At 36.7% G+C, this 72089-nt stretch overlaps 4 protein-coding genes and 2 long non-coding RNA genes across 6 annotated transcripts in view; 2 read left to right on the top strand and 4 right to left on the bottom strand.

Annotated features, from left to right (window-relative positions):
- stard13b (StAR related lipid transfer domain containing 13b) overlaps positions 1-4832 on the bottom strand; it is a 97601-nt gene extending 92769 nt beyond the window's left edge. The window contains exon 1 of the mRNA XM_065280780.1: positions 4592-4832. The gene's annotated coding sequence lies outside the window, so the exon portion shown is untranslated. The remainder of the gene's footprint in view (positions 1-4591) is intronic.
- Positions 4833-29696: 24864 nt separating this feature from the next.
- On the bottom strand, positions 29697-30491 carry LOC135770886 (uncharacterized). The gene is made up of 3 exons (XR_012337203.1): positions 30128-30491; positions 29879-29994; positions 29697-29829 (listed from the first exon to the last, which is right to left on the bottom strand). It is a non-coding gene; the product is annotated as an uncharacterized lncRNA (long non-coding RNA).
- A 253-nt stretch (positions 30492-30744) lies between these two features.
- hdac12 (histone deacetylase 12) lies at positions 30745-36619 on the top strand. Its single transcript, XM_073815567.1, is given in 9 exon segments — positions 30745-30882; positions 32367-32416; positions 32418-32530; positions 34065-34187; positions 34391-34591; positions 35322-35363; positions 35366-35423; positions 35504-35645; positions 36068-36619. Coding segments are annotated over 9 exon segments (891 nt in total). The 3' UTR covers positions 36092-36619.
- Positions 36620-37291: 672 nt separating this feature from the next.
- On the bottom strand, positions 37292-64747 carry trmt9b (tRNA methyltransferase 9B). Its single transcript, XM_065280779.2, is given in 5 exon segments — positions 37292-39177; positions 39179-39230; positions 44249-44422; positions 44665-44855; positions 64472-64747. Coding segments are annotated over 5 exon segments (1317 nt in total). The 5' UTR covers positions 64477-64747; the 3' UTR covers positions 37292-38282.
- Positions 59020-63931, top strand: LOC135770380 (uncharacterized). Its single transcript, XR_010542614.2, has 4 exons — positions 59020-59296; positions 60221-60298; positions 62657-62734; positions 63180-63931. It is a non-coding gene; the product is annotated as an uncharacterized lncRNA (long non-coding RNA).
- Positions 64748-69821: 5074 nt separating the features above from the next.
- pds5b (PDS5 cohesin associated factor B) overlaps positions 69822-72089 on the bottom strand; it is a 35234-nt gene continuing 32966 nt past the window's right edge. Inside the window, exons 31-34 of the mRNA XM_065280777.2 lie at positions 71416-71877; positions 70893-70991; positions 70709-70817; positions 69822-70630 (exon numbers count right to left, since the gene is read on the bottom strand). Of these exons, the coding sequence (XP_065136849.1) occupies positions 70595-70630; positions 70709-70817; positions 70893-70991; positions 71416-71877 (706 nt within the window). The 3' untranslated portion in view covers positions 69822-70594. The remainder of the gene's footprint in view (positions 70631-70708; positions 70818-70892; positions 70992-71415; positions 71878-72089) is intronic.

The following is a 72089-nucleotide window of genomic DNA, read 5'->3' as shown; positions in this document are numbered from 1 at the left end:
AAATAGATATCTACATTAATTCATACAGGTTGGTTAAAATAACTTCAGTTAGCAGAAATTTGGAATGTGGAAAGCCAGGACACAGGGACATTGGGAATAACAAAGAATTTTACAGAAGGAGAACTGGGATAAAGACTGAATCTCAAATAGGCCTACTGGGGATAAAGCTAATCTCACAGAGGCAGAGTAGGGATAATGAAATCTTATAGATGCAAACATGGAATAACACGGAATCTTGCACAGGCAAAGTAGGGAATAACAGGGGATCTGAGGGGTTGAACATCTGGCTCAGACTGAGAGCATTCAAGTCTGGATCTGTTGAAGGCAAGACAGCGGTGACATCAGTGCAACGAGGAATCCGGCTCCTCTCTCTCCAGTGGCTGATTTACAATGTACCCGTCCATTCATCAGGGGACCTAATTGTCCCAGACCAGGCTGTGGTTAGTGAACCTGCTAACCCCCTTATTACTACCCGCACTCAAAAAAAAAAACATACACACATTTAAGCACAGAAACATTCTGATTGGTGGGGAAAAACAGCATTCCTTTCTGACACACTACTAGGTGATGAACGTCAACGGCACAGCAAGACGTTTGCAAGATGATTTAAGAGACGTGAAATTGTGCCACACAAGTTTGACTACCGAGTTGTGGTTTGTTTTGTAATATTTTATATCTTAGTGTACAGTGCACTGTAAAACGTGATTCGTTGTCTCAACAACTATGAGACATTAAGATATGTAGCTTTTACTTGAAATTTACATACTTTTTTAAGTAAAGCAAGTTGAGTAAACTTAAATATGTGTGTAAATTTAACAAAGTGTTTCTTATTATTTTAACCTAAAATCTCCTCAAAAAGGATGCAAAAATTGTGCATATTCCCAAAATTTTACTTTTTTGAAATTAGTCATAACAACAAGTTATTAAAGGGATATTTTAACCAAAAATTAAAACGTAATTTTTTACTCACGCTGATGTCGTATGTATACAAGTTATTAAAGGGATATTTTAACGAAAAATTTAAATGTTGTCAATTCGTACAAATTTTAAGAGTTGGCTAATTCATATGAATTCATCCGAAGTAAATTGTGCAAAAATGTACGATTCTCATGAAAAAAACAACAACGAAACCTAACCCCGCACCTAAACCCAATGTCACAGGGGTCAAGGCAACTGGTACAAAAACTTACAAATGTGGTCGAATAAATTAATACAACTTAGCCAATTCTCGTGAGATAACTTTGCATTTACTTACCCTCATGTCGTATGTATAAGTTATATATATATGTTGGTTCTAATATTATTAGATGCAATCTTTAATAGTGGTCATTAAAATCTGGAAAGCCTAAATTTCCATGTGATCCTAAGCATGCATAGAAAAACAGAGATCTATCTCCCTCTCTGTTTAATCTGTGCTGTTGAATATGAGAAGGGGACCAGCTGGCAGCCCTGACAGTGGCCTTCGTTCATTTAACACATCACCCTGTGCTTGTAGCTCATTCTATCAACATCACACGCACCACAAAAACATGGTCCAAGTTCATAAGTGAGCCAGGAAAACACACACCTGCCCTTAGTAAAATCCTCAGGGTTTTAACCTTTCAAAGCTGATAAGAACAGTGACCAAACAACAGACAAGGTCAGCAACCCACAGCCACCTACAGACTTTCCATTCATCTCTGGCCCCAAATTCCCAGCAGCACCTTCATCTTTAAAAACAGGGTAGCTGGTTTCAACAGAAGCTGATCTAAGATGGTCCAAGCCTGTGGGCCTACTTGAACCAGCAACAAATCAGTAAACTAGTTTCTTAAGTACAGCAGCTGGTCAACTCAGTTCAAAACAGCTGTGTCTATCAGCTAAACAGATGCGCAGCTATATTTGTCATTTAAAAAATTAATCACACCATAAAACCACTCATAATTAACCTCAAAATAAATTATGACCAGTCTTAAAATATAGGCTACACTTTATTATACTACTCAAATGGTTGCGACCTCAGGGATTACATATATTATTAAAATGCATGATTTACAGTGCGTTCATGCATATTAAAATGCAAGAACTTTGGATAAAAGCAGCTGTCAAATGCATAAACGTATAAATCTGAACATTTAAACCTTAACTCGTGGACATGTTATGGATTAATTATTTTAAAGGGGTAGTTCATCCAAAAATGATATTAAACCCATGATTTACTCACCCCCAAGCTGTCCGAGTTGCATATGTCCATCGTTTTTCAGACAAACACATTTTTCGGATATTTTAGAAAATGTTTTAGATCTTTCAGTTTATTTAATGTAATGTTACAAGGTCCACGACCTTCAAGTCCAAAAAAAGTGCGTCCATCCTTCACAAAATAAATCGAAACGGCTCCAGGATGATAAACAAAGGTCTTCTGAGGGTAATCCGCACGGTGTTGTTGTAGAAATATCCATATTTAAAACTTTATTAACGTAAATAACTACCTTCCGGTAGCGTCGCCATCTTAGACTCCTCTGTATTTAGGAGAGAGTATTAGCGTAGTGTACGCACTTTTCTTAGTGACGTATGACAAATTCGGAGGGCAAATTCAGCCTCCGTAGGCTTCGTAAGCTCTCATCCTGAATGCGGATGCGACTAAGATGGCGGCGCTATCAGAAGATAGTATTTACGTTAATAAAGTTTTAAATATGGATATTTCTACAACAACACCGCGCGGATTACCCTCAGAAGACCTTTGTTTATCATCCTGGAGCTGTTTGGATTTAATTTGTGAAGGATGGACGCACTTTTTTTGGACTTGAAGGTCGTTGACCCCGTAACATTACATTTAATCAACTGAAAGATCTAAAACATTTTCTAAAATATCCAAAAATGTGTTTGTCTGAAAAACGATGGACATATGCAACTCGGACAGCTTGGGGGTGAGTACATCATGGGTTTAATATCATTTTTGGCCGAACTATCCCTTTAAATTGAGAAGGCTTTATAAATGTGACCCTGAACCACAAACCAGTAATAAGAAGTTTTTTGTGCCAAAAATTATTAGGATATTAAGTAAAGATCAAGATTTTATGAAAATCTGTAAATATATAAAATATTGATTCATCGTTACTATTATATAACTTTAAAGGCAACTTTCTTAATATGTTGATTTTCCCCCAGATTTTCAAATTGTTGTATCTCGGCCATATATTGTCCTATCATAACAAACATACATCAATGAAAGGCTTATTTATTAAGCTTTCAGATGATATATAATTCTCATTTTTTTAAAATTACCCTCATGACTGATTTTGTGGTCCAGGGTCATAAATGTGAATATTTGTGACACATTACAATATCAACTGCACTAACTTACAAGCATGATTTGTACAACCACATAAATAAGGGCCAATAACAAGTTTACCAAAGCAGAAATGTTGCATCTCTCATAAGAAACAGTGTTGCGGAAATAACCCTAATGTGATCTGGTCGACTCACCGCCTTCCCTTCAGTTCTTTTCTCTATAAACTGCCAGTTAAAAAAGGCCTCCTTATTCCCTGCTGTATAAAAGATTTAATCCAAACAGACGGGCTGGTTCTGCAGTGTGAATGGCACTCAAGCGTTCTACAAGGTTCTTGTTGAACGCAAAGTGTTGCAATACATGAAAAGAGGCCTGCAGTGTTTTCTTTACGCACTGTAAGTGCCTGTTAACTTTGCCGTTTTCATTCACTTTATAGGGATTATTATTATTTTACTACACTGTGAAGGTTTCGTCGGATAGTGTTTGTGTGTAATGGTCCAATAAAAACTGTAACATGTGTGTAAGTTGAGAATACTGTACAACTCCTGTATGATTTATGCTTTTGTGACACGCCGTCACGTTCCATTATTCTACACACAATAATATCTAAATGTTTTGGTATTTTAAACAATATAAACATTTATGTACTCAATGCATGCCTATTTTTTAAGATTTAAGGTTAAATATCTATAACTGTATGTACACTCTAAAAACCCAGCGTTGGGTCAAAAAGGAACAAACACAACCGTTTGGTTAAACTAACCCAGAAAATGTTTAAATTAAATCAACCCAGGATTTTAGGTTGAAACAGCCCAGCATACAGTTGATAACATTATAGCCCAACGGGTTAAGTTTGTCCCTTTTTGTCCCAAAGCTGGGTTGTGATGCAGGGTGTATATTTTAAATGCTATACCAGTCACTGTTAATCACCTATTTGCTTCTTTTACAAATGTTGAAGGCGTTTTCACTTTTACATAACCTTTAAAAAAATATAATTTACATTTATTAACGTTGCACACCAAAATCAGACTTCGTCCAAAGTTATTTAAAGTGCTTCAGAATGAGCTACATTATGTGAATACACTGACAAAAATCGTATGCACTGTCCAAGTTACTTGGGATAAAAGTGTCTACCAAATGCATATATAAATGTTATTTGTGTCTCCTAAGAATTGAAGTTGCTATAAAAACGCACACAAGACCATCTCAACATCTCTGTCATGGACCATTTACAGTCATCCACCTGCAGTTAAGAGTCACCAACAGTTGACCAATGAAACACGTTCGCATTTGCCCAATAGCTTTCAGTACAGTAATTCACAATACCTCAGAAGATCAGAATCTGCTAGAAAGTCCACAGGGTGTCAAGGCAATGATAAGAAACGTGAAAACTATCCAAGGTCCCGATAAAACCAAGAACCGAGTGTGTGCGGACACGTTGTGACTACAAGAGCGTCTCTCCTTCTCTCGGCGGATATTCAAAGCAACTTCTGCGCAAAGGTGCTGTCATCGCAAATTCCCAAGAATCCCCACAGGCAACGGGAAGCTTCAGCATGCAGTGACTAAGTCATTCAGAGCAAGAGTGGAAGGGGCTGAAGAATGTATAGTTGTTAGAATGATGGTTTGGGGGCGGGGTTACAGCTGAAGAGAGAGAGAGAGAGAGAGAAAGAAAGAGAGGAGAGATACTGTTGTGTAAACAAGGCATTGCATACAGGATATTTGGATGTAAATGGCCTGCATTGGCTTTAAAGAAGAACAGAGTCATGTTTCATTGCGTGCTGGCCCTGTGGCTCTGACTTTAATCCAATGCGTTGGATGCATTCCAGGTTTAAATCCAGGAAAAACACTATGGATACTTGAGTACCCAATTGGTAGAGCTTTGCGTTAGCTGCGCAAAGGTCACGGGTTTACAAATAGTGATGAAATATACTGTATGCTTTGAATGCACTGTAAGTCACTATGGATTAAAGCGTCTGCCAAATATGGAAATGGAAATGGATACTTTATTGACAAATAGGAGAGTGTAACATTAGAGAGGGCATATTTGATTTTATCAATTGGTTAATTTTTTTGACAGAAGAGCTTTCTGGTCCACTGTAAACACTATCACATAAAAGCTAAAAAAGCGCAAAGATTTGTTTGTCCGTATCTGAAATCTGTGCAACTGAGTGCACAGGATTGTGAGATATTGTAAGCAATGGAAGATACTAAGTTTTATGGAAGACTTAGTATGGATATTAAATATCTAAAGGGATAGTTCAGCCAAAAATGAAAATAATGTAATTAATGACTCACCCTCACGTCGTTCCAAACTCGTAAGACCTCCGTTCACCTTCAGAACACAGTTTAAGATGTTTTAGATTTAGTCCGAGAGCTTGCTGACCCTTCATTGAAAATCTATGTACGGTTTACTGTCCATGTCCAGAAAGGTGATGAAAACATCATCAGAGTAGTCCATGTGACATCAGTGGTCAGTTAAAGTGTGTTGAAGCATCGAAAATGCATTTTGGTCCAAAAATAACAAAAATTACGACTTTATTCAGCATTGTCTACTCTTCCGGTTCTGTTCTGAAGTGCATGCACGGGACTAAAGTCACATGACTGCAGTGATGCGGCTGACGTACGACGCAGCTGACGTGTAATCTGGTGCGCCCCAGTTTTTTTTTTTTCATTTTTTGGTGCGCCCGAGCTTCGTTTACAGTCTGAAGGAGACGCACGCTGTATGTTTGAAAAAAAAACTTTGGAAACATGTCTGAGGATAACACGTCATCCGCAGTCTCATGCACGCGATGTAAATCTAATGTAAAAATTAGATGTGTCCACTTTTCTGCGAAGACCATTTCGGACACACAGTTTGCCGAAGGCCGAACTTGCCAATGTTTACGCTCGTCTGATAAGGTACCTCATTAAAATCCAGAGTTGATCTTTCCATGTGCTGCATTTCACTCTGTGGTGGGAAAACATCCATCCGCTTACTGTCGTTATCCTCTCACCCCGGAGGAAGCAACGGTTACAAATCAACATGGACTCCTCCTGACCCCATCCAAAGAGAGAGACAGAAAGATCTTCATTCACAAAATGCTCCTCCATTCTGCCTGCAGCTATTTCAGACTATCAACAATGCTTTCATGTCATCTACTCAAAGATGTACAACAAAACAGAGGCCTAAAAGGCAATTTATCTCAATGGGTTTCTCTTGCTACATATAAACACAAAACAACTTTCAAACCAGACTCCTTTTATACTGCAAGTAACAACCGTGAATCACGAAATTTTGTACCTATAGTCACGTAATTATGTACCTATAGTGTTTTCCGTGACACTGACACGTTTTTTCGCCTTTTTGCGTGAACATGTCAAGTATTTCTGTTTACGTGTCACTGTCACGTATTTGTTACTCAACTGTTTTGTCCGTTTTTCTTACCATTGTTGCTTCTGTTTAGGGTTAGATTTACATAAAATTACATTCTTACCCAAACCCAACTCTAACCCTAATGCCAGGCGACAATGGTTTAAAAATCATAAAATATAAAAAAATAAATCATGAAAAAAGGTATAAACCAATACTTAAAGTGACATCCTAACACAAACACCAAATCTAACCCTAAACCAAAGCGTCAATGGTTTTAAAAAAAAATAGGACAAAACAGTTGAGTAACCAATACGTGACAGTGACACGTAAACAGAAATACGTGACATGTTCACGCAAAAAGGCGGAAAAACGTGTCAGTGTCACGTAAAACACGTATCTACATGACTATAGGTATGAATTTTCGTGATACTTGGTTGCAAGTAAACACCAGTTTGTTCCTTTAGATAAAAGCTTCTGACTAGAATAAACAAACTTATTTAGATTTTTAATTGATGATTTTTTTTTTCGTAAACTCACAAACCCTCTGCAATTCCTCCATGAACGACCAGGGGTTTGTGGACCCTAGTTTAAAAAACCTGTTCACAAAAAAAAACATACCTGCTTTTCAGATTTTTCCTCTTCTCTAAAATTTGGAGATCATCTCAACAATTTCTCTTAATGTCTCACACTGTACTCCAAGATTGTCCAAGATCTTTCTGCAATCAAAAAAGATATAAAAATAAAACATAACTTAGAAAAATTCTTCTAAAAGCACATTATCAAATGCTATTCAATTTTATTAACTTACATAAAGACCTTTTATAGCACTTAGTGCATGAACACAATTCCCCAATTATTATTTCTCATTTCAAGAAATACAACTGAGACAAAGTCGATAAATAAATCATAGTTTAGAAAACCATTAAGACTTTTGAGCTACGAACAAGCAAAAACCTACACAGAGATTACATAATTGACAATATTATTAAAGGATTACTCATCTTTCATAAAAAGCCCAATAATTTACTCACCCCCATGTCATCCAAGATGTTTATGTAAGGTCACGCTGGCACATTACAAGGCTAGTGCAAGAAAAGTTGTGGTTAAAAGTACTTATTTTTTATGTTTTTGGCAAAAATTATGATCGTTTTGCTAGATAAGACCCTTATGTCTCGGTTGGGATCATTTAGAGCCATTTGAAGCTGCATTGAAACCGCTGAGGTCCACTAAATGGAAAAAAAATCCTGGAATGTTTTCCAAAAAAAAAAAAATTTTAAGGATATAAACATCTTGGATGACATGGGGGTGAGTAAAATATTGGGATTTTTTATAAAAGTGGAGTAATCCTTTAACATCACTGTATATACTTTGCATGCTAAAAAAATATTTGCTTGGAAAGTTACATCTAGCAGGTAACCTAAGACAAATATAGAGTCTATAAGTAAAAATCCTATTGTGATTCAAGCCAAAGTATACAGTGGTCATATTAATGACATTTCCAGCTTTTCATGTTTAAATCCAAAACATCCACTTTCAGCCTGGTTATGCCTACTAGAAATGTTTTCTCTTTCTTTAATCCCCATTTGATATTATTAGCCATGGTAATAACCCTCAATTCATAACCAGCAAAATGATAAAATAATAAAGAAATGCTGAATGGCAGCCAAAACCGGCTCAGCGTGGTTGTTGGTACGGCCAAAATTTACTCTGAGACTCTATAATCTTCAAAGCCACCCAAGCGAGAAAAAGTAAGACCTACACAAAAAGAGAGGGCTTACAGTATGTTACCGCCGGTGTGTACTACAGTACATGGGGATAGCCACTAGGGCAGCAGATGAAAAGAAACATGCTGAGCGATTGGCAATACTGTATGAATTGATGTCTTTATTTGCAGTGATGGAGACCTAGAGGTGATTTGACCCTTTCTTCAAGCTGCAGGGGGTTAAAGAGAGTCCGGCTGGATTTTCATGTGGCTCGAGCCCCTCTGATCTACCCAGTCAGCTCTGAAAGAAACCCTGTTGAAAATACAGTCGTTTTGACTGATCGTTGCGCATGATCTGCATTCAAACAACCCAAAAAAGCTGTTCTGTTAATCATTTAAGCCATGCACAGCAAAATCACCAGTGTTAAATCAACACTGCTGGTGTATATATGGGGACCACCAGGTCTGGTGTTACTCCAGCAGTGTTGATTTACAGGGACTGTACTGTAGGTAGGATTTTAAGTATTTTATTAGTCAAAATCAATGTCTTTATTCATAAATATGTCTTCATTGGTGTCAAATGACCTCTGCTAATGATCTGACTTTTCTATGTAGGCTTAGAATTTCTTCTCTTTACTTACATTGAATGGGTAAGTCCAAGGAGGCTTCCATGTCGTTCTACCGGATTGATAAATTATAATAGTGCTAGAGAGCACTATTCCTTTAAATGCAAAATATAATTTCCCTTTAACACTGCTGATTTTGTTGTGTGACTTGTGACAAACAATGCTGCAAAAACATTATTAATTTAAAAGATGCATCTGAAAATCAATCTCTAGCCTAAAGAAATGGACTCCATTTACTAAACTCTAAAAAACGTTTGGTTGTTTCATCCCATGGTTAGGTCAAATATGGACAAACCCAAATGCAAAAACTCTACATAATATGCAACTGACATTGCCAAGCCTTTTCTTCTCTCTATATTTTGTTACAGAATATGTACAACCCCAAATCAGAAAAAGTTGGGACACTGTAGAAATTGTGAGTTAAAAAGGATTGGAATAATTTACAAATCTCATAAACTTATATTTTATTCACAATATAATCTAGATAACATATCAAATGTAGAAAGTGATACATTTTGAAATGTCATGCCAAATATTGGCTCATTTTGGATTTCATGAGAGCTACACATTTCAAAAAAAGTTGGGACAGGTAGCAATAAGAGGCCGGAAAATTTAAATGTACATATAAAGGAACAGCTGGATGAGGACCAATGTTTAGGAATAGGAATGTTGTCCCATTCTTGTCTAAAACAGGCTTCTAGTTGCTCAACTGTCTTTGGTCTTCTTTGTCGCATCTTCCTCTTTATGATGCACCGAATATTTTCTGTGGGTGACAGATCTGGACTGCAGGCTGGCCATTTCAGTACTCAAATCCTTCTTCTATGCAGCCATGACGTTGTAATTGATGCAGTATGTGGTCTGGCATTGTCATGTTGGAAAATGCAAGGTCTTCCCTAAAAGAGACGACGTCTGAATGAGGGCATATGCTGCTCTAAAACTTGGATAAACCTTTCAGCATTGATGGTGCCTTTCCAGATGTGTAAGCTGCCCATGCCACACGCACTCATGCAACCCCAAACCATCAGAGATGCAGGCTTCTGAACTGAGCGCTAATAACAACTTAGGATGTCATTGTCCTCTTTAGTCCGGATGAAATGGCGTCCCATTTTTCCAAAAAGAACTTCAAATTTTGATTTGTCTGACCACAGAACAGTTTTCCACTTTGCCAAAGTCCATTTTAAATGAGCCTTGGCCCAGAGAAAACGCCTGCGCTTCTGGGTCATGTTTAGATATGGCTTCTTTTTTGACCTATAGAGTTTTAGCTGGCAACAGCGAATGACACGGTGGATTGTGTTCACTGACAATGTTTTCTGGAAGTATTCCAGAGCCCATGTTATGATTTCCATTACAGTAGCATTCCTGTATGTGATGCAGTGCCGTCTAAGGGCCCGAAGATCACGGGCATCAAGTATGGTTTTCCAGCCTTGACCCTTACGCACAGAGATTGTTCCAGATTCTCTGAATCTTTGGATGATATTATGCACTGTAGATGATGATAACTTCAATCTCTTTGCAATTTTTCCTCTGAGAAACCGCCGCAGCATTTGGGGAATTGGTGATTCTCTTGGTGATACACTTCCACTCTGAGAGGCTTTTTTATACCCAATCATGTTGCCAATTGACCTAATAAGTTGCAAATTGGTCCTTCAACTGTTCTTTATGTGTACATTTAAATTTTCTGGCCTCTTATTGTTACCTGTCCCAACTTTTTTTGGAATGTGTAGCTCTCATGAAATCCAAAATGAGCCAATATTTGGCATGACATTTCAAAATGTTTCACTTTCAACATTTGATATGTTATCTATATTCTATTGTGAACAAAATATACGTTTATGAGATTTGTAAATTATTCCATTACTTTTTTACTCACAATTTCTACAGTAGCCCAACTTTTTCTGATTTGGGGTTGTAAAATGATCAGAAGATCTTCCTCTTATCTTTTTGTTGAATGTCATATTACTTTTTTTTTTAAAAAAAAAGCTGCATGTGCACTTGTTCCAGCTTACGTCTTTTGAGTTTTGATGCTCAAAACAGACGCGTGTGCACGAAAGATGATTCGCCTTATAATGCTCATCTGTGATTGGCTTAATGTTAGTTAACTTAAATCTAAGTAATAAACCAATGAACTTGAGAATGGTAGCAGTGAGTTGAAAAAATCAGCTACAAATCATCCTCATTTTAAATGTGTGCTTATTTGTTGCAATATATATATATATATATATATTTTAAATATTTGTTATAATACAATGTGTTCGCGTGGTTTATGGTTAAAAAAACACATTATTTCCCACATACCTACATTTTTGTAGCACCAGATTTCACTCCTGAAACGCACAGATTTGAAAAGCTCGGTGTCCCTGATTGGCCAGCTAATCTGTTCTTTGTGATTGGCCTAAATACCTCTGACGTCAGTAGGAAATGTGACGCTCCCTACTATGTTTGAAAGATTCGGTTGCTAACAGGAGTTAATTTCCAAGCGGGAGGAATTATGATAATGTCGGTCTTGTCTACATCACCAATCCCAAGAAGTAAACTGTTGCCTACAATCTGTGTGTTTGTTGTAGTCCAAGAAAAGAGATTTACGTTGGAAACAATAACTCGCGTCATCATTGACTTTGGGATTTGTATCTTTTGCATATTGTTAACATGCACTAATACACACTTACACACCAAAGGAAATCTAAAAACGTGAATCGGCCCATAGGTGCTCTAATGTTCAACACATATTCCTACGCTGTAGTTTGATCTACTTAAATTTCTTCATTTGGTAACAAAAAAAATAAAATATTTAAAGAGCCCCTATTTCATTGCTCAAAACAACGGTTTTGTGTGTATTTGGTGTAAATCAATAAGTTTGTGTGGTTTATGGTTAAAAAAAACATTATTTTCCACATACCGTACATTATTGTTGCTCCTCTAAGCCCTGCCTCTCTGAAACGCGTCGATTTTGTACAAAGCTCGTCGTTCTGAAAAGCGCAATGCCTCCTGATTGGACAGATAACCAGAATACTGTGATTGGCCTGAATACCTCTGATGTCAGCCAAAAATGTGACGCTCCTTACCCTGTTTGGAAGATCAGCTCTCAAAGCAATACTGACAGGAGTTAATATAGTTTTTACTACCGTACCTTATCAATCCTGAAAATGCAGATGTCCAAGCTGATTGTATTAACTTTATCACTGCATCTTGAGCAAAACTTAACAGATTGGTAAGGAGAGTTTTACTAAAACATTAAAACCATGTCTGCATTTGTGATTGTCGGAGCGCTACTCTGCACCGCCCCAAACTTCATAGTTTAGTCTGTAGTAAACTCTTTAAATATAAAAACAGACAACTGACTGTTAGTCAGAAGCGGACGTAATTATAATAGTGACTGCCATGTACACGCCAACACAGGCCGAAAGAAATGTAAAACCGTGAATTGGAAATTGGTGCTCTTTAAACATTTTCAACATAAATTCAACTTAAATGAAGTTCTTTCAACTTAAAGGAATAGTCTACCCTTTTGCCATATTAAACTATGTTATTACCTCAACTTAGACGAATTAATACATATCTATCTTTTTTCAAGGCGTGCACTGTACAGCACATCGTGAATGTGTTAGCATTTAGCCTAGCCCCATTCATTCCTATGGTACCAAACAGGGAAGCCACCAAACACTTCCGTGTTTTCCTTATTTAAAGACTGTTACATGAGGAGTTATACCAGTAAGTATGGTGCCACAAAATAAAACTTTTTTTTGGTACCATAGGAATGAATGTGGCTAGGCTAAATGCTAACACATTCACAACGCGCTGTACAGTGCACGAATTGAAAATAGATGGGTATGTATTAATTCGCCTAGGTTGAGGTAATAACATAGTTTAATATGGCAAAAGGGTAGACTATTCCCTTAAATTGAAAGAACTTCAGTAGGCGTTACTGAGGTAATTTTTTAGTTGATCCAGCTTTTACTTTTTACAGTGTACGAATGGCTGGTGCAACCCTATACTCTGTTTCGGATTTCCAACCCCACAATATTTCCTCACTCACTGTCTTACTGTATCTACAGTTGTCAGTCACACACACACACACACACACACACACACACACACACACACACACACACACACACACACACACACAACCACACCACAAACCATATGCCAACTCCCTAAAATATGACACCATTGCCAACTCCATGCATCTTGTAAAATCTTAAACTATTTACATACTTCACACTGCACATATCAGTGGCACATCTTGCTTTTTTTAGTCCTTGTTGGCATCTCTGTCTTGATGTCACGAGGACACTGTCCACAGGGGGCTCTTATTGTCTACAAATGTACGCAAAAAGGTTAAACAGCAGTCAAACTCATAATTAAGATCATAATTATCATAAGAATGTCGAAGTATTAAAAATATAGCATTATTCTCATAACAAGCCAGTGCAGGAGGCTTTAAGCAAAGAAAAAGTTCAAGTATCTGTTTACGACATTCCACAGATTCATGTGGAAATGAAGCTATTGTATCACTGTTTGCTTTTTTCTAAGTACAGATTATGCAGCTTTATTCAGCTCTGAAAAGATTGAGCACATTGGTAGGTACATCAGCAAATACAGTGGGCGATATGGAGTGTTGTTGAAAAATGTGAGTATGCGGTTTGTCTACTGTAAAAGGGCGAAGAAAGGAACAACCTGGCAATACTTTAATAGCCGGCTGACATCAATCTAGGCACAAAAAAATATGAGGGACAGGAAAGTAACAGCAATCCTTTGTACGATACGTTTCATGCTTAAACCACTTGAAGTTTCAAGCCTCGACCTACGCTGTACCCACGGCCTCCAGACGCTTATGTAACATTTAACAGCCTCCATAAAAGAAAAACAACACAAAAGACACGGATGAATAAAACAAACACTCAAGTATCGCAACCTGTCAGAACATTCCAGCGATGCATTTATCTTCGACTCAATATTCCCATTCCGTTTCAATTCTCGGACAGATTCCCGACATTCCAGAAAGCCTGGGCAGGTGTTCCACATTATCTCTTCAGCTCTTGCTGCGGTTCCGTCTGCACCCTAAGACTCCCGACCCGTCACTATAAATCTGACTATTGGTGGTAACTAACTCATCGAGCGATGTGAGTCATGCTGTAGGTCGTGCTAGTTCTTAAGGAGAGGCAATGGATCAAAGTCCTCACTTTGTTCTCCAAATTGCATCCAAGCCCATCATATCTTATGGTTTTGGTGGTGTTGTACAGTAGTACATGAGCAAATCAGCTGCTGAGTTGGCACTGACCCATGTATATAGTCTTAGTGATGTATAGAAAGAAAGCGTAGGAAGGTTTCTAGTATGGAATCTACTTTAAATAGCAACGTTTCATGATTTTGCCTTATATGCACATTTAACTTTTCTGGCCTCTTATGCTACCTGTCCCAACTTTTTTTGTAATGTGTAGCTCTTATGAAATCCAAAATGAGCCAATATTTGGCGTGGCATTTCAAAATGTCTCACTTTCAACATTTGATACGTTATTTATATTCTATTTTTAAATAAAATATACGTTTATGAGATTAGTAAATTATTCCATTCCTTTTTTACTCACAATTTCTACAGTGTCCCAACTTTTTCTGATTTGGGGTTGTACTATTATAACTCTTTAGGTGCACATTTTTGAAAGGGTACCCTGCCCCAGTGACGGCTATAGGGACCATTTTGACCATTTTCAGTAAAAGGCAAGCATTGCATTAGCAGCGCGAAGGTCATGGGTTGATCCCAGAGAACATACATCCTGATGAAATGTACTTTGCCAATGTTCGCAGTTAAAGTTTCGTTTTAGGGTATAGTGACTGTATAAGACCACATTACGGATTACAAATAGGATAAGACATTAATAAAAAAGAGTACATGTGTGAAGGAAGATCAGATACTCCCATTATAAAGTACAGATGATCCATCAACAGTACTTCTTAACACAATATTGCATTGCTAATCTAAAAGCTTCATTGTGTGTCTATCAGCGGATTTTCCTATTATCAGTATTTCAGCATGACGCATTTATATAGAAACATTGTTGAAATATCTCAGGTTTAAAATATTGGTTCGGGTTTACATTTACATTCCATAAAATCTCCAGCGTCTCATATTTTAAGCATTTCGCCTGGATTTCATGCCATGTGGCAATAGATGACAACATTCCGCAGATTTATGAATAATGGGAATGTCATTCCTTTGGCTGTGAGGCTGACTCACTCCTATTTTCATGACAACATGATAGGTTGGTGACTTCCCCAGAGGATTTTAAGAAACCGCAGTGTTGATATTTTCCCTCATTTGTGCTCATGGGGTTTGTAGATGTCTAGATTCATTGCAAAACCAACAGCAGGGCTGCTGGGGCGTCTGACGCCAGCTGAAAATACTCCAGGTTGAAGCAAAAATCAGAAAAATGCCTCAGAATAAAAGGGATAGATATGCTAAACTAACAAAGGATTCAATGAAAGACATGTATAGACCAATTTTAACGTCAAAAATTTAAAAGGTTATCTTCAAGGTTATCTTTTATCTATACTACAACAGTTCATAGTGATAACAAGCTATTCAACTGCAAAACGTACAGAAGAAGCTTTACTATACTATACCATATACTTTTTACCCACGATGCACTCTGATTTTGAATGTAAATTGGCGAGATGAAGCCGTTACTGTAATTAGCTGAAGGATACTGAGAGTAAAAACCACAAACTTATTTTTTGCATATTTATGTATGTATAATTTGTGTTGGTTCTTGCTGATAGTTACTTTCTACTTTTTTAAAAAATAAATAATTAAATATTTATAAAATAACCTTTATTTTAAATAAATATTTTACTTAGGGCTGTCAAAAGATTAATTGTGATTAATCACATACAAAATATTTTTTTTGCATAATTTATGTGTGTGCACTGTGTGTAATTATTTAATAAATACACACACATTAATGTTTGCATTTAAGAAACATTTACATGTATATTTATACATATTTTGATATATTTTATATTATAAAAAAAATCATTCAAAAATGAGCTTTAAGTGATAAAATTATCAACTACAGGGGATTTTAAACCCCAAGACAGCCTGCATTAAATATACGGTATAAAAAAGACTTTTGTGAAGATTCTTTAAGATTTTTTAAGTTCATAATTTTGAAAGAATAATAAACTATTCTTTATGAAGCATTTTTGAAGCCTGTATGTGTGTTTACATTACACATCTTTCATAGTTAGATGACAGTGAATGATGGACGCTTATGTAGTGACTCATCTGATTATCAACATTGGACATATGAGAGCAGTAACCTGTCACAAACCCTGTTATTTCAGCGGTGTAAATCTGTGCCTTCCTGTGATGATCAGTGTGATATTGTGACAGATTACATACTGGTGGTGATGTGTAGATACATGACCCCAGCTGTGTTTGGAAGAGAAAAAGGCAGCGCGTCAGAAATATTCAACGGAACGACTGAAAGTGCAAATTAATTCACTTTACAAACATACTCGAACCTCACCTGCCTTGACTTGCTCCATCCATGGGCAACATCAGCGAATGAATTCCTTCTACAGAAAAGCAGAAGCCGACACGAGGAAGGTGGATTATGATGGCCAAATATTGAGCACGTTGTTTGATCGAGTTGTTTACTAAAAGTGAAATTGCATGTAACCTTGTTTCACTGAGGCATCTGAAAGAAAAAAAAGAGGGGAAAATGAGACAAATCTTACGCAGGATGCGTCTCGTAAAATCTGAGAAATAGGATTTTTGGGTAAATCATCCCTATAAGTTTAAAAACAGTACACCTTAAAAGTATAATTCAGTTGTATTTTAATCATTTTAAGGAAAAAATGTGCTACACAAATAAGGTCAAATCTAAAACTTGAAGCTGAAATGAAACACAAGATGGAGCAAAAAACCAAATGGAGCAGAATTTTATCTTCATATAAGCAATAAACCAAAGCTTTCATTCATAGACATCAGCACATACAAAAACACAATACAATACATCGACACAAAAGATACTATATTTGGCAACGCATGAACATCTTGGCCTGATCTCACATTCAGTCTAAAAACTAGTAGCGCAGGTCAGAAGAGGTTTCTGATTAGATATGCATTTCAAAACTTCAGTTTTGGCTTCTGCTTGGTTCACAAAGGCCAAGCTTGTTCGAACATGGAAACAGGCGCACGCAACTCACAGCTGTGCACACTTGCAGCTCGCTTTTAAATTCACCCAACAATGAATTTTCATAAAAGCATGTAGCGGTTCACCACAGGAAATTAAATTTCGCTGATCAGCTGAGTCATATACAACTGTCCAACATTACCTATGTAAAAATATTACTGCTGGGTTTATGAATGAATGGATCTGCGTGAATCATAAGTGAATGAGTGTTTCTGAATTTGATCCCATGCTAAAAAAATGCATTGCTTGAATGCACTGTAAGGCATATTGGATCAAAGTGTCTTCCAAATGCATGAATGTAAAAGGATTTGCTTTAAAAATCATATTTAGGTCTAACTTAAATTGCTTGCCCATGCAAAACTTGCTGATATAATGCAAGTGGTCACATTCTGGTTCATTGTAAGACTGCAGGATTTGTTTAGCAGTTTACTTCAACTTGGCGTGAAAAAATATTTTTATAGACTTGTAGATAATGTGTTTTTTGAACAGATGTATATATTGTGTCAGGTTATGACTGCAGGCACTAGATGTGTTTACAAGGAATAATTCCTGAGCCTTTACATAAAGTAATGGAAAAAATGTTGTATAATCAATTAAACCATTCAAGGAACAGGAAACATTTCTCGCAGGTGTTTCTGAAAACATGGGCTTGCAGCCATGTGTTTAGCTTGTACACTGATAAAAACTCGGATAACGCAAATGTCATATAATGTCAATGTCAATAACAGTAAACCAAAGGTCACTGTTTATACCTTTATGTGGACATTGTGAAAAACCCTTTTCTGTCACAGATGAAGAAGCGCAATGTGACCTTCACGTCTTTGAAAGCGGTGTTATAAAGCCTACTGTATGTGTTTACTGTTTTGACAGACAATAAAAGATATGAATATGAGTAAGAGTATGTGCCAGCTATATTATTTATAATATAAAAAATATTATTGATGAAATCAACATTCCAAACCTTTTCCATAAATATACAAAAGAAGTAGGGATGCACAGATACCTATCCAGATATTCAGTTACTTAAAATGACATCCTGATACCAGTATTTATTGATAGATACCAAAAGTTTTGCTTTTTACTACTTGTTTCAAACTATTATCTCATGAAATCCTAGAAGTGCACAGCATACAACCTGCAATTCTGTTGTTAATGTGACTCAATTCAAATCACACAGCAGCATGAGTACAGATACGTTTTTCTGCCAGGATGTAATCTGTATAGGACGCCTGCAGATTTTGTGCTTGTTTATCGGTCTGGCTAGTGACTAAACTGACCTATGTAACAAATACCTTGTGGAAGAAATAAAATTGTTTTGGTTTCCATTAAAGGATTGCGATGAGCATGGATCACCACTGTGTGGATTTGGCAGCTAGGCAAGAATTTAAGGATTTGTAGTGTAATGGTTGATATGCTTTAGCTATGGTTTTTAACTAGTTTATTTAGCTTTTATCACTCTAGAAGGACTCTGTTGTTATTAATCCTATGTGGAAAGTCTACATTGTAAAAAAATATGTAGCTATGAAGATAAAACAACTTTTTGTTACTACTATTTTAAAGAGCACCTATTTCATAGCAACGTTATTTTGTGTATTTGGTATAATACAATGTGTTTGTGTCGTTTATGGTTAAATAAACACATTATTTGCACATATCGTACATTTTTGGAGCTCCAGATTTTACTCTCTTCCTGAAACGCATGGATTTGAAAAGCACTGTGTCCCTGATTGGCCAGCTAATCTGTACGTTGCAATTGGCCTGAATACCTCTGACGTCAGTCGGAAATGTGACGCTCCTTACCATGTTTGAAAGATTCGCTCACAATGCAATGCTAACAGGAGTTAACTTACAGGCTGAGTCCGAACCGGGAAGAATTATGATAATGTCGGTCTTGTCTAAATCACCAATCCCAGGAAGTAAACTGTTGCCTACAGTCCGTGAGTTAAATATAGTCCATAAAAGAGATTTATGTTGGAGACGATAACTCGCATCATCGTTTACTTTCGGGTTTGTACCTTTTGCATATTGATAACATGTACTAATACACACTTACACACCAAAGGAAATTTAAAAATGTACAATCTGACAATAGGTGCTCTTTAAATTTTGGCTTGTAATAATTGTTTACTAACTTAATTTGTTAGGTTAAAGTAACATAAAATATATGTTGGTTTGACATTTATGTTGTTACTGCTGAACAACAGCAGATGTCGGATAGTGGGAAAAATGCTTTTATTTACCGATACCAATTATAGGCTGATATATTGGTGCATCACTAAAAAAGAAGCTTTTTAGAGAAATATAAAAAATGAAATATGTTTTTTAGACTTTTAAGAGGTTAACAGTGATTATTATGAATGGTATGACATTTTCCTAGTGACTTCAAAGGTTTTTTCCATAAAAATCATCTGGAAATTGTTTGGGTAAAAAATAACATTTAAAGTGTAATAGATTTTGAAAATAACAGAAAGCTATATCCACGCTAAAACCATCACAAACGCACAGCTGGTCTCACTGTGCCCGAGAGGCTGTAGAAAAGCCTGCTGGGTGATGTATTGAAATTCAGCATGTGTGAGACTGAGGCGGGTCTGCCAGGCGATGAGTGCCAGGAGAGCAGTTGTACGACCGGCACCTGCTTGTTTTATTGTCCCTTCTACACAACCGGCCCAGCTCGACCAAACCAACTGAACCAGACAGCTGCCATTCTCTCTCATGTGTATTAAAACGACAGACAGATTCACTTGTCATGAAATAAGGTGTTGTTAGCTGAGAATAAAATGAGATGAAAGCAATTTGTTACAAACAAGTCGATTGTATCGCCCTGTGGCGAGAGGATATAGTCGCATTTTCTGTGTTTATGTAATTGGAGTGTTTGGAAGTGAATGCGGTCACCGAGTGTTTTCATTTTTCGGTTTTAATGAGAGGAGCAATTTCAGCACCTGAGACCACAAGTGAGCCCCATCCAGTGTACTTCACACTTCTGAGAGTTCAGCTTTCAACACATACAGATTTTATCGAGTACGAGACAAACACACACACACATTTTTTTTTTTTTTTTGGCTGTACCCCTCACACATATTAACTAACAGTCTGCCTCAGTGAATCACAGAAACACAATTTGGCACACTGTCACATTCCCACCGGTTATAGCATGCACACACACAAGTTACAATTATTTATACAACTGCACTATGTGCTATGTGTTAACACAATAAAAATTCAAATTCAAATATATTCATGTTATTTCTCAAAGTGTTAAATTCCAAATAACACATTTACTGTAACATGCTCAGATTTGGCACCTACCACGTGTTCATTATCAGTTACCGAATGTCTTCTCTAAACATGAAAACATGCACAGAAACACTGCTTCCCTTACATGCATTACAGTCACTATAATAATATAATATACAGTACCATCGCTCATTTAAATTATAGTTTGGTTTAGTTATAAATCTAATATAAATTTTGTTTAGATTGTTATGTCAGAACTATAGGACCACCCTCTTCAATCATCCAGATCACTGGTTAGCATAAGTGTGTATTTGTGTTTGAACAAAAAGGTGAAAGATAAGATATTAATGGATATATAAGTGAATACACGCAGGACCTCGGGCACACGGTCGAAGCACTTCAACCGAATGCTGAGGGGACAGACATTAATCTTATAGTCCCTGCAGTGGCTAAAGAGATATGATGGACAAATGTGAGAGTACTTTTTGGGTTTTATCCCACTGTGTCTTGGGAGCAAGTGTGTAATGTTGATATCTTTCAGAACTCTACAGAATACTAAGAGAGGAAGGTCAGACTCAACCATTTACCCTATTACAGCCTGAAATGAAATATAAGTGCCATGAAAGCAAAAGCCTACAGCAAGAGCCCGCTGATGCACAGTAATGGATATATTATGCAGTAACAAAGACCATTTAGGTATACATGAAAATATTAAGATCTACAGACAGGTGGGTCATACAGATTAACACATCACAAGTAAAGATAAACACACTATACCTCATAACAATACCTCGTGCTCCTTTATACGCTGGGTGTTTATCACCCTGATTTTATGCACATTTTAAAGTATCACAAAAGGTAACGACTGATGGAAATGCCAAATTTTTATGCCGACTTAAGGTGGTTTTTGACAAATGCGAAAAAAGTAAATGTAAATAATGGGATGGAAACGCATTTGCCAAATAAATTCTGACGTAGCAAACATTAAACCCACGTGACTGATCGTCTAGATTTATCCGCTGACATTGTCCCCATTTATTACACGGCTCTCAGGAATGCTTGATTCTGATTGGTCAGTTGAGACATTTGCAGGTTTGTTCTTTTCAAATAATAACCGCTCCAAAATAATAACGCATAGCCGGACTACTTGCACGAGTAAAATCGCTCCGCGCCAATAAAGATCAATAAAGATTACTGTCTGTTTGGCGCCATCTTGTGACAAACACTCGACAACCACAACAAGACACAGAGAGCTTACTGAGACTGAACTTGACAAAATAGAGCATGACAGCTACGAAGCCAACACACAAAAAAATACAGAATGGGCATTAAAACTTCTCAAAGACTGGCTAAAAGAGAAAAAATGGAGACAAGTATGAAGCAGAGGATCTTAATAAGGTATTACGATCATTTTATGCATCTGTGCAAAGTTTCGCGGAAGGATAAAAATGTTAATTTAAAACAAATATGCCAATAAAATGTTTCAAATTCATATTCATGTCCAGTTTTTTTTCTTATGTGGCAAGTAGCCGTGTAATAAGCTTCGCGTCGGGTCCTGATCACACTGTCAGGGCTTATTTCCCAATAACTACCGGCTGCCTCTACATTATCCATTACATAATCAATTTAAAGCTTAAATTAAAACTTAAGACATTCTTCTTTAACAAAGCACTCACATAAAATGTCCAGTAAATGTACTTATCCCGCAATACTTAGTTTGTCTAGAACAAAGCACTCACATACCTCATATGGGTAATATACTTATGCCGCAATAGGTAGCCTGTCTGAAACAGAGCGGATTTAAAACCACAATACTGTATGACACTTGCATTACATGCGAACGGCCCCTACGCGAATAGGATTCTGTTTCTCTTTCCCTGTCTCGTCCTCGACCCGAGGACAATGAGACAAACAGACCCAGTTCCTAGTGCTGTGAAGGTCATCACACCACTGATCTACTGGCTGTCCTTCAACGTGATGCCCAGTCGATACGCGACCAACGACCACCGGCTGAACCAGTTTAATCCGCTTGCCTATCCCTACCGTGTTTATATATATAAATATATATTAATCTCTCCCAAGGGTTTTTGTCCTTCTATGAGTTTTTCCCACAGGGTTTTTTTCCAAGGGGTTTTTTTCGTCCCCAGGAGAGTCAGCCAACTTTGGCTTAATTTAGCACTTTACTATATACGTTACATTATTACTACGCTCACTTGTACGGTTTATTCTTAGCCTTTAGGTTTATTCTACTTCTTATATTATCTATTGATTATTCTATGTTTTCACCTACATCAACTCATATAAAGCTGCTTTGAAACAATTAACAATTGTGAAAAGCGATATATAAATAAAATTGAATTGAATTGAATGGGGCTTGACGTCATTGTAATGCCCTTGCTGCTAGTGCCTGCATCAAAAATTCAGCATTTCTTCTTCTATGCACAGCATTTAGTTTGGCGATTACAAGCTGCACGGCTAGTTTTTTTTTTACTTGCCCAATTGTAACTAAATGCAGTCCTGTCTCCATTTTCTAAGTGTACCTTTTTTTAATTTACTGTTGGTTACTAGCAGTGACAGCCGGGGTTTTTTTTTTTCAGAAGGCGCACGATGCAAAGCTCCTCACAATGTATTTAGCCCATCATGTGTGTGGCTCATCATGTCAAAATATGTGTTCGGCACTTCATCATATGTCATGTCAAAATACGTGTTTGCTGCAGACGCTTCAAATGGGTTTGTGATAAAATAGACGCTTGAATTTGCCAGATACACGCTTAATCTCATTTGTAATCAGAGTTTAGTTTTAAGTTAGTGCCTTGTGAACGTGAGCGTCTCTTTTATCATAAACCCTTTCGCCGTGTGTACGGCATATAATGCACATTGTTCACATGACGCAAAGAACACATATTTTGAATTCACGCCCCTCGGAAGAGAAGTCATTGGCCGCCACTGGTCATTCGCTTGAACAACTTAATGGAAAGGCACCTAATTCGCATTTCTTTGTTTTTCTTTTTTTGCGAAATTTGAAAAGATTTGCTTCACATATGGATGGAAACCTAGCTAGTTGTAGAGCATTGCATTAGCAGGTCAAAGCATTAGCATGCAAAAGGTCATGAGTTCATCCAAGTTAACAAACATACTGATTAAAAAAGTCAAACACTTTTGGGTTCACTCACTCCTACTCAACATTTTGCTATATTAAAACTAAGGTCATCAAAAAAATACTTAATTTGAAATGTTTTACTTCGTCCGTGCAATACACCAGTATAATGTAAACATTAATAACAGAATGATTAAACTATTGCAGCTGAACTGGTAGCGCATGGTGCTAGGGTTAAATATTTGAGGAAAAACATCAATAAAATGCAAGGAAAATAAAAAATATTTCCCCACCAAATGTGTAACAATTAAGATTCATAATATTTAGTTTGAATATTACAGCTGTTTGAATACTCCACAGCAGCCTGTGGCCACTTTGCGTGACAGTTTAACCTTGGTCATGTGTCAAAACATAAAAGATTTCAAAAACAAATAACACCCATGATACGTGCAGTGGACAGTCATTCCAGAGCACGCTTTGAGCAAACAGGGCAACGTTTTAACATGTAGCTAATACATACCAACTTAGATGTGCTGGAGGGATTGAAATGTGACAGCCCATCCACAACACATCCATGGAGACTTTGACTTAAGGACCTAATGTACTTCAAGTGTAATTTGTCATTTTGCGGACACCTTCTTCTACCAACAGGAAAAGAACAGGAAAAGATGACGCCACAGCTTAAGCATTTTACCCAAGGGTGCGATGCTGAAAGGTGACCATCGTAACTCACCAGTTCATGCATCACACCTTCCTTCAAACCTACAACCTTTGGGTTACCAGGTCAGATCTTTATAAACCCGAAGCTTTCACAATTCATTTGTACGTTTGCCGAACTAAAAGACTGTGTTACGTAACACCTGAGCCGTAACCATCATAGTCACTGCTCACTGTTTCATCCACCACAAAATCAGATGTAAAAAAACAGATACTGTTTTTTTTTCACTGGCTAAGGCAAATTATTACATTCGGTCTTGCCCTGCCTGCAAATGTAGTGCACTTTTTTCATAAAAAAAAAAAACAGTTGTATATAAACACCAGAGTACAGGAATCATACAAATGGTTCAAGTTGGACAAATAAGCAAACTTATTTTTAACATATTGACGCTACGCATTTACACGTACGTAAATTAATAAACCTGGTTTTCTCCAGACACACAGCTGCTTTCATGTGTCACTGTTGAAGGGCTGTGCACTTGAGGGAGCTTTTATGTAAGTGTATTGAGCTTTCACCAGCCTGCTCCAACAGATGCACAACACAGACGGGCTGTATGATATAATACCAGAGGTATCTGAAGAATGGAGCTCGAATTTAAATCAACAGCCTCAGGCAAGGCACAGAAACAACTTGGGCATCTTCTGTAAACAGTAAGCCCCCACTCCCGAAAGGAAGTAGAAAAAAAATGCTGAGATAACATAGAAGATTGTCTTTAATCTGAAAAATGATCTACATTCATTCCATTAGTGGTCAGAATGTAAATATAAATATTTCAGATTAGGGATGCATAACAATTAATCGCGATTAATCTATAGCAGAATAAAAGTTTTTGTTTACATCATATATGTGTGTGTGATCTGTGTAACATAACTTTGTATAGATAAATGCACACACATGTATATATTTAAGAAAGGTTTGCATGTATATATATATTTGTATATTTATTTAAAATTTATATTGTGTATATATATATATATATATATATATATATATATATATATATATATATATATATATATATATATATATATATATATATATACCTGGTATTAAATTGGGTTTTGGTCAATCAGATCACAAGTGGAAGAGAGAGACACATTCACGTTTACACCTGGTGTTTTAATCCGTCTCTTTTTTCCATTTTCTGAGGGGGTGGTCTGTGTGCAAGTCCCTCTGCTTTCGTTTAAACATGAGCGCAGGAAAAGTGACGGGTTTAAAATTATGCAAACTAATATTATGTCAGAGTCTTCTGCTTGTGATATTGGTAAACAATGTTACTAACATTTGCACAACATTTTGTACATGTATGAACAAGCTTTCTACGATATTTCAGAGCAATTGATGAAATAAGCTCAAGCAACTTTCAAACACTGGCAAAATGAAACAAATGAAAAAGGTGGGGAGCAGCCACATCAGTTTGAACAATGAAAGCCTATAGATCATACTTTACACTGTGGGTTCATGCTCCGAATCCGATGTCATATCCGATGTATAAACATTGTGCTCGGTATATCAAAATAGACAAATAGGCAATATGAGAGGTGGTCTTTGGGGGTGCTTAGCCACATGTGCATTTACAACACAAAATCAATCCGGTTCCAATGTGTTTTTGACTACCTCTGAATGTGGTCTCAAAACGTTTCACACCCGTTTACACCTGTCTTCAGCGTGGTCCACTTGTGATCTGACCGACCAAAACGCATCTTAATATCAGGTGTAGCTTCTAAATCACATATTTAGACATGCTCTGAACAAGTGGTTGACTATCCAAAATGTTAATATTCTCTTCCACAGAGGAACGATATGCAGCTTTTTCCCCTTTTGTTAACGTCATGCCAGCTTCTATGGATTTGTTCATTGAAAATGCCAGGTTTAATATGCAAAATGAAACTAAACAAGATGTTTTGTTAAAACTAGGGGTGCACCAATACCACTATTTTCTTTACTGATCCGATTTCGATACCTGAATCTGAGTATTGACCGATAGCGACTCAATACTAGTATTTTTTTTTATCAATTTAAAAGCACACACACACATTCTAGTTTCCATGTTTTGTGGGGACATGCCATAGACGTAATGGTTTTTATACTGTTCAAACTGTATTTTATATTCCCTAACCAAGTCTCTAACCCCAACCATCACAGAAACCTTTCTTCTACTTCACGTTCTCAAGATACATTATTTTGTTTAATTTATAAGCTTGTTTTCTCATGGGGACCTCAAAATGTCCCCACAAGGTCACAAAAATACTGCTATTCCTATCTTTGTGGGGACAATTGGTCCCCACAACGGCGCGCGCACGGGAATGATGTCAATAAGGATGCATTCAGGAGTATATCGGTCTATCTTCTTGAGAATAGAGAGAATTTGACAAATAGAAATCAATGAACCAAAGCTAATGGTAAACGTGAGGTATTAACTGACAATGAGCTCACTTGAAAGTAATGGTCCCTTTGATAAATTACACCAGTGGATGCAGTGCTTATCCCTGCAAACTGATATTGCAAAAAAAAAAAACCGCTGTCGTCTGTTTAGCTTACAGTAAATCCAAATATGTCACTTTAATGCAAAATGATTCACCAGCTTGAAAGCACAGTTAACAGCTGTTAGAAACAAAAATTAGCTAAGCCCTTATTGAGAAATTATCATAATTATAATCTCATTGATTATTAGTACAAAATGGTTTTATGTTTAAAAGATGTTGTTTATCGGGTTAAATGTAACAGATTAACTTTAGTGAAATGCATCGGTGTAAAATCCTGTACAACTTTTTACTAATCCATATTAAATCTTAAACATATGATTTTCAAGATGTGAATCCAACAGGTGTTTAAATCTAAAACATTACCTACCTGTCAGGATGCGATACCCATGTTGCCAAGCTGCGCTACTACGGCGCATGCGCAATGTATTTTGCAACTAAAAATATGATATATGAATATTAACATTTTAAAGATTGTTATTAAATTAGTAATTATTGTGATTTTTTTTTTACGTTTTCCAGAAAATATTATTCATTATTATCAACATTCCCAGCTAACACACGATTATCATCAACATTTTTATCATAATTTGACGGCTAGAATTCGTGGAGAAATCGTATTTAATATTAACATTGTACCTGTATGAATCATACACTTCCATAAAAACAGTATAAAATAAGTACACATACACCTAAAATAATTATGAAAATAAAATCATACAATAATACTTATACTTAAGTTATATTTATTGTAATTATTTGTATTAATAAAATTCGTACTTTTATTGCAAAAGAACAAACATGTAAAGGGAAAACATGTGATAAGGTGTATTTGAATAAGTATCTATTTTTTTAAAGTCTATGGTGAGTATGCAGTGAGTTTGCATTGATGTCTTTTGTGTAATCAGCACACACTCCTCAACAGACGGTGGCAGTAGCACACTTCGATTAAAACAGGTCAAAATTCCAATCCAACCCTGCTGCAGACTCACGGAGATGGGTCTGTCTGCGGACCGCAAGAGAGGGGCGTGCCGTTAAGGGGCGTAACTTTTAGCAGGGGGCGTAACTTTAAGTTGTCCAAGTTACACAGAACCACGCGAGACGTCAGGACGAGATGTTGTCATTCTGTCTTCTCTTCTGCCCGCATAGAGATACGGCGGCTAAATGCGTTATTAAAGTTGCTCATCCAAGCGCCTTCATGTTTGTTCGTACCAATTTTAATGGACGGGAAGCCGACTGACGAACATCCTTTTCCCGAGAAATGGTTCGGCTACGACACATGTTAAGTCGTCACGCCAGGGGCTGAATTAAGGTCGACCGTTTCAGGTAAGCTCGCTAACGTTAGCTATGTGTTGTTAGCCTAATGTTAGATTTGTGAAGTCCGTTCTATGATTACACTTATGATCAGTAACGAGTAGTTAACAAAATGCAACAAATCTTGCATGAGTTTCATTGCTCACCTATATATTTTCCTGTTTACGATAGTAACGTTAGATATTAGTACATTAGAATCTTACAGTTATTCCTGTAAGTTGTCGACATTTCAAATGACAGTAATTCATTAATGACCTATTAAACGTCATAATAACACTGGAGTTAAAGGATGTGTGTACTACTGTCTCGTTTTTAATGTATCTCTCTCAAACCCTATTCTGTTTAAGTATGGGTGCCATTGTATATTCTCATAATGTAAGCTTATTTTAAGTACAAATGTAAAATATGTTTGTTTATGGTTATTATTTTCACAGCTGCATTGATGTGAAGTGATGCAGTGGACAACTTGTGAGGGTGATACCATCCACATGCACCTTAACTGTGATGCAGAAATACAATAGGATGATCCATCTGTCTACACTTCAAAATCACAACTCAACCTTAAACAACCCATATCTGTTATGGTAAAACAATGTGGCGGTTTTCCAGACAGGGCTTATACTGTTCCCGGGCTAAAATGCATGTTTGAGCTACTGTAATTAAGAAAACACCTTGTACTGACACATCTCAACATATCAGTGCCATTGTTTTGTTTCAAGGTGCACACCAGTCTTGTTTTTGTAAGGTTTGTTTGTAAAAACTAAAATGTCCTAATATAAGTGCCCAGTCCTGGTTTAATCGAAACCATTGGTGACCAAACCTGTGTCTTGAGATCTACTGTCCTGCAGAGTTCAGCTCCAACCCCAATCAAACACACCTGAACCTGCCAATCAAGCATTTCAGGGCAACCTTAAAATTATAGTCAGGTGTGTTTGTTAAAGCTGGGTTAGAACTAAAATATGCAGGAGGGTAGATCTCCAGGAACAGGGTGGGTCACCCCTGATCTAAACAAAGGGTTTCCAAACTGTGTCCTGCAAAGTTTAGCTCTAACCCTAATCAAACACACCTGAAGCAGCCAATTAATGTCCTACTAAGCATACTAGAAACTTACTGGCAGGTGCTCTGATGCAAGTAAAAGCTAAACTCTGCAGGACACCGGCCCTCCAGGACTGATTTTGGGCACCCCTGACTAAGCCCTGTCTGGGAAACTGCACCAATGTGTTAAGCTGGCACCATTGGACATTACTGCTGCTGAGAAACAACCACATTTCTCAGCTCTACACAGGGTTGACATTGGATGCATTATTATTATAAAATGCATTCATGTGCACTTTACCAATACTGTACATACATCAACAGCTTCCAGCTATACACTTGGGATCAGCTCCTGATGCCTCTCATAATGCTGTGTTATAATTTATTGTAGGGTGATCTTGCTAAAATGATATTTTTATAAACCTTTACAATGTCACCAGATGTTACCTGTTGTGAATTATTATTTTATAAACCTTTACAATCTCACTAGTTGTTACATGTTGTGGATATTTATTTTTATAAACCTTTTCAATGTCACCAGATGTTACATGTTGTGAATGGTTATTTTTATAAACCTATACAATGTCACCAGTTGTTACATGTTGTGCATAGTTATTTTTATACACCTTTACAATGTTACCTGTTGTGAATAGTTATTTTTATAAACCTTTACAATGTCACCAGTTGTTACATGTTGTGCATAGTTATTTTTATACACCTTTACAATGTTACCTGTGTGAATAGTTATTTTTATAAACCTTCACAATGTCACCAGATGTTACCTGTTGTGAATAATTATTTTATAAACCTTTACAATCACCAGTTGTCACATGTTGTGCATAGTTATTTTTATAAACCTTTACAATGTCACCAGATGTTACTTGTTGTGAATAGTTATTTTTATACACCTTTACAATGTTACCTGTTGTGAATGGTTATTTTTATAAACCTTTACAATGTCACCAGATGTTACCTGTTGTGAATAGTTATTTTTTTACACCTTTACAATGTTACCTGTTGTGCATAGTTATTTTTATAAACCTTTACAATGTCACCAGATGTTACCTGTTGTGAATAGTTATTTTTATACACATTTATAATGTTACCTGTTGTGAATAGTTATTTTTATAAACCTTTACAATGTCACCAGTTGTTACATGTTGTGCATAGTTATTTTTATACACCTTTACAATGTTACCTGTGTGAATAGTTATTTTTATAAACCTTCACAATGTCACCAGATGTTACCTGTTGTGAATAATTATTTTATAAACCTTTACAATGTCACCAGTTGTTACATGTTGTGCATAGTTATTTTTATAAACCTTTACAATGTCACCAGATGTTACCTGTTGTGAATAGTTATTTTTATACACCTTTACAATGTTACCTGTTGTGAATAGTTATTTTTATAAACCTTCACAATATCACCAGATGTTATCTGTTAGTAGCCATTTCTTATAAAACCACGTGAGCTCTGTAGATTTCTCTTAAATCTTAAAAAGAATTAAGTTTGCAAGTGAATTTCATCTTGGTTTAATACATATTAAACTGTCTGAGGTGCACATTTACTTAAAAAAAAAGACGAAATCACCCTCACTGTGTAACAGTTCACGATTTAAATATTGGTATGCCTCGGTACTTTAATAATTTTAGGATGGTAAATATGTCCATATATGCCGTATATGGCCATATTGTCTACCCACGTTAACAATGACGATGAATGAGACAATATAAGACCATCCGAGCGTCTTATGAAGCGTACAATATTCCAATAGTCCCTAAAGAATATTGTATAGTGTTCGATGCTATACCATCTGGTTTAAAATGTCTGTTTAAAGGATATGTGTATAATGAGAATGTGAGTTTTAAACCTGATATTGCACTTGAAGGAGTGATCATTACTGATAAAAGATGGAATAATTATTTTATTAGGAAGTTACTTACAGAATATAGCCCAATATCTTCTAGAACATTTTGGCATTCTAAATTTGAGTGCATTGAATGGAAATATGCATGGTTGCTGCCGAAAAAATATTGTATAACAAATAAGGTGAGAGAAGTACATTTTAAAATACTTCATTTGGTGTACCCTGTTAAAACACTTTTTCTTAGGTTTAATGATGATGCTGATGTCAGATGTGATTTTTGTGGGACAGAAAAGGAGGATGTTGTACACTTATTTTTCAATTGTATATATAGCAAAATGTTTTGGATAGAATTGGAAGGCCTCCTTTATAAGTGTTTTGGTATTAAAGTTTACCTTTTTGAGAAAGATGTATTTTTTTATTTTAATAGAGAAAAATTGCCACCAAATGAGACTTTTGTTGTTAATCTTTTATTGATTATGGGAAAATACCATATACATAAACAAAAATGGGCTAAAGGAAAACCTAACTTTTTGTTATTTCAGATAGATATGAAACATTATGTAGAGTTACCTCTTGGATTGAAAAATAATAAAGCAAAACGCACTAGGTCCTTATGTGAAGCTTTTATGTTATTTGTATGATGATCTCATGCCCTTATTTTATTTTTATTTTTTTATACTTAATTTGTATGTTTATACTTTTTTATTTGTTTGTTTGTATTGTCTGATTGTAATTTCTATTTTGTATGTTATTATGAGTATTGATGTAATTTCAAGTTAATAAAAAAAAAAAAAGAGCGTCTTATGAAGCTTCCTCCGTGCCCTCAATTTAAAACATTTACGGCAGTAACGTTATTTGTCATTACGCTAAAGTTGAAAGAGAGCTATAAACAATCGTCTTACTATTACTAGCGTCAGTTTAGCGGAAGTCGGACATCTCGCGGGATTCTGTGTGACTTGGACAACTTAAATTTCCGCCCCCTGCTAAAAGTTACGCCGCTTAACGGCACGCCCCTCTCTTGCACTCCGCAGACAGACACTATTGGACTCACGAGCTTCCATACAGTAGTGCAAATTCAGGGCTGCTGGGAGTGAATATTGGTTGTATTCTTGCATATGCTTAATCTTTAGTAAGACACAACGATGTGTTTTAAATCATGTTATTCACGAACTATATATGCTTGCTGCTGTTTTTTAGTGCAAATGTCCTGACTGCACGCGCGTAAGCAAGCTATTTGTTATACTGTAAAATGTAGCAATGTTACAATTATCATCTGGCAAATTATATAGAGCCTACGCATAGAGCAGCTGTCAGACACATTGCATGGATACAAGAGGACATATTTCAGAGGCTTTTCACCGCTGAACATGTATTAATTCCTGAATATTAGCACATTAAAGCCCCAAGAGGGTAAAACTAGTCCAGACAGGACATTTTACTTACAGTCGTGTGAACCGTTCTCACTTTTTTCCAGACTTGCCTTGAATCGAAAGCCCTTCCGATAGTTCATCGTGTTAAGTACATATGGTCTTCCAGAAGATCACAGATTCCCTGTGGGAAAGTTCCCCGGAGTCCTGTGTCTGCTTGGGGATCAAGTCATAACAGATAAACAGGTTGGGCTTCAGAGAATCTGGCACTGTATTAAAGAAGACATTTTGCAACAAGACTTTTTAAAGATGTAAAATAAATCTTTTGTGTCTCCAGAGTAAGCTTAAAATATCATATAGATAATTTATTATATCATGTTAAAATTGCCACTTTGTAGGTGTGAGCAAAAATGTGCCGTTTTGGGTGTCCTTTTAAATGCAAATGAGCTGATATCTGCACTTAATGGCAGTGGCGTGGTTGGATAGTGCAGATTAAGGGGCGGTATTATCCCCTTATGACATCACATTGGGAGCCAAATTTCAATGACCTATTTTTTCAAATACTTGCAGAGAATGGTTACCAAAACTAAGTTATTGTGTTGATCTTTTTAACACTTTCTAGGTTGATAGAAGCACTGGGGACTCAATTATAGCACTTAAACATGGAAAAAAGTCAGACATATGAAATGGGTAAGGAAACTTTATTTTTAATAGTGTGTTATCAGGACCATGAAGAAATTTTGACTTAAATACAAGCCACGTAAACACACCAATCTCAAATTTAGACTATCGTATACAAAAAAATCGTATTATCATCATTACCATAATACACTAATGAATATCATTCTTTTATGGAGTTTTTTTTTAAATAAACCATCAAAAAATGTCATTCCATTGTGATCATTGTAATCAATTTTCAGTAATAAAGTTTATTTAACTAAGTTCTGGAGAGCATTGTCATGTAATCCAATCAATCAGCACAAAGAAGTCCCTCATTTCTGTCCCGTGACAGTTTTCTACATCCCTCATCCACCCCTTTGCCTCAATCCCAGCTGGTATCTGTCTCATTTAATGGGATAGTTCACACAAAAATGAAAATTCTGTCATTATTTTCTCATCCTCATGACTTTTTTCTGATGAACACAAAATAAGATGTTTTGATAAATTATGGTAAGCACACAGCTGATTGTAACCATTGACTTCCATAGTAGAAAAAACAAATATTGCGGAAGTATTTTGATAAATGATGGTAAGCATACAGTTGACTGTACCCATTGAATTCCATCGTATTTATTTTTCCTACTTTGGAAGTCAATGGTTCAGATGTGTGCTTACCATTGTTTATCAAAATATCTTCTTTTGTGTTTATTAGAAAAAACAAATTCATACAGGTTTAGAACAACATAAGGGATGGGGAAATGATTATCAGGAATGAAATAATTTTTGGGTGAACTATCACTTTAAAGAGGGGGAGTCCTCTTGGTTCAGTCAAACATTCCAAACTCTGAGCCCTCTCCTCGATCAAATATGCAAATATACTTTATTATCATATCTGATTACATGTTAATGCAAACTTGTGAATTTATTCAATTGTCTCCACTTGTGAATTTTCATTTGCATTACAATAGGCTACAGATAATTGGGGTTAATAATGTGCTGAAAAGCACATTCAGTACCTGTTAAGTGGTTTAATCTATTCTGCCATTGGATAAAAGCCCATTACTAACAGCATGCACAGCTATAGGAGTTTAAAATGTTTGCAAAACACAACATTGCTCTACTCTTTCATGCCAGATGTGGTCCAGGTGAGAGAGCCCTGCAGAGACGACTAGCGTGTAGTACAGCCTGAGGAAACCATCACACTTTTCCCGGCTATGGCTCAGGCTTCTGTCTGCTCAATGACCTGGCTGTGGCTGCCAAACACCTGATGAGGGCGGATCATTTTTACTTACAGTACTAAAACCTTTTTTTGTACTGTACTTTGTACTTTATCTGTTCATATTACACTAGCATTTAAACCCCAGTCTGTCGCATGCACTATGAACCAATACATTTCACATTTGTAGCATAATTAGAAGGAACTAGTCAAGTTTTTTGTTGTTGTTTAAAACAGGTTGCTTTCTTTGTTGTGTTGCTGAGATGCTGAATAATAGAGAATGTTTATCTGCCTCTTTCCACTAGGGTGACAGCACAGCATTGATTTTTAAGGAGCAGCCAGATGTTTTCACCTTCTCATTGCATTGTGGGAAAAACTTTCCATTGGAAAAGCAGCAGAGTGACCTGGATATCAATGTGCAAGTTGGGATCGAAGACAAAGAGTATCTTTCCAAAGGTATATTTACTTGCAAACAAACACATTCATCACATTCAAGGATTAATCCAGTTCCTTAAAAAAATCCAAATAATTTACTCACCACCATGTCATCCAAAATGTTGATGTCTTTCTTTGTTCAGTCGAGAAGAATTTTTTTTTTTTTGAGAAAAACATTCCAGGATATTTCTCATTTAATGGACCTCTTGACGTGATGATGTATTACGTGAGGTTGCGCTGGCGCGTCACATGACCAGAGGAAGACGAGAAGTTGCCAAAAATGACAATCATTTTGCTAGATAAGACCCCTATGCCTTGTTTGAGAACGTTTAGAGTCCTTTGAAACTGCAATTTGAAACTGCATTAAAACTGTGAAGTGTTGGGGTCCATTAAAGTCCATTAAAATGAGAAAAATCCTGGAATGTTTTCCTCAAAAAACATAATTTCTTCTCGACTGAACAAAGAAAGACATCAACATTTTGGATGACATGGTGGTGAGTAAATTATATGGTTTTTTTTTTTTAAAGAAAATTGACTAATCCTTTAAAGGAATTGTTCACCCAAAAATGAAAATTCTGTCCTTTATTTACTAACCCTCAAGTTGTTACAATCCTGTATAAATTACTTTGTTCTGCTAAACACAAATTGAAGAATGTTTGTAACTATACAGATCAGAGGCACCATTCACTTCCATTGTATCAAAATGTAATCTAAATCAAAATGTAATCATGTAATCAAAATCACTCTACAGTACAGGAACACCTCCCTTGGTTACTGGACATGTTTCATCCAGATCTGGAGTGGCTCCACACTGGGAGAATGAACTTGGAAGACTTGGCCTCACAGATGAAGGTAAACCATATATAATTACCAGTGTACTGTATGATCATAATCAGAGTATAGGTTTATTCAATTAAATCAATGCACAATTGCGCTTTACCAGAGGGATCTTTATGTACTTCAGACAGTCATTAAACAGGGCATTCCTGTAGCCACAGTTATCGGTGGAGGCTATTCCAGGAATATTGATCGCTTGGCACGGAGGCATTCAATAATTCACAGGGCCGCAACCAAGGTGAGGTAGCAGAACTGAATGGTAGTAAAGATGGAGAAATGTTTCTTTTCGGTTTATTTATTGTTATTATCTTTAGCATTCAATTTGTATAAATTGTTGAGTGTATTGTCAAAATACTAATAAAGGGACAAATCTTAAAAAATATATGGTTGGGATGGCACATGATGCTGTGCTGTACAGTGCGTTGACTTTATTATGAAGCACTGTGTGTTATAAAACATACATTTACATTGATTTGGCAAAAGCTTTTATCCAAAGCACCTTTTAGTGCATTACACGGTATACATTTTATCATTATGTGTGTTCCCTTGGATCAAACCTACGACCTTTTTTTCACTTTTATCACCTGAATGTAAACAGCAGTATTGAACCGTCAGGGCTTTTGTGTGCTCATAATGATCCGTGATGAATTCTTCTGTTAGGTTTGGAGAGAAGATGGATTTTAACCCCATGATGGAAATGTACAGAAAAAAGGTGAAGATCTCAGAGCGCTGAGGGATTGTTTATTAACTTACTGCAAATACAATAATTGTTCCAAGGCAGTAGATTTTTTGAATAAAATTTTATATTAAAACAAGCTTTTTTATAAATTTAAATTTGATATGATCAACCCCAGGTTTTACAGACGAGGCTTAAAGCTAGACATGTTTGAGCTTTTTTACTGAAAATAACTTAAAATACGCCAGTGGCGCACTGATTTGTCTCATACCAAGCCCTTAAGGTGACATTGGGGTAATGTTAAAGAGAATGTTAAAGTTTAGTTTCACGTGCTCACGCGATAGTTTCACGTGCGCACGCGAAACTAAACTTTATTTAATTTTTGCTCTGTGTCCCCTTAGGGGCTCCGTAGTCTCAAGATACACACCAGTAAAAACTTTTCCTAAAGCATGTTTAAAAAAGATGCTTAAACATCTTAGGGGTGGTTTCCCGGACTGGGATTAGCTTAAACCAGGACTAGGCCATAGTTTAAAGGGATAGTTGGTGTCAAAAAATATCAAAAAAATGATATTAAACCCATGATTTACTCACCCCCAAGCTGTCCGAGTTGCATATGTCCATCGTTTTTCAGACAAACACATTTTCGGATATTTTAGAAAATGTTTTAGATCTTTTAGTTGATTAAATGTAATGTTACGGGGTCCACCCATAGTCCACGACCTTCAAGTCCAAAAAAAGTGCGTCCATCCTTCACAAATTAAATCCAAATCGCGTCCGCATTCAGGATGAGAGCTTACGCAGCCTACGGAGGTTACTCTGCTGCTGCTCTGTGCCCCCGCCCTCCGAATTCGTCATACGTCACTAAGAAAAGTGCGTACACTACGCTAATACTCTCTCCTGAATACAGAGGAGTCTAAGATGGCGGCGCTACCGGAAGGTATTTATTTTCATTAATAAAGTTTTAAATGTGGATATTTCTACAACAACACCGCGCGGATTACCCTCAGAAGACCTTTGTTTATCATCCTGGAGCCGTTTGGATTTAATTTGTGAAGGATGGACGCACTTTTTTTGGACTTGAAGGTCGTGGACTATGGGTGGACCCCGTAACATTACATTTAATCAACTGAAAGATCTAAAACATTTTCTAAAATATCCGAAAATGTGTTTGTCTGAAAAACGATGGACATATGCAACTCGGACAGCTTGGGGGTGAGTAAATCATGGGTTTAATATAGTTTTTGGCCGAACTATCCCTTTAATTAGGAAATATAACTCGTTTTAACAAACATGCCTTACTAAAATCATTACTTTTGTGCATTTTAAGGCAAAACATAAGCCACTAATATATTTTAAGATATGTCAGTGCAAGTTGTTTTCAGTTTGGAAAGCTCTTATTTTAGTCTAGGACTAGTCTAATCTCTGTCCGGGAAACCGCCCCACAGAGAAGTAAACCCCAGAGAAGTAAAAACCCAGTCCCAGTTGGTCAGATAAAAACTAAATATAGTGTTTTTATTTTATTTAACAGTCAAAATGCACATCCACATATTAAAAAAAATATGGTTCAAGTTCGAAGGAATAAGACCAGCATTGCGACATTGACACGGTTGAGTAACACCAATACATACATACACAATTTGCAACAATACCAGCATTAAAACATTTAAATGTTCAAGTTTTAAAAACATAAATTCATGTGCAATCGATTAACATCCCACAAGCACTTGACCACACAACACATAAGCTCAGCTTTATGGTATTACTAACAACACAAGACAACAACGACTCTACAGATAAACTCCTGAAGTAAACTAGTTATGTGCTCACATTGTTTGGTTCAGAATAATGTGCTATCTGTTTCAGGCAGGCATTGCTTAAGTTGGTTAACAGTAATACACCATTCAATTTAGTGCAAGTTAAGGTCATCATTTGTTATTTTGTAAAAGTCAAACTGCGGGATGCTTTTAAAAACAAACAAAATTAAGCAAAACCGTTTTTTATAGTACAACCGTGTCTAGCATTAGTGTTGATGGGTTTAAAATAAATACAATTGCGTCCATCACTTGTCTAGTCAGAGCATCAATACATTTGCTTGTTATTGCCATTGATACTGAAAAGCTATCATCTTAATTCTCATCCAAATACTTAAAAATACCTTAAAAAGGCTTAAAAACCAATCGTAAAATGTTAAAATAAGATTTAAACCTTCCAGACTTGGATTTTCTCAGCCACCACACACCAGTTGGCATGGTCCAAGTAGGTTTGGAGAACATGGAGATCATCAACATGGTTTTCGATCAACTGCGTCAGTTCTCCTTCCCTAAATACATGGTAGTACCGCAAACAAGAGTCCTTGAGCTGTTCGTCGTTCCATTCTTTCATCCCTTCGGTTTCCTTAAGAGACGCCGTGCTTACTTGCCTCTGCAAGAGATGTTGTCTGTTTGCTATATTATCTACTTCGTGTTCTTCATTGCTGCAGTCTTTTTGGTAGGATACCAAATCGGGAAGCGGAACAGAGGAACAATCATGAACAAGCTCCACAGGAAGAGTCTCATTTCCATTCCCAGCACTGCCGTTGTCAATTTTATGGACTTGTTCATGAGGGTCCGAGGCAAAGACATCTTCTTCAAAACTGGTTCTGGAAGAAGATGAAAAGAGGTTAGAAACCTGCCTGATGAGACCTCTGCCGCTGGCACGCAGGCTTTTGCTCTCCGAGGTTTCGTCGGTGGGGGTTTGAAAAGTGCCGGAAGTGGATCGGGATACGGACAGGCTGCCGAAGTCCAGCACCGAATCCAGAGATCTGGAGAAGAACCAAAGCCTCTGTTGTTTCTGCTGTCTTGGCATGGTGAGCTCGCCATCGTCCAACACGGATGATGTGCTTTTCACTTTTCTGTGCTTGTCACTGGAAGTGTCGTCGCTGACGCTTTGGGTGCCGTTGGCTCGATGCCGGGTCTGCCCCGGTCCCCTGAGGGCGGGAGATAGAGGAGGATTGGGGTTCCACGGAACGAAGATGTCCTGTTTTTCAAACTTGCGCCTCTTCTGCTCCATCGCCCAAACGTATATCATGATTCGCCCTCCTACTCGCAGGGTGCGCCATCTCCTGTATTGCTCGGATACGTCGTTCTTTGGTGGACATGTGGTGAATGACTAAACAATTGAGAGAAAGTGGAATTATAGAGGTCATAGATATACAGTTTAGACGTTTAAAGAAACATTACGCTGGCTTGGAACAAACTTGAGTACAAATACAGCAGTGGAAAATGGACAAAACACTAAACTTAAAAGCGGGGGGCATGAAAAACACTTTGGAAAAGGGAGTCGAGCTGAGTACCAAAACACACTTGTAGCAAATCAGCAGTAAGGGGCGTGTCTACGAACCAACATCATTGCCTGGGTTGCGTATGTGTGGGGTGGGTTTATCAAAAGAAGGTCCAGATTCTATTGGGGTAGGGGTGTGTTCATTTAGGTGATCTCAAATATCAACATTGGCTTTCAAAAATCATGCACCCCACCTTTAAGGTATTTATTGGACTGAATAGTTTGGCAAAAAGGCAAACCACGGTGTATTAGGGACTCTGGGTTTTATTTGTATATTCAAAAATGTATAAAAAAAGCTCAAGGAAAAAAAAACATCTGACTACAGATTTATATGTTATTAATATTTGTTGTTTTCTTTTGTGGTAACATTTTGTAGTCGCTGTCCTTGGTTATGTCTTTATAAACCTTTTCTCCAAACACACTAATGCCACATGCATACAAAATTTTAATGCATCTTTAATAAAATATGCGAATTAAAGGTTGCATCACTTTTGGCTACTGCTGTATATGAAAACAAATTTGAATAGTTTAATAATTTAAATAAATGGTAACACTTTACAATAAGGTTGTATTTGTTAACATTAGTTAATGCATTAGCTAACATGAACCAACAATAAACAATACTTCAGCATTTTTCAACATTTACTAATACATTCTTAAAATCAAAAGTTGTATCTGTTAACATTAGTTAATGCACCATGAATAACTGTATTGGCATTAACAAAGATTAATAAACAATAAAAAACTATATTGCTTGTTATGTCATGTCAGCTAATGCATTTACTAAAGTTAACAAATACAACCTTTCTGTAAAGTGTTACCAAATAAATACACCCAGCCTTGGGTTAGAAAAGAATGAGTGCAGCGGCTGGGTTGTAATTAACCCAGAAAGTGTTTATATTTGACCCAACAATGGGTTAAAACAACCCAGCATCCCAATTTGACCCAATGATGGGTTTGAAAATAACCCAGCTCTTTTTAGAGTGCAATACATATTTTTAATTTTAGGATTTTTTGCCAGTTTTCCCATTCTAGAGGACAATTTTATTGCTCTTTTATAGCATTTTTATTGATAAAATCAAAGGGGCATCAAAAAAGAAAAAATAACACAATTGTAAATTAAAAGTATAAGCCTGTAGATATATAGGTAAAAAAATCGGGAGTTTTTTTGTAAATTTGATGAGAAATAATAAAGTTCATATAAAAATGTTCAATAACATGGACTTTTGATTGGAGGATTGGCAAATCTAAGCTTGGTTTGTGACTTTTGGATCCTAGACCAGAAAACCAGTCATACGGGTAAATTTTTCAAAATTGAGATGTATAGACCATCTGAAAGCAGAATGAATAATCTTTTTATTGATGTATGGTTTGTTAGGATAAGACAATATTTGGTCAAGATACAACTATTTGAATATCTAAAAAATCAAAATGTTGGAGAAAATCGCCTTTAAAGATGTCCAAATGAAATCATTAGCAATACATAATGAAAAATACATTATTGATATATTTATGGTAGGAAGGTAGTATCTTCATGGAACATGATCTTTACTTAATATCCGAAAGATTTTTGGTATAAAAATAAATACTTTTTTTGGACTATTGGCTATTGTTACAAATGATGAGTTTAGTTTCAAAACGCGATAAATGCCATTTTAAAAATAATAATAATTACCACCAAAATCAGTATTGGACCAGGTCAGTATTAACAAGTTACTTTTTTAATTTTACACAAAATCTGATATCCGCCGTGTTATTCTGTTACCTTTTATCCCAAAATGCGATAAACGCCAGTCCTCCTTCTCTGCAGAATGCAATAAATCCGCTCAACAAATCACAATGCACCATTTCACGCACTGTAAACAACAATGGCGGCACTTGAATCCACACGGACTCCTAGTTTTCCTCATCTACTTTGTACTTTGTGATCAACAAACAAAATAATACTTTTGATGGCTTTGATAAATCTGTGGTGGTTTTCTGTGGCGGGGAAGAAACGTAAGCCACCTGGGCGACGGCTTGTCCACACACGACAACATCCAGCTTCTGTCATGCTAACACATTGACCCCAGGGGATCTTATGAAAAACTTTCCATTATTTTACTCAAAGTCAATGAAAATCAAGCAGGACCAAAACATTTTACAGCTGATCGCTGTCAAAAAAGTTCAGCGACGACGTCCCGAGGATGAAACCAGCAATGCCAGTGTTCTTCATATGACAAAGTAAGTTTTGATTAATGCCATTAATGTTTATTTTATTAATCAGTGTATACCACTAGTCAACTAAATTAATATAACATGACAAAGATGAATGCACATTTACAGTCTTGTTCAAAATAATAGCAGTACAATGTGACTAACCAGAATAATCAAGGTTTTTAGTATATTTTTTTATTGCTACGTGGCAAACAAGTTACCAGTAGGTTCAGTAGATTCTCAGAAAACAAATGAGACCCAGCATTCATGATATGCACGCTCTTAAGGCTGTGCAATTGGGCAATTAGTTGAATTAGTTGAAAGGGGTGTGTTCAAAAAAATAGCAGTGTGGCATTCAATAACTGAGGTCATCAATTTTGTGAAGAAACAGGTGTGAATCAGGTGGCCCCTATTTAAGGATGAAGCCAACACTTGTTGAACATGCATTTGAAAGCTGAGGAAAATGGGTCGTTCAAGACATTGTTCAGAAGAACAGCGTACTTTGATTAAAAAGTTGATTGGAGAGGGGAAAACCTATAAAGAGATGCAAAAAATTATAGGCTGTTCAGCTAAAATGATCTCCAATGCCTTAAAATGGGGAGCAAAACCAGAGAGACGTGGAAGAAAACGGAAGACAACCATCAAAATGGATAGAAGAATAACCAGAATGGCAAAGGCTCAGCCAATGATCACCTCCAGGATGATCAAAGACATTCTGGAGTTACCTGTAAGTACTGTGACAGTTAGAAGACGTCTGTGTGAAGCTAATCTATTTTCAAGAATCCCCCGCAAAGTCTCTCTGTTAAAAAAAGGCATGTGCAGAAGATGTTACAATTTGCCAAAGAACACATCAACTGGCCTAAAGAGAAATGGAGGAACATTTTGTGGACTGATGAGAGTAAAATTGTTCTTTTTGGGTCCAAGGGCCACAGGCAGTTTGTGAGACGACCCCCAAACTCTGAATTCAAGCCACAGTACACAGTGAAGACAGTGAAGCATGGAGCATGATATGGGCATGTTTCTCCTACTATGGTGTTGGGCCTATTTATCGCATACCAGGGATCATGGATCAGTTTGCGTATGTTAAAATACGTGAAGAGGTCATGTTGCCCTATGCTGAAGAGGACATGCCCTTGAAATGGTTGTTTCAACAAGACAATGACCCAAAACACACTAGTAAACGGGCAAAGTCTTGGTTCCAAACCAACAAAATTAATGTTATGGAGTGGCCAGCCCAATCTCCAGACCTTAATCCAATTGAGAACTTGTGGGGTGATATCAAAAATGCTGTTTCTGAAGCAAAACCAAGAAATGTGAATGAATTGTGGAATGTTGTTAAAGAATCATGGAGTGGAATAACAGCTGAGAGGTGCCACAAGTTGGTTGACTCCATGCCACACAGATGTCAAGCAGTTTTAAAAAACTGTGGTCATACAACTAAATATTAGTTTAGTGATTCACAGGATTGCTAAATCCCAGAAAAAAAAATGTTTGTACAAAATAGTTTTGAGTTTGTACAGTCAAAGGTAGACACTGCTATTTTTTTGAACACACCCCTTTCAACTAATTGCCCAATTGCACAGCCTTAAGAGCGTGCATATCATGAATGCTGGGTCTCATTTGTTTTCTGAGAATCTACTGAACCTACTGGTAACTTGTTTGCCACGTAGCAATAAAAAATATACTAAAAACCTTGATTATTCTGGTTATAGAATTGTACTGCTATTATTTTGAACAAGACTGTATATATTGATTCAATAGATTTATAACATTTAAAAAAACTTTTTTGATTTATTGCATTTTGCGGGGAAAATATAAATCTTGAAATCTTTGAATATCAAATTATGGATTTGAATTTTTAATGTTATTATAACCTAAAGATGCTATGTGAAAGTTTGTAACAGAAAATAGTGGTTTTCACCTTGTCTTTTTCTTGGTATAGAATTTTTTTTACTGAAATTAGTGAAAATGGATTTATTGTGTTTTGAAACCAAACTTTTCATATATATACCCGAACGACTTATGACCGGTTTTGTGGTCCAGGGTCTCATTTGTGAGATTTCTGGGTCTTTTTCTCAGGAGAAGTAACTTAGACCAAGATACCTTTTAATCTTATTGATTATAATAAAAAACATCAAATCTGTACTTTTCTTCTAAATCCAAAATCAACCAACAAGGCAAAGTTCAAATCAGCATTTGCTCCATGTTTATATACACGAATTAAACCATTATGAAACTCTGATATCATCAATGGCCACATTCATCATCTCGCTGGGGATTCACGATGAGTTGCCAGGTGACCCAGCTGTACTGGCTGACATTAAACACTCCCAGACCTCTTCCAAGAACTTCTAATCTCCTGTAACCTAGTAACACCTCTTGTTTCCTTCGCCTCATGGATCTTTAATACACAGACATAACAGCTTCATTTCAGATTAATGGCTGCGCTAGCAGCAGATTATAATTAAACGGCTTAATCATTGAATTACAATGTTAATCTTGGAGAACAGTGTCAAATGAAATATTGCTCAATGAATATTAATCCTTTATCGTAATCAATTTGTCAGTCATTTTAAGCTATGATATTAGACGCATACATTACATATACCCTTTAAAGTAACAAAACAATGAAAGTTTAATTGCAATATTACCTGCAATAGAGAGCACTGCATCGAAACATCCATCTCTGTAAGGTAAACGCAGTCCATCGCAAAGTTGTACCTCGTGGCCCTGACTCCAAGCACAGTCCACCAATGGCCGACACACATCACAGCCCAACTTAAAGATGCTTTCATTGATGTGCAGGTATTTGCCATTACCGCATCCTGCAATATTACAAAAAATATATATTGTCAGGCAACTGTCAAGCTTAAACTGTCCAGTCTATAGGAGTATTTTTGACTTTCCATTAACCAAAGTTCCATTAACCAAAACTGTTATTCAAAGCAACAAAAGAAAATTAGATTTAACGGATTTATTTTTAGTAGCTAGGAAAAGATTGTATGTGATAACCAAAAACACACTGATCCTGCACATTGCCAACACCAAGGAACTTGTAAAGTCTTACCTACGTCAGCCACAACGCTACCAGGCTCCTGCTCCAGCAGAAATTGTTTGACCTTGGGCCAAGCCTTGTAGCGGCTGTCATTGAAGTACGGTGCGATCCTCTCATACACACTGTGAACATGGTCTCTCTCCAGCCGGCTGGCAGCCTCGTCCATGCTGCTCTCTATTAAACCCCGCCGAGCATCTTCACCACTTAGCCAAAGGAAGAGAGAGCGAGCCAGACATTAAATGAGACCTGAACATTGTGTTCCTTTGCTCCTAATGCTTTGCTTCCCAGTCCATTTCTGAAAAAAAAACACGGCACTCTGATTGGCTGCTTCGCTAATGTAACAACATCAATAATGGAACAAATGTCCTTTCGCAAGATCGAATCAATGATTGTTAACTAAAGCTCATCTAGTGTTAGAATTAGGGCCGGGACTCGATTAAAAAAATTAATCTAATTAATTAGAGGCTTTGTAATTAATTAATCTAAATTAATCGCATTTTAATCACATATAAATATTTGACCTGAGAACATTAAGAAGTAATTTTTTTACATGGATTTTTAGTATACACTCTTAGAAATGATGTGTTAATTTTATACACATTGTGCGGTAAGCTTTTAACACATTATGTGTAATTTTAAGACATTATGTGTCATTTTGTGTTGATTTTGTGTTCAAGTATAAAACATGTTGTGTTAAAAGTAACACAAAATGTGTTGTTTCAATAATAACACAGAGATGGGTGGATTCCAGGATGACGCAGTTTGTTGTCCCAGAATCAACACTAATGTGTTGTTTTGACTGTCTGTGTTCCGGTACCTATTTGCGCGGATCCCCCACCTCACGTATAAAAACAACAAAACATAATATACTATATAGCCTATATTAAAATTAAAATATAAAAAATATATTATGCACATTTTTAAGTTGCACATCGTTTATAGTTTTCTTAAGTGGGATTCAGATGTGAAAAGCGCTGCGTAATGTACGCGCTTTTAGTCTTACCATTGAAACTTAACAAAATTAAAAAATAAGAGGTGATATATAGCTTTAGCCTACATAAATGCTTGTTTCTTTAATGTTGCAAGATCCTCTTCAGGTTTTCTTGCTGTTATGTTTATAATAGTTCATTGTTCAGAGTTCATATTGATGATCTTATAGTCCATTTAAAAATGTTCTTACAAACTGACTCTATTCGTCAGAAAAACACCATTTAACTTTTTTCCTTTACCTGCCGTCGCTATTCTCTGTGCGTGTCCTCCGTCAAAGTAGCCTATTAAAATTAATATGAAGTTGATTTTTGAAAGTCTTAAGCACACCGCAAATCAAACGTGCTGCTATATGCTCTAAATGCGCGTGTAAATGTAATTTCTGGGGACTGCCAAGCTGATTTTTAAGTGATATAGGCTACTCATTGCATGTTTTGGCATTCGGTAGCATATGCATCAATGAGATGCACGGTGTTGCTTTTAATGTTCTTTTTAATTTATATTCACAAAACCTAACAACAAAACATTGTTTATAATTAGTAGACAAATTATTTGAAACGAAATTCATTTTAAAGTAGCAAACAAAACTTAAATTAAACTCGCAATAAGCTAATTAAATTGAAACAAAACAACATTACAACAATATTTAAACCCAGCAATACTCAAACATTAACATATAACAGACATTAGGATACATGTTAAAATAATCTGTAGTTTGTTGGTAGATGTTTATTGGGCAAAACCTCCGTTGCAAACCTCCATTTACCAGAATAAATAATTTTTACTTTGAAACTGATGCGTTGTCCCGTTAAAATCAGCTGTTCGTTTAGGTTCCGTCTACTTTTATTTAAACTGCAGCACAACTCCGGAGTTCTCGAACTAAAACAGGGTCTGCAGCATTTACGAATGACTCCGTTAATAAGTGCGATTAAAATGCGTTAAAATGTTTAACGCGTTATTTTTTGTGTAATTAATTAATCTTAATTAACGCGTTAAAGTCCCGGCCCTAGTTAGAATATAAATCAAGATGTATAAAAACAACAAAAAATTGCTTTAACCAAACTTCAACATTTGTGCACTTAATAGACGGTGTGTAAATGATTGTAAGGTTCAAAAGTATGCATAAAAAGAATTATAAAGTGAAAGATGTTGGATATAACAAGATTGAGCTCTACTACCACTGGGTGGTAGTGAATAGGGGACATCGCTCAATTTGGCAACAGAAGTCCCACCCTTTACATGAAAGAACCAATCATCAATCAATAAAGCCTGAGGATTCTCTGGGGGAGGGGCTATGTGATGCTTGCTAACCTGTGCATATGGCATTAGTTGATACAACATCGTAATTTGAGCTTAAGAAACAAAAGTTGTGGAACAGCTGATGTCAGGTTTAATTGTTTGTAATTGTGATTTTAGCACATGATTTAAGAGATATCTGGCTTTCCCCATTCAAGTAGATCTGACTTTAGACTTTTGGGTGGAAACAACCCACCCAGCATTTGGGTCGAAACAACCTAGCATATCACCTCTCAAAGGTTTCTTCAAAAATACCAAATTTTGATCAAAAAGCTAATTGCATTTTTGTGAAGGACTTTTGATAGAGATAAAAATCAGAGCGATCATCAAAACATAGAGTTTAAACTGTTTGCCCAACGGGAATACTTCCGGGTTTTATAAGTTGGGTATTCACCTGGTGAATAATAGCGGAAATACGGATTGCCAGAAAAACCTGTCATTGGCAGGTAAGCGGTTTCTCTTAATTGATGAGTTAAATCATCAATAGCGGGGAAAGAGTTAAAGTCAGAGTGCATTGTGGGTAAAAAGTAGTGGATGCCAAATATAATGCACTACACCCTAAAAAAATGGGTCAAAAAGGGATGAAACCAGCCTGTTGAGTTGTAATTCAACCTATATTGGGTTGTTTGAAACCATTGTTGGGTAAAATATAAACATTTTCTGGCTTAATTTAACAGCTGGGCTCGTCCATTTTTGACCCAACGCTGGGTTGAAAATAACCCAGCATTTCTTTTAGAGTGTATATAGGAGATAGGGAGTGGTTTTGGACACCATTTAAATTGTACCTTAAACCAAACCATTTGGTTCTGCTTGGTCTTTTCCCACCTATAGGTACACTCTAAAAAATGCTGGGTTGAAAATAACAAAAAGGGATAAACTCAACCTGTTGGGAAGTAAATTAACCTATGCTGGGTTCGGGCCACCCCAAAATGCTGGGTTCGGGCCACCCCAAAATGCTGGGTTCGGGCCACCCCAAAATGCTGGGTTCGGGCCACCCCAAAATGCTGGGTTCGGGCCACCCCAAAATGCTGGGTTCGGGCCACCCCAAAATGCTGGGTTCGGGCCACCCCAAAATGCTGGGTTCGGTCCACCCCAAAATGCTGGGTTCGGTCCACCCCAAAATGCTGGGTTCGGTCCACCCCAAAATGCTGGGTTCGGTCCACCCCTAAAATGCTGGGTTCGGTCCACCCCTAAAATGCTGGGTTCGGTCCACCCCTAAAATGCTGGGTTCGGTCCACCCCTAAAATGCTGGGTTCGGTCCACCCCTAAAATGCTGGGTTCGGTCCACCCCTAAAATGCTGGGTTCGGTCCACCCCTAAAATGCTGGGTTCGGTCCACCCCTAAAATGCTGGGTTCGGTCCACCCCTAAAATGCTGGGTTCGGTCCACCCCTAAAATGCTGGGTTCGGTCCACCCCTAAAATGCTGGGTTCGGTCCACCCCTAAAATGCTGGGTTCGGTCCACCCCTAAAATGCTGGGTTCGGTCCACCCCTAAAATGCTGGGTTAAGTCCACCCCTAAAATGCTGGGTTAAGTCCACCCCTAAAATGCTGGGTTAAGTCCACCCCAAAATGCTGGGTTGTTTTAACTCATAGTTGGGTCGGATATAAAAAATGTCTGGCTTCTTTACAAATGCTTCCCTCTTTAAAATGTAATTTTTTAGTATTAATAAAAAATATCTAATTTGGGCTACATTCCATTTTACATTTTACATCTAATAAACATTTCTGTCAGTGTAATTGCCTCTTTATCTCACAGCAATGAAAAGGAAAGAGTATACATGGGAATTGCTGATAACATAAAAAAAGCCTTTTGTTGAAAATGCTGTAAAAATTAGTCGCTCTCATTAATTCCATCCTGCCCTTCTAAAATCATAAATTGTGACTTCCCTGCAGCTCGAACAGCAGTACCATTGACCCTCATGAAAATGATCCAAGGTTTTACTACAAGGTTTTCTAAAACCATAGTTAGTGTTTTGCTATAATCAATACACCAAAAAAAGTGTTTCCTACACTTTGACCACAAAAAAAAGAGGGAAAGAGCGTCACAAACCTCCCGACAGTGGCAAACATCAGTTACACAGACATCTAGCACATCATCATACTTTGCAGTCAACACAGAGCTGTACATCATTTCTCATCCTACACAAACAGCATGTGTTTCAACTCATATGTCTCTATCAATGCAGACTGCAGCTCTGGCTTTATTGAAACGCAGAGCGGATGGCACTTTTAAAAGCACGCTGCCACCTCTGATGTGTTTCTGAAAGGATTGCTCGCGATATAAACGGTGCACTTCAAACTGAACATTAGCTTTCAGGTTTGTGTTGTCTATTACAGTGCTTGAAAAACAAGTGTGCTGATATAACTCTTAACTCCTTAAAGAAGTCAAGCCCAAACCTCTTAACATACAGTAGACACCATTCAGAGATTATTTTTACAGTCATCAGACATCGCAATTTACTGATTTACAATTGTTCAGCAACTAAAATGCATCTAAAAATCATTATTCTGGTTAGTCAATCGCTGCTATCAGATATGTTTGTAACCTATAAACAACACTGCAGGAAGGTATATGTATACGCCTTTCACACGGCACACTGCAGTCTTTTACTTCTCATAAAATCAAACAACTTAAACTTGAATCAATATTTTATGTCCTTTTTATTCATTTACTGCTGCTGCTGTGTAAGCAGGATAATGTACAATCACTCAACCATTGCTGAAAAACAGACCACTTTAAAATTTGCATACTGAGCTTTATTTTGGCATATCATCTATAGCCAGCATCACACTGCATCCACTATTCGGTTATGAAAAGATTCTTGTGCACCTGCACAGTGTCATGAATTTAAAAAATAGGCTTTAATGCAAGATTTAAATCTTAATCTATACTATACTATACTTTTTGTTGTTTTGCATGCACCTGGAAATGCACATCTGATTTATTTTCAAGTGGGTATCTAACAGGATTAAATTAATGTAAAATATAGTAATGCAGTTGCATCCATACAATATGGCGTAGATGTGCACTGAAAAAAATTATTCATTGAATTTAATCAATTTTTTAAGGTAAGTGGTTGCAATCAATTTATTTAAGCTAAATTTAAACAAAGTTGTATATTTTATTTTACTTTACTAATCTTTTTTGTTTAACCCTCAATCGGTCCTTGGGGTCAATATGACCCCAAACGACATTTCATTGGTTAACAAAAAAGGTTCCCTTCATCTCAGAGATGTAAAACTTTGTGACTTTTCCTAAATAATCTATCTTTACATGCACAAAAAAACTGGGCTTGATTCGGTTGTTCTAAAGGTATGTAAAAAATTTTTTTATCAATCTGTCCCTTGGGGTCAATATGACCCCAATTGAAAGTGAATGGGAAATGCAAAAAAATGTACTTTTTTTCCATTTGTCAAAAAATAAATATCAATAAATCCAGCATAAATCTGAAAATTTTGACACAGAAATGAAGGCCTGGTACTTGTGCACAAATGCAATGCAAAAAACACATGCTCACACAAACACACACAAATACACACACACACAAACACACACAGGTATGACTGCCACAGAGAGCATTTGTGTGGAATTTGGCAAATAAAATCAGTCACAAATGCAGAAAATAACACATAAAGGGGTGTGACATAATGCACACACATGTACACTCACAAACACGCTCACACACGCATGCACGCACACACACACACACACACACACACACACACACACACACACACACACACACACACACACACACACGCTCTTTCTCGCTCCTTCTCATGCACACTCTCTCACACACTCTCTCTCTCTCACACACACACACACACACACACATGCGCGCACACACACAAACCCACACACACACACACACACACACAAACCCACACACACACATACAAACCCACACAGGCACACACAAACACATACAAACACACGCAGACAAACGCACACACGCATGACTACCACAGAGAGCATTTTTATAAAATTTGGCAAATACAATCAGTCACAAATGTAGAAAAAGGATACAAAGGGGTGTAACCTAATGCACAAACATACACTCTCTCTCTCACACACACAAACACAGACACACTCACATGCTCTCTCCCTCTGCCTCTAATACACATTCTCTCAAGCACACATGCTTGGCTCTCTCTCTCCCTCTCCCTCTCTCTCTCACACACACACACACACACACACACACACACACACACGTGCGCGCACACACATGCGTGCACACACACACACACAGACACACACACTTACACTCAGTCAAATTTCTATGGCATTTTGTAAAAACAGACATTTCAAAATGCATCAAAAACTATAAAAAAATTACTATTTGACATAATATTTATTTTTAATATCCTTTCTAATGTTTATATAAACATAAATTTACAAAATGTATCACAAAAGTAATGATTTGAGCAGTTGTCCATATCCAGGAAAATGAATGGGTCTCTATGGGAATCTGCCAGTCTAAATAATTTAATTCCTACACTGTAATTCTCTTTTTTTTTTTTCTAAAAACCGATGCCTGAATTCAACACCCCACACCTATATTAATATCTAAAAACAATTTAAATCAAATTTAGATAATAATTTATGTGAATTTTCATAAAAAATTGATATTTTTCAGGAAAGCAAATTGTGTAGTTGAGGATTTTAGTGGTAAACAGGTACAAAACTACTTCAAATCTCTCAAAACACAGCTTTTATTTATCTTACAATTATGCTTTCAATTTTGGGGTCATATAGACCCCAAGGGCCAGAAGTGTAAACAGAAAACGAGGAGCGTTTGAGGGTCAAATGTAGCTTAAATAAATTGATTGCAACCACTTACCTTAAAAAATTGATTAAATTCAATAAATAATTTTTTCAGTGTGTGTAGCAATTATATAACTGCCACTCAGATGTTGCAAGTTGGGAACCGAAGTCACGGATCAATGAGAGGACATTTCAAAGCAAATCCACTCTACTTTCAAGCATTTCACATGACAAAGTTCAGTCAATAATCTCACGGTCTGGTCGGCAAATCAATGAGACCAGTAGTAAAGCCGACATGGGTTTGCAAAGAAATAAAATAAAGGTTTCAAAGGTTCCAATTATACTTTTAAAAAAAAACAAATAACCACCAAAGGACCGAAATCTATAACTTGTGGTTTATGATGTGTACCAAGGCTTTTCCATTGCAAAGGGCAACCTGATCGTCTGTATTTGGTTAAGAACAGAAATGTCATAATGCCTCAGTGATTTGCTGATCTATGTTTGGTCTGATGGATGTATTTTGTAATGCAAAAAAATCTCTTTGGTTGAATCACAAAGTTGCCCTAAAGCGGAAACTTTCAGACGAAAAACACATTTGGGTGATTCTCGCGAAATTAGACGAGTCATGAAACATTTTGATAAAAAAGTAAATGCAAAATAAGAGTATCAAAATAAGAAGCATACAGTTACAAACATCTCTTCATGTACTATTTTGCACATGATTTTAAATGACATCATACAAACCAATTTAGTTGTTTTTTCCACATTTTAGGGGAAAATTTTCATTACGGCAACATGTCCATGACTGGATTTGGGTTCTTTGACATGGAAATATTTATAATTAAAAAAAATCTAAAAAAAAAAAAATTAAAAGCTTCAGTGCATGTTATACTATAAACATTTACAGTAAAGAAACATGTGGTATTTGGTGATCATTTGTAAATGTAGAGACAATAATAATTTTTCAATCATTGTTTAACCCCTTAAGGAACTAACATAAAAAAAATAGTTGGAAGGGACATAATTGACTGTGACACTCAAGATGGCTACCAGGTAAGCAGTTCTTATTTTTTCTCTCCAGATAAAAGTTCAAATTTTTGTTTTGTTGTATCTAGACAACTTTTTAGTTCTCATTACAGAAACATGAGTTTGTAAATGCATATATTTAATTTAATATCATGTTGCGGAAATGATATTGTTTTATAGTGATAATCTAAAAAATTAAAAAATTCTATAGGAAATATTTTTTAAATCCTCTAAAAATAATAGTTAAAGTAAGTTCAGACCTAATCTTATATGGCAAAAAATGGCTTTTTAAAAAAATCTGATGCTGGAAACCTTTTAAGTCTGGATTTCGTGAGAATCACCCAGCAGCATGTCGGCTGATCTTATGTGGGCAACCTCAAACTGTGACAGAAGGTATGTATGATGTACTGGCCAAAATTATGAAATTGAAAGAGATATGTAATTTAGGAAAATGGGCCTGAAGGAAGAAGATCAAATCAGGAGGTTATATTAAAAAGCATCTTACACAATAGATTTTTTTAAAGGAGCAGTGAATCAAGAAATCAATTTTAACTTGAGCTCTTGTTAAATAAGAGGTCATCATAATTAAAACGTTGAAAATTACTGAAATATGAACTGTTTTCGAATGGTACCAATCTATGACAGAGTCGTCACTCGTGATTTTAAACACCACCTCCAAAGAAGAAGAGAGACAGAACGCAGTTATGCAAATTTCAAAACCACGCCCACCGGGGGGGGGGGAACCAACAGTCTCCATTGACTTTGTATTGCGAGAGGCCGCCTCCTTGTCATTTCGGGCTTATAACAAAAAACAGAATAATGCCTAAAAGCTGCTGTGTGACAATATGTACAGCTAACAAGCCAAAGAACCCAGAAATAAGTTTTTATAAGCTGTCGAGCCGTAAAACCCAGCCTTTAAGGAGAAAAGAGTGGATCGCCGACTACATTTCCCCCTAGTGGACGCAGTTCCACTAATAGGAGTACTATGAAAAGTTGCCTGTTTTCCACTTTTGTGTCTTTAAACGCTTGTTTTTTGAGGTCGACAGCTTATAAAAACTTATTTCTGGATTCTTTGGCTTGTTAGCTGTACATCTTGTCACACAGCAGCTTTTAGGCATTATTCTGTTTTTTGTTATAAGCCAGAAATGACAAGGAGGCGGCCTCTCGCTATACAAAGTCAATGGAGATGGTTGGATTGTTTCCCCCCCGGTGGGCGTGGTTTTCAGGTTATGACGCGCTGCGCTCTGTCTCTATGGGAACGACAACTTTTGTAGCCCCGCCCACAGGTTCATGTACAGGGAAGTGGCATGCAGTTAAAGATTGCCAAAGTTTGTGAAGTGCCTGGTTGTGGAAGAACACATATTTTAGTACTATGTGTCAGTATTGCTTCCATTGCTGGATATGTCCTGATTGTGTGTAACATCCGTGCATGATTTAAAGCCGCAATTTAGATTCTGATGCCCACTTAATGTGTTGTTTACGGTAATTTAGGCAAGACACCAACACTCCGCAAACAAAGCTTTTTTATGTAACTAGGGTATGTAAGGTTACGTGTATGTAAGAGCAACCTCACAAGCACATTAGAAATATAAAAGTTAGTGATAAGGACTTAACTGCCACAATTTCGATTCTGATGCGTGCTTACAGTGTTGTTTACGGTAATTTAGGCACGTCGGGTTTGAAGATTTGTTGCTACTTCACCATACACATCTGAAGTTTTCAAAACAATTTCCCTACATGTAATGACGAGTTGAAAGCTATCCAATCATAGCAGTGGGAGTTTACTTCCAGGTTTTCAATGTGGCACGCCCATTAAAACAATTGTGATGAGATTTGGAGCATTAAAGTTTGATTTTAATCTTTGACATCACTTTTAAATATTAATAATATTAAAGATATCAAGTTTATATTTTCACATAATGTTCTTAATAGAGCTGCAAAGCGATTAATCACGTTTAATCGCATACAAAATAAAAAAAATTGTTTACATCATATATGTACAGTGTAAAAAATTATTTATATATAAATACACACAGATGCAAGTATATATTTAAAGGTGCCGTGTGTAAATTTTTGCAGCATCTAGTGGTGAGGTCACACTTTTTCCATATTTTGGCAGGTCCTGGAACTTGAAGTCAGGTTACGTCAAATTTATCTCATATGAACCAAGAGAAATCATTACCGTCTACAGCCGCTAGAGTCCGCTTTATGCTGTTCCTGTATTTATGTAATTCAATGGATTCAGTGATTTTTAATGACTTCTGGACCTTTTTGAAATTGATTTGGCTTGTCGTTTGTTACTTTAAAGGAACAGTATGTAGGATTGTGGCCAAAACTGGCACTGCAATCACAAAACTTGTGGCTAAAACTGGTACTGCAATCACACAACTGGTGTCCAATACACAACATGACAACATAAACATCAGTTGAGGGCTGGAACTCCATTTTTAAATGACAATATTCTGGCTGGACCACTGTTGTCAGTGATATAAGTATTTGAAATGAAAATGATTTCTTAATGTCTAGTGACATATCAAGGCCATTTTATGATTAATTGATATACATTTCTTACATACTGTTCCTTTAACATATAAGGACATCTATTCAGCCTGGTATTGTTTAGTTGAATAACTTGCCTTTCTAGATTAAATGTCTGTTCTTCGGCTTGGATTTTCTGAAATCATTTTCTAAATAAATGCGATATATGGGCCATTCTACCGAATTGGTGCAAATTGACACTTCAAAACTTCTTGAAAAAAGTGTGTTTTTTCCTGCAAGCTTTGTAGTCATAAACATAGTAGAACATCTAAGGAACACTAATCTACTGATTGGACACTTTAGTTTCCTAGCGTGTTTTTATACAGTTTCGAAATGTTTTCTCTCTCCCAAAATGTGTCACTACCGAAACACAACAACATTTGATATAAAAATTAGGTTTTTAATAGCCTATTCTGATTTTCTTTACATTAACCTTCTAAATATATTTTTTACATTTTTTTAAAGACAGTTACATTGTTATATCAATTAGAAATATAATTTTAACAAAACTATAAGAGTGGTTTATCAAATGAAATGCATTTTGAAAGCATTATTTCTCTGTAATTGCCATACATGCACTGATACAGATTTGAAATTCAAGGATTCATTAGTTTAAATTTTTATCTAACTAAATAAAATTATGTCATCTTTTCTGACAACAAAACCTATTTTATTTTTCTAGAACATTATTTGTTTAGGTCGTGACAGTAATGTTTCGGTAGTGACATCCATATTGGATTGTCCATATTTTGTTTAAAAAAAAGTAATTAGTTAGTCAAAAATGATTGGCATTATGCAGTCAAAACATACAGCACAAAAAATATCTAAAGCAACACCACATAAAAGCACTTTGCACTGACATTACGCTGATGACGGATAGTTCAGACCTTAAAGGGATGCAAGATAGCCGATTTTTGCGAGTTTTATGTGTATCGTGTATATTTTATGTGTTTATGTGTATATTGGCCAATATGTGGCTGCTGTGTTCACCGACATTATCACTGGCATTATTTACAGACAGAGTGCTGGAAGCCACAAGCGATTGCAGGTCATGTGACTAAAAACAAACAACCTTTCCGTGACAACATTGAAAGCTCGGCCTAACAGCTGATCATAACTGGACAAAGCGGGTTTTTATTTCTATATAATGTTTTTATTTATATATATTTGTAGTAATAAAGTGCTAGAAATCAATATCCTTTGCTGATAGTTCCTCATCATTGTGGAGAGTGCAGTTCATGGTTCCATAGAACCATCACCTTTTTTTAATATAGTTTTTTTTTTTTAAGTTCAATAAATGTTACTTTTTTAAATTGAGACATTTATAATGTAAACTGAGTGAGCAAAAGCAGTATCGGCTCCAAGTATCGGCTCAAGAAAATAGGCAGCCTGTATCGGCTAAGGCTAATGAAACAAAAATCGGTATCGGCATTGGCACAAAAAAAATCCATATGGGTCAATCTCTAAAAAGAACTATACACACAGAACTGTCTTTTAACCATCTTCCTGTGTTTGTCCTGTCTTTTCCTCCATTCTTTTCTGACATTTCTTTGCTCCCTGTCAGATAATTGTTTGATACTTTTCAGCATCCTTTCTTCCCTGCGTTTTTGATTTCGTTCTCTTTGCTTTTTTAAGTATTCTTGGTCAGGGCTCCAGACTAACTTTTTTTACTAGGAGCAAAGTGGCCCCCAACTGAAAATTTTAGGGGCGCAACCAAAAAAATTAGGGGCACACACCGTAAATCAACATGCTAACCAAATAATCACATTTCTACAAAATTCCACTGTATTACTAATACATACTTTGATGATAGATGCAGAAAGTACAATGTGCTGTTTCAAATTCACTGTCACATCAGAAAAAAAGTCACATTTACTAGTCGCACATGTGCGAATGGATGTAAAATTCAGTGGCACACTCTCAAATTTTGGTTGGTGGCAGTCTGGAGCCCTGTTGGTACCTTTCTGGGTACTCCCTCGATCTTTGTCTGTATTTTCTCAGTCTGTCCGCTCTACTTTCATCTTTCCGTCTATGCATATTGGCAATTCCTCTCTCTCTGTAGCTATCTCTACAAATTAACCAAAGATATTTACATTTACATTATTAGTGTGAGCCTGCCCTGTCTACACTTAACAATGACATGTCAATTTACTATGATACCATGTGCTATCTGTTATATAAATTATATGAAGCAATCAGTCAAAGTCCCGCTAAATTAGCGCAGAAAGTTTTCCATGAGACCAGAGGTAGAATCATTTAGCCTTCATTTATCTCAATAATGAGTCAAGCTACTATGAATTAATTAAATTAATCTGGCCTAGTTTGTAGTCCTAGTCAAATCGCATACAACATAACAGAAATATGACTGACAAATTATTTGTACTGAAAAAGAATATATGTGCACTTGAAAGTTTCTATTTATTTATTAAAATAAAGAAACAAGTGTCATTTTGTCACTACCGAAACAATCACGTCACAACCGAAAAGTCAACAAATGTTTCGGTTGTGACTGTTTCGGTAGTGACAATTTAAGCTAACTTTGATCCTACTGCTAAGAAGCTAATTAGTACATAGTTAGCCAGCACAGTTCTCGACATTGAAACATGAGTAAAACCTAAATGACCAGTAGAAAAAAATTTAAAAAATCAATTAATCATTAAAAATGTGTGATCGGTAGTGACATTGATAAATGTCACACACTGATTTCCAAACTTTTGATCACATTTACTTCAAAACCATGGGACTGATCTAATCACCATGCCACCAGGAGGGAGTGAGGCACAGACAAAGTTTCTGGTTCAAAATTGAGGGGAGTGGCTTAAAGCAGTATTATATTATTGACCGAACTATGCAATGTTTCGGTAGTGACGTGAAAATGCGGGACAGTGTTTTTTTACATGATTATTCATGATTTTTACTGAAAATATCCAATAAATATATTTTTGGTTTTAATTAACAAAAGTATTCAAAATGATACTTCTTTAAAAAATTATAAAAAATTATTAAAAAATTATTTCATATTTTTTTTTCTATGGTGAAATTCAGACCTTGGGGTTTGGGACAACCACCTCTCAATTGAAACCACTATATAAATGATGATATTTTATATATAAAGCCTGCAGCTACCTCAAATATTACTTTGGGTTTTGATTGCTATTTGCTTATATTTTTTTATTATCAAAAATTTTCCTACGTTAATGCTTTTTAAATTAGTTTTTTGGTTCCGGGACAGCAATTTGCACGAATTCGGTAGAATGGCCCATATAGTCCAGTGTGATTTATGTTTTTTCCTCTTTAAAATGCATTTTTGCCAGATGCGACTTATACTCCGGAGCGACTTATAGTCCGGAAAATACGGTATGTATAATTATAAATACTTAATATTTAAATCCTTTGTTCTTTAAATTATTCCATGCATGTGTGTGTAAATACATAAATATTATATGTGTAACTTTTATTCTGCAAACGATTAGTTGCGATTAATCATTTTGCACCCCTGTTCTTTACATCACGTAGAAAACAGAAAAAAGGTTGCTACAAAATCCCATAGACTCCCCAAGATGGGGAAATGGCCCCCTTTAATTTTGGCCAGAAAACAACAACATAGAAATTACCCAGAAAACCCTAGCAAGCACACATAAAAACATCATTCACGCATGGTGGTCACACATTTAGGTTACCTTTTGCCTATAAAAAACAAACGCCCTTTTCAAAAAGATTATGAACTACACTCTAAAAACTCCTGGGTTATTTCATCAACCCATATTCTGGGTTATTTGTGTTGGGTTAAAATTATGGGTTATTTTTTCAGAGAGTAACCATTTTCTGGGTTATAGGGCTAATATTTTGACCCAATTCCTGGGTTGTTTGGGTTTCTGGGTTATTTTTCAAAGATTAACCCATGTTCTGGGTTAACGCCCCGCCCCCCGCTGTTCTGGAATTTTCTCACAACAGTCGATTGAAATAACTGCCACCGGAGTTCGCGGCGCGCTCGATCCGTTTTGGCCTGGGCTTCTTCGTTGTGCATTCAAGGTAAGCAAGTATTTTAAGTGTCAGTGTAACGTAAACTTTCTGTGTCCATGTCCCCGTTGCTTATCTCATTGTTATAATACCGGTAAAATACGATAAGTACAGGGCAGCTATGACTTCGTCCAACGTTAAGGGGGTCGGGGGTTAAGGGGGAACACCGGACGGGGAACACCGGACGAGAAGCGCCGCGCCGTATATAAGACCACTCGAGGTATCTTTCACAGTTTATGTCCAGCAATATTGTTATGTTTGAGGACATTATGGAATTAAGATATATCAGCACTATGTTATGATTGTACTGTATAATTAAATACAATCGTTGCTGAGTCTGCAGTCCGAACACTTTACCTCAGAGCGTCCGTAAACTGAATGAATTTAGAATATCACCTGAAAATCCAATATCAACAAATTTTCATGAAAGTAGCTGATTTCTGTAAATGAATGTAAAATTTTATGTAAATTACAGCACATTGTGAAGTCTGTATATACATTAACGACGAATTTGAGACAAATAAGTGTACATTTAAAACTATGTACATGGCGCTCGGCGCCGCAGACAGACGCAAAATGGCGCCGCCGGTACACACACATACTGTACCCTGTGTCTCTTCGTTCCCTAGCTCCCGAGGTCGTGAATCAGTTTATCATGTACACAGGCTCGGGCACTGGTAAGGACTTTAGCTCACTTGACACAGGGACACTGTTCACTTATTATCCTGTGATGTGGCTGCTTAAGCGTGTTGTGAGCATCACTCAGCTGTTACTCATCAACAACCGGCAAAACCAACCGTTGCGTTGCTTTGAGTTATGTTTACCAGCTGCACCATGCTTATAATATTATACAGTGCTCTACTGGCTGAAGTAGTGAGATTTAAAGAAGCAGGTCAAGTCTTCAAATTGTTGCTAACCTCTATATGTTTTCTCCAGGTCTTTTTAAATGGACAGCTTTGTCACTGATAAGTTAACTGAGTGGCGGCTGTTTGAGCTGACAGAGACATTTTTAAGGTGAGCTTTTTACTCTTATTGCCCTCATATCATCTCTCTATAGCTAAAAAAAATTCTTTAAAGGAAAACTACACCGTTTTTCAATATTTTACTATGTTTTTACATCAACTTAGACGAAATAATACATCCCTGTCTTTTTCAATGCGTGCAGTACATTGTGTACACCATGTCGTGAATGTGTGAGCATTTAGTCTAGCCCCATTCATTCCTTAGGATCCAAACAGGGATGAATTTAGAAGCAACAAAACACTTCCATGTTTTCCCTATTTAAAGACTATTACATGAGTAGTTACACGAGTAATGGCACAAAATAAGAGGGACGATATTTTTAGCGGATTAAAAAATGAGAACTATGTTGTATGGCGGAAGCGCACTTAGTTTGCAGCACTTTGACCTCTGGTGCAGTAACATCACTCCTGTGAACTCTCCCATCTTTTTCAAAATCAGTGTGATGAGTGATGATGTTACTGCACCAGAGGTCGAAGTGCTGCAAAATAAGTGCGCTTCTGCCATACAATATAGTTCTCATTTTTATCAGCTTAAAAAATTATTTAGTGCCACAATATTTACTCGTGTAACTAGTAACTACTCATGTAACAGTCTTTAAATAGAGAACACATGGAAGTGCTTGGTGGCTTCTAAATTCACCCCTGTTTGGATCCTAAGGAATGAATGGGGCTAGACTAAATGCATTAATAACGCGCTGTACAAAGATTAACTGCATGCATAGAAAAAAGACAGGGATGCATAATTTCATCTAAGTTAAGGTAACAGGGTACCCGCGGAGTCTTAAAAGTCTTGAAAAAGTATTGAATTTCATTTTCCCATATTAAGGCCTTAAAAGGTATTGAATTTCACCTCAAAGTCTTGAATTTTTCACGAAGGTCTTAATTTTTCAAATGATCAATAGATTTATATGCTGTTAATTCAGACACAAAACTCGCGTGCACAAAAACCATGCGCGAGCGACAGATACGAGCGGAGAACACTATCCATGTTTGGAAAAGCATCTTAGCAAGCGCGCAGAACACTATCCACGCGCGGGAAAGCATTCTCGCGTGTTCACAGAACACTATTCGCGCGCAGAAAAACGTCCTCCCGGGAGCGCACCTCTGTTCAAAGCGCACAAACACAGTCACGCGAGCAAAGTAAAAAGTTAAGTAAAAAAGCTGGGATGATAAAGTAAAGGCTGGGATGAGCGCTCGCTCGATTTTCTCTATGCGCTCGGAGCTGCACAACACGCACTTGTACGTTCAAGTTGACTTTGGGACTGTGAGGGCAGGACAATGACGGGTGTCCTCTCACCTGTGATCGGTTGTTTGATTTAATCAGTGACACACACAATCTTCTGTTCCACAATCTGTCTCTAGTAAATTTAGGTAGAGAAGACACGTTTTAATATGATCATTATGTCGGAGAAGGTCATTTATATGTTAAACAATAGTCTTGTGTGATCCATGCAATAATAAGCTGCAACAATAACGCAAATTTGAAAGGTATTATATATTTTGTTTACTGTTTAATTAGATGTCAACTTGCAATACATACTATAGGCTACATATTTACATTGTCACACTAAGTTAGCATTAGAAAACTTTCGTATGGTCCTGTATTAAGATTAACATAAATATATCTATATATGAGCTTGTGTCCAGTTTTTTGTTTGGTGCAGTGAACAGATCTCTTGTCTTTTTAGGGTCAAAATAGAATTACATTTTAATTTGTTGTTTTGTTTGAGGGGGTTTTGTTTCATTTGCCATAATATGGTTAATTTTGTTTGTCAGTATTGTTCTGGTTCAGAGCATTAGTGATGAGTGTTATTAGATGTTGTTATTATCTTAACTATATTAAACAGCAAAAAAATTAATACCTTAAAATTGGTGTTATTGTTTGGCTTATTTCATGGATCAAACAAGGCTATTGTTTTAACATAAATTACCTTATCCGACATAATGGTCATATTAAAACGTGGCAGGCTGCACAAGATAAAGAGGAGGGCCGCATGTGGCCCCTGGCCCTCCAGTTGCCCATCCCTGATTTAGGGATTTTCAAATTTTAATAAGTGTACATTTAAATCTATTTGATTGTTGGTTTTGATTGTTGGGTAAAGATAAGGGTTAGGCCGTTTGGGGTATATTACGTTATTTAAAATGATTTATTCTACCCGACTGGATGCGATGCAGGTATTAAATTTCATTTGAAGTGGTATTAAAAAGGTCTTAAAAAGCCTTGAATTTAGGTTTGACAATCCTGGGGGTACCCTGGGTAAGAACATAGTAAAATATTGAAAAACTTTTTCTTTAATATGGCTTAAAGGGATAGTTCACACAAAAATGAAAATTCTGTCATCATTTACAGGCCATCTACAGGGTTGAGAAGAAGACTATCCGGCATTCAACTGAAGAGTCCTGGACAGCGTTCATACACCAAATGTCTGTAAGTACAATGGACCAGTTTCTCAGCACTACTCTGAGAGAGAATATTCTTAATTCTATAACTATACTGTTCATGTGAAAGAAGGCTATACAAGGGACATGTTTCATGTGGAAGCTAAAGGGTGAATCCTGGTTTAAAAAAACAACTTCAAGGTTCCTTGCAGTTGTATTTCAGTTTTGGGCGATCCCATCTAAGGTAGCAATCTGACTAGAAAGTTAAGTTAAAGATGTTAGGTTTTATTACTCAGTGGTTCTCAACCCACATTTTCTTGTACACATTCATGACCCACTCAAAATGAAGACACCAATTAAGCACCACAGCTCATTTGGCTTCCTTGTACAGTTAGTATCAGCATTCTAACACAAACTGGTAGTCTATTATCTTGCTTACAGTTTACGTTCTACACAATATTCACTTTATATCTTTCTGTCTCTGTCTGTTTTAGGTTGGAACAAATATGGTGGAATACAGTGGCGGCTCGTAACTGCTCATCCGAAGATGCGCTAATTCAAAATAAGTGTTCAGATTGTCACGTGTGTGGTTCCCTTTTCCAAAATATGTGTCCTGCGTGTCGAGAGATCCTGTGTGCATCACGGGTTTTGTCAAAATAAGTGCCTGCTGCACACGCGTCAAAACTGTTTATGATAAAAGAGACGTTCATGTTCCTAAAATACACGCCAGACACTTCCTTAACAGTAAACTCTTATTACGCATGAGATTATGCGAGTATCTGGCAAACGCGAGCATCTCTTTTATCATAAACCCTTTAGACGCGTCTGCAGCAGGCACTTATTTTGACATGACACGTGATGCACACACGATCTCTAAAAGCGCATAACACATATTTTGAAATTACAAACCACACACATGACAAGCTACATACATGTTGTGACGAACTTTGCATCGAGCGTCCTCGAATAAAGAAGTCACCGGCTGTCACTGGTGGAATACCTTCAGCAATCGCAGCCGTTCCCCTCTGGGAGATCTTAAGCTGCACATAACCAATGTTTGAAGACTTAAAGCCTCAAGTTCAATCCAATTATTGAATGTTGTCAAATGTTTGAGAGAGAATGTTTGAGAGTTGTTTATTTTTCTATTTTTCCTTTCTAATGTTATTACAGTGTGACCTAAAATAAATAGGTCCAAGTGTGCGTTTTTATATAGAATTTAATTGAATCCAATAAAAATTTAAAACTGCTTGAAGTGTGTAAGTGACTGAATTTTTCTTTTCTGAAATAAGGCATAGTGGCATAGTTACACAATTTAGGTTATCTTTGACCTTTGGTTAAAAAGGATCTACTAATTTCTGGGTTTTTCCCACCCAGATATTGGGGTTGTTCTTTTGACCCAGAAGTTGGGTTATATTAACTACAATTTTGGGTTATTTTAACCCAGAAGTTGGGTCAGGTATTTAACCCAGAAGTTGGGTCAAAAAGAATAACCCATTTTTCTGGGTTGAAATAACCCAGAAATTAGTTGGTCCCTTTTTAACCCAGGAGTTGGGTCAAAAATAACCCATTATGGGTTGTTTTTGACCCAGGAGTTTTTAGTGTGTATAAGGCCTTTATTCACATAGATCCTCTTTCCATAACAACAAATCTGTTTTGAATCTCTTGTACCACAAAACCACTCCTTTCCTGACCCCAGACTCATTGTGTTTCTCTGGCAGAAATATTATAAAACCCATTGTCCACAATATTGTATCAAAGCCAAAGACATTTAACACCTTAATCTTACCTCATTCAGAAAAATATCAACTGTTATCACCTTCACAAGACATCAGGCCTCAGTCAAACATGGCCAATCGTTTCCTTGACTCCCTTCGGTTGTTTTAAAGGGCATCATGCCACACACACACTTCCTATCCATCTGGATCCGCACTTGGTTTGCAGTGCTGTTGAGGGTCCCTCATTACAGACACTATTTTAAGATCACACCCACTCCAGTAAAAGGATGGGAGCTAAGAGGCTTTGGCATCATCATTTGCCATGTCAAGAGTGGACTCGGTTGCATCCGACTGTCCCTTCGATTCATTAAAATGCTCAGCTCGACTGGCATTATGTAAGCAGCTGCACGCTGGATGTTGTGAGAATACTGAACAGCAGCGGCTAAAATTAGAAGCAACCAATACCCGCCAGACATCTCTGTTATTACAGAGACATCAGGTCTGTCCCAATACCAATGGAAAAACACTGAACATTGTTTAGTTAAATATCAGTTACATCAATTTGACGCTGTAACCTACCAATAACTGATAGCATTGAAAGCTCTTTTGTTGTCAGAAGAATACCAACAGTACTCAAAAATGAGTCACTGGCAGTCACTGTGGCAGTACCCGTTTTAAACTGCCCTAATATGTGGGTCAATGACGTGATGTAAATTTTTTTGTGTGCTTATGGATAAATTAAATGTAAAAGGGTAAAATTTCAAAATAAATATGCAGATTACTTGCATAAATTCTCTTTTTTGAGGACCAAGTCTAAAATGTCTGGTTTTATTTCATTTTGAAAGAATATTTGGAGGATAATTGCAAAAATGTCAATGTGGTGTAACCGCTTTGTGTCAATTGGTGTAACTAGTATTTTTTACAATTAAAATACAAATAAATTCATAAAAACATGTGGAATAAAATATTATCATCTTGTTGAGTGTAATACGTTTTTTTCACATACATTTTTTCATAATTTGTCAAAGATTATTTAGAAAACAGAGCTGTTTAAAGCATATATCATGACAAATATTCCAAAAACGCATTATAATTTACATTTAGAAATAACTAATCAAATAATATTTTAAAATGATTTTTTATTATTACGCTTACATGCCATCAAGGTGGATATAATATTTTTCATTCTTTGGCACAATTGGCGGTTACACCATTTGACATTTTCAGGTCCATTCGGTCTCAACTTTCATAAAAATGGTGCAAATGTAATTTTTATTGCATAAAATTAACATAAATAAACTGTACATTGAAATAAACCTGATGTGTGCTTTTAAAACAAGTTTTAAAAATATAATTTCTCATCTTGCCAAACCGTTTTTGTCACTGACCCACGTACGGTTTACAGATATGTATACATTTGGTGATACTATGAAGTCTTTGGCACTAATATGTGTACTTTTTCAAAATGGTGCTAACCCAGTTACAGCTAGAGACCAATTTTTTCTCACGGAGTACGGCTGGCAAAACCACGGTTTTACTACAGTAACCATGGTTAACCACAGTTTTTGAAGCATAACCAGGGTTCTTTTGTGGTAACCGTGGTTTAACTGTAGTAAAACCATGGTTTTATGGCATTAACTGTAGTAAAACCATGGTAAATTTCTGTAAAGTATGTGTTGTATATATTACTCAGCACATTCATTCATGTTTTTGTCAAGTAAAACAATAGTAAAACAAAACATGCTCAGACTCATACAGATCTCTTATCAACGTCTTAAACTTTATCATTACATGAATATCTTTTAAATATATGCGTCATTCTTATTGTACTACTAATAAATATGCATGTCACGTTACTTCGCACAATGCGATTCAAACCAAATCCATTCATTTTGGATGAACTGAAAGTTTTATCTGATGTTTATTTGTAATACAAGGACGAGCGCGCTACACATCCTCTGTATCAAACCTACCTCTTCCTTTCCTAAGATTGTAGTCGCAGATGTAGTAAATCCGACGACGAGTGCAAATCTTTCATTCACGGCATTATATTAACACAAACATCCGAACAGGAGAGAAAGCGACGAAACAACGACACCGCCACACAACACTGTGTCCAACCGGCGGATGTAATATTACATGTTCACTGCACCCGAGTGCTGCTGTCCGATTCGCGGACAAATCATTGTTTGAATCGATTCTTTTTTCTAGAGATTCGGTTGAACACATTCACAAAGCTTTTGTAAATCAATAAACTTTTGTGTGGGAGCAAAACATACGTGGGTGACAACATGAAATCATAAACAGCCCAAATTGTACAGTTTAATGTGACAATGTTTCTTAAACAGACAGAAACTAAATCTGGATTCCAAAATGTACAAAATGCATCGAACCAGCACATTAAACTGAGAAAAACTAAAAACACATCAATAAACTAAAATATAAATTGATATATTGCTTGTGGGAGCTCTTTGAAATAACGATTCAAATCGTTCTAACGCCGGCCAATGAGTCGACTCCCTGAAGTGAATCAAAATAACCAATGTATTTGACGGATGAGTAAATTATGCTGCGTTCCAGGCAACCCGTAACCCGTAACTCACGAGTTCAAAACCACGCCTCACGACTCTGAACTGGGAGTACATCGATCTAGTACGAGTTCACGGGTGGGAAGTCACGGGTTTGACTGCCGTTCCAGTGCACTTTCACCGGTAGAAGGTTGTAAAAACACGAGTTACGGGCTGCCTGGAACGCATAAGGTCGTGAGTCGTGGTTTTGAAGTCGTAACTCACGGGTTTAAAAACCTGCCTGGAACGCACCATTAAAACAAGAGCGCACGGAACGCAGGGCGTAACATCCGCTACCCCCATTGGTCGCCTCAGTCACGTGACTCGACACAACAAACACACACGCGTGGCAAACGGTTGAGGCTGAGCAGGATTTTGGTTTGCATAAGGATGATTCAGACTTTCACTACAATGCTTTCACTACAGCGTGCAGATTTGAAACATACTAAATGTTATTAAAATGTTAAAAACACCGCCTTTGCATTTTGCTTACTGTCTGTTTTGCATTATTTGCAAATGGCAGTAATCTGAGTTATGGGTAAGAATTTATGCTAATTAAAGGGATAGTTCACCCCAAAAAAAATTAGCATCTTTGTGTTGTTCTAAACCTGTATGAATTTCTTTTTTCTGATGAACACAATAAAATATATTTTGATAAATGATGGTAAACACACAGCTGACTTACATAGTAGGAAAAACAAATACGATATTTAATGGGTACTGTCAGCTGTGTGCGTACCATCCTTTATCAAAATATCTTTTGTGTTCATCAGAAAAAAAGTAATTCATACAGGTTTAGAACAACATGAGGATGAGTAAATGACAGATTTTTAATTTTTGGGTGAACTATCCTTTCAATGCCTTGCACGAATCTTGAATAATTATAATAAAAAGCTGTTTAGGATTTTTAATTAAATACAATCTTTCAGATATTCAGTTTTCAAGTATACGCCACAACAGCTGGCCGCCAGAAGCATAGCCAAAGGTGCATGACTTTGAAAACAAGATTTGGATAACTAACAAAAAGTGTATTTAAAATATTTTAAAGGAGTAGTCCACTTTAGAGATGGGGTCCATTGACTTTTTATAGTAGGAAAAAAAACACTATGGTAAGTCAATGGGCCCCATCTACAAAGTGGACTACTCCTTTAAGCCAATTTTTTTCTAATCTTGAATATGTGTGACCATGCATAAGAGATCCAGATTGAGATTAGGAGAATCAAAGTATTATTTCACTTTAATTTGACATGACCTTAGTCAATATTAAAGAATTTTCTCAAAGATTTAATTGCATTATGTAAGATAAATCCCAAAATAATGACTTTAGATGGATTTTCACAGACTGGGTCATATATTAGGACAAATTTCCAGAGTAAAAGAACACTGAAAGCAGATCCTAGACCCGTGAAGCTCTTTAAAGGAAAACACCACCGTTTTTCAATATTTTACTATGTTCTTACCTCAACTTAGACAAATTAATACATCCCTATCTTTATTCAATGCGTGCACTTAATCTTTGTACAGCGCGTTGTGAATGTGTTAGCATTTAGCCTAGCCCCATTCATTCCTTAGGATCCAAACAGGGATGAATTTAAAAGCCACCAAACACTTCCATGTTTTTTTCCTTTTTAAAGACTGTTACATGAGTAGTTACACGAGTAAGTATGGTGGCACAAAATAAAACGTGGAGATTTTTTAAGCTGATAAAAAATGAGAACTATATTGTATGACGGAAGAGCACTTAGTTTGCAGCACTTCGACCTCGGCGCGCAGTAACATCATCACTCCTGACTACTCAACCTCTCGTTCAAACTTCCGTCAATATTACTGCACCCGTGGTCGAAGTTCTGCAAACTAAGTGCTTTTCCGTCATACAATATAGCTTTTATTTTTTTATCCACTTAAAAAAATCACCATGTTTTATTTTGTGCCACCATACTTACTCGTGTAACTACTGATGTAACAGTCTTTAAATAGGGAAAACATGGAAGTGTTTGGTGGCTTCTAAATTCATCCCTGTTTGGATCCTAAGGAATGAATGGGGCTAGGCTAAATGCTAACACATTCACGACACGCTGTACATAGATTAAGTGTACACATTGAAAAAAAGATAGGGATGTATTAATTAGTCTAAGCTGAGGTAAGAACATAGTAAAATATTGAAAAATGGTGGTGTTTTCCTTTAAACCACTGATCTACTGGCCTCCAATCAAATTAATGACCAGCCGATGTCTGACTAGTGCCCACCAACATCCTTCCGTTAGTTCTCAATTTTAAATTATTAGTACATCTTAAAGTATATAATTCTTTTCTAATAGAGCCCATCGGCAACAAACCACTTCCTTTAACTTTCAATTCACATACATTTTTATAATATAGTACTCAATATATAGTATCTGCTAGGTCTGGCTCTCTTTTAAGGGTTTTTTCTCCAAAAGGCTTTGGTTTTTCTCCTAAGAGTTTTTTCAACCACTTGAGAGTCAGCTCACATTATCTTAACTTAGACCAATGTTACATTACATTACATTACATTAACGTTGCATCATCACTCCACTCACTAGTATGAATTTTAGCCGCTGTACTTTGCTTTTTCGTTTTTCTCTTGTTTTTATTCATGTAAAGCTGCTTTGGAACAATTCAACAATAGTGAAAAGCTCTATATACAATAAATTTAATTAAACTATTAAGACTTATAAGATCCAAATTTAATATGCAGTTGCCATAATTCAAGTTTATTTTTTTAAGTATACTTATTGATTTAAAATGAGTTTTGGATAAACTTTACTGATTACCAGATTTCACTGTAGAAATGCATGTTACATTTCACCCTAAAATGAAAACATTACAATGAAAGTAACGTGAATACCAAAAATTTATTTATACAGAATATTTTATTGGTTCAGCAGACTGAAAAACTGATTCAGGTGGTGGAGGGGGAGAATATCTTCAATTGTTTCCCAACACACACAGCCGATATTAAAACAGACTCTCTGTACCATCCTCTCTGTTACAAACACTGATAAAATCAAATACTGGGCTGTAAAAAGTAACAGATATGCGAGTTCATCATCAGACCAGTGTTTCTTTTATCTGCAGAGGCACATTTGCACATGCACAACCATATGCACACAAGAATTACACAAATGAGAAGGGTTAAAAAAGGAAAGGATAAAAAGACGAACAAATTTTAAAAAAGAAACTACAAAATGGTTATTCATGTAGCACAGTACAGAATGATATACAGAAGACACACAGAACAGATACAGTACTGCTAAAAAGAGTTTTTTCTTTACTTGGACAGATCAGCTGGTGCAATATATTTAAAGCTGGAGGTAAAAGCTATACAAGTTGCCTCCCTAACCTTAGGTGGGTGGGTGGTGGGGGAGTAAGAGCCCAAAACAAAACTATTTACATTTCATTTCATTTCTCATAAGATTAAGATCACATGGTCGGCACACGTAACAAAAACGAGTCATGGTGAAAAGGTGGGGAGGAAGTGAACGACGGAAAAGACGGCAAAATACAGCGGAAGCAGATGCATGGCTCCATGAAGTCCAAACTTTCCTACAGTTCACTCTTTCTATGGGACATTTATCCATCACTTGCATTTCATTTAAATCAGTGCACTCATCTTCGTTCCCTTCTCCCTGCCTTTCTCCGGACCTAGGAGACAAATCGGTTTTAATATTGTAAACATTATTCTACATATAGATTATTCATTTTCCAGCCCTGGAAACTCACTTTAGGTGAAGAGTCTATTGACTCCTCCTCTTCATCACTTTGCAGAGCTGTGTCCATTTCCTCTTCAGACTCCTCCTCCTGGTTGGCTGCCGCTTTAGATCTGCCAGCACTGAAACAGAAATGAGTCAAATGAAATCCATGAAAACAGACAAACACAGAGGGATCCTTCGCCCCTTGTATTTACCTGGCTTTCTTGGCTGCTGTCTGTGATTTTGGAGGTCGTCCTCTCCTTTTTTGAGGTGTAGATTCCACAGAATCACTGGGAGTGACTGATGCCTCGACTCTGTAAAAAAAGTTATTTACCATTTAGTCAAGATTTACTATGATATAATTTCTGTAGTATTATAGCAAATAATAATCTTTTCTATAGTATTACATTATTAATTTAACTGGTAAAATGGTCATGCAGTTGCCGCTATGTCATTTTCAAGTGAAACAAGTCATGTGACATAATTAATATTCATGAGCCATTTACAAAATTTAGTATAGAAAATTGAATAAGCCTACAAAGTGAATACATTGTTATGCTCCCATCAAATTTAAACATTTGCACCTGTCATCTGACTGTACCGGGTCAACATTAAAGCTTACATGTGATTGGTTTAATCTGTTGATATTCAAGCAAACTTCTTTATACAAAAAGTTGTTTACAGGGCTACTGAATATTTTGGTATCATGATATAACCCCACAGCAGGTGCTTGGTTACCTTGGTTTGCGTCCTCTTCTGCCTTTGGGCTTCACCTCCATATTTTCACTGCCCCCATCATCATCATCTTCCTCCTCATCCTCCTGCTCCTCTTCATTCTCTTCCTCTGCAGGCGGAGCAGCCTTCTTTCGGCCCCTCCTGCCTTTGTTGGGCGTTTCATCTTTGGCGGCAGCCGACTTTGGGGGCCGTCCTCGGCGTCCCCTTTTGGGCGGACTGTTCTGTTCGTCTTCGGTCTCCAATGTCGTCTCCGCCATGCTGCTGTCCTCCCCCCACTGGTCCTCTGTGTCGTCTGTACTCGTGTTGGCTTTCTTCCGGCCCCGTTTGGGTTTGGACTCCAGGCCCTTGTCGTCCTGGTTTGAGGCGGCGCCCCGTTTGCGGCCCCTGCTGGGCTTTTCGGTCTCAGATGGGCTTTTCATTGAAATGTCTTCATTCTCGCTGTGGTCAAGATCAGCTGTGTCCAGTCTGGTGTGAGAAAAGAGAAAACTTTTAAGGGTGGGTGGAGTGGCTTTTGGTGAGCTGCTATGTGGTTGGTTGGGTGTAACAATCCATCATTCAGATAATACAAACTAACTAATCACCTCTTGTCATAGGATTATGGTACACAGTGAGCTACAAGTCCAAGTTTTAAACTTGGGGTTAAGGGTTCGAATAGTGTTCTAGCTTATTTCCCTAAA

The sequence above is a fragment of the Paramisgurnus dabryanus genome, chromosome 8 (genome assembly GCF_030506205.2).
Source record: "Paramisgurnus dabryanus chromosome 8, PD_genome_1.1, whole genome shotgun sequence".
In the NCBI taxonomy this organism is placed as follows: domain Eukaryota; kingdom Metazoa; phylum Chordata; class Actinopteri; order Cypriniformes; family Cobitidae; genus Paramisgurnus; species Paramisgurnus dabryanus.
This window is presented reverse-complemented; position numbering and strand designations above follow the sequence as displayed.